Here is a 71,708-nt window from a genome sequence, read left to right as displayed (position 1 = left end):
AACTCAGACCTGGACATTGTGTCCTGGATGTTGACATACTCAGGCCAGGAGCTTAAGCTGACCTGACAGTTTCTTGCCTCCCTACAGTAGTCCTGTAATGTGTGAATACCATGTATGGATCACATATTCTGTTTAGTCTGTAAAAACGTTTGCCAATTCACTGAAGGGAACAACGCACTAAGACATTTGCAACAATCTCTCTAGTCACCAGCATTGAGCATTGACATTATCAATCAGAAGATTACTACAATTCCGCATACAGTACCAAGTAAGGCCAAGGACTACATTTAGACTGACTGCCACAAATCCAGCATGAGGTTGCATTACACTGTGCAAACAGCATGAACATTAACATGTGGTTATGTATGGCATAGCATTTAACATGATCATCTACAACAAAAGTATATTGTAAACATGGCATGACAGCCCTCTATGTCCTCATCCTAGCCATGATAGCAGGCATCTGGAATACAATAACCACTTTGAATTTTTGCCATGCAGCGTTCATGGTGTTTTCATATTCATACGCACCAGGCAGTCATCTGATCGAAGGTGCAACTTCAGAGCAGACTCACTTGCAGGTATATGTTCCAACAGAGCACGCCATAACATGTGGGGCGGCAGGTAGCCTAGTGGTTAGAGCGTTGGACTTGTAACCGAAAGGTTGCAAGATCGAATCCCCGAGCTGACAAGGTACAAATCAGTTGTTCTGCCCCTGAACAAGGCAGTTCCTAGGCCGTCATTGAAAATAAGAATTTGTTCTTAACTGACTCGCCTAGTAAAATAAAGGTTAAATGTAATATGTTATTTTCTATAGTGTATAACATGTTTAAACCATATTATTTTTGCTCACCCAGAGTACAGTGCCTTGATGCCTTCCTCCTTGCCGATCTTGAACAGGGCGTGGAACATTCCCCGGTAGCGCACCTCCATGTACTGGGACTGGCCCTGCACCTGCAGCCGCGTCTTAGTCAGGTCTATGGGGAATGTACCTAGGGGGAGAACAACAGACAACATCATGACAACATCATGACAACATTGTTTCGTTTAGAGATCAATGAAGAAAGTTCAGATGACACACAGTAACTAATGCCACGTTCACATTCTAGTCGGAATTAGAAAACTCAGAAACTCAGAAATGTACGACTTGCTGATTCTTTAAAACATGGCACGTGTATAATTACAACCAGTTAGCAAGTTGGAAATGTCTGAATTTCCTAGTTCCGACTAGCACGGGAATGCGGCATTAGGTCAGCTAATAATATGCTATGCAAGTGCCGCATCGTTTTACAGGAAGTAGCCTTGCTTTTTTTATATACTTTTGTACGCTTTTTGAATGGTATTCAATGGCCAAAAATGTAGCGCAATGGTCTAAAGCGCAAAAACGTAAAAGGCATTTGGCAGAAGTAAAATCATCCACAAACATAATATACAGTGCATTCAGACTACTTGACTTTTCCCACATTTTGTTACATTTCAGCCTGATTCTAAAATGGATTAAATTGTTTTTACACAATACCCAATAATAACAAAGTAAAAACTAGTTTTTAGAAATGTTTGCAAAAAAAATAAGGAAATATTACATTTACCTAAGAATTCAGACCCTTTACTCAGTACTTTGTTGAAGCAACTTTGGCAGTATGACACTTGGGTATGACACTACAGTCTTGGGTATGACACTACATTTACATTACATTTTAGTCATTTAGCAGACGCTCTTATCCAGAGCGACTTACATTTCATACATTTTTTTTCTGGCCTGGCCCCCCGTGGGAATCGAACCCACAACCCTGGCGTTGCAAACACCATGCTCTACCAAGTGAGCTACAGGGAAGGCTACAAGCTCGGCAAACCTGTATTTGGGGAGTTTTTCACATTCTTCTCTGCAGGTCCTCTCAAGCTCTGTCAGGTTGGATGGGGAGCGTCGCTGCACAGCTATTTTCAGGTCTCTCCTGAGATGTTCGATCGGGCTCAGGTCTGGGCTCTGGCTGGGCCATTCAAGGACATTCAGAGACTTGTATCAAAGCCACTCCTGTGTTGTCTTGGCTGTGTGCTTAGTGTCGTTGTCCTGTTGGAAGGTGAACCTTTGCTCCAGTCTGAGGTCCTGAGCGCTCTGGAGCAGGTTTTCATCAAGGATCTCTCTGTACTTTGCTCTGTTCATCTTTGCCTCGATCCTGACTAGTCTCCCAGTCCCTGCCGCTGAAATACATCCCCACAGCATGATGCTGCCACCACGCTTCACCGTAGGGATGTTGTCTGGTTTCCTCCAGACCAAAGAGTTCAATCTTGGTTGCATCAGACCAGAGAATCTTGTTTCTCATAGTCAGAGTCCTTTAGGTGCCTTTTGGAAAACTCCAAGCGAGCTGCCATGTGTCTTTTACTGAGGAGTGGCTTCCGTTTGGCCACTCTACCATAAATGCCTGATTGGTGGAGTGCTGCAGAGACGGTTTGTCCTTCTGGAAAGTTCTCCCATCTCTGCAGATGAACTCTGGAGCTCTGTCAGAGTCACCATCGAGTTCTTGGTCACCTCCATGACCAAGGCCGCTCAGTTTGGCCGGGTGGCCAACTCTAGGAAGAGTCTTGGTGGTTTCAAACGTCTTACATTTAAGAATGATGGAGGCCACTGTGTTCTTAGGGACCTTCAATGCTGCAGACATGTTTTGGTACCCTTCCCCAGATCTGTGCCTCAACACAATCCTGCCTCGGAGCTCTATGGACAATTCCTTGACCTCATGGCTTGGTTTTTGTTCTGACATGCACTGTCAACTGTGGGACCTTATATAGACAGACATATAGACAGGTGTGCCTTTCCAAATCAATTGAATTTACCACAGGTGGACTCCAATTAAGTTGTAGAAACATCTCATGGATGATCAATGGAAACAGGATGCACCTGGTCTCAATTTCAAGTCTCATAGGAAAGGGTTTGAATACTTATGTAAATAAGGTATATGTTTTCTATTTTTAATAAATTTGCAAACATTTCCAAAAACCTGTTTTCGCTTTGACATTATGGGGTATTGTGTGTAGATTAAGATTTTTATTTTTTATAAATACATTTTAGAATAAGGTTGTAATGTATTAAAAAAAAGGGAAGGTGTCTGAATACTTTCCGAATGCACTGTAGGCACACTACCAGTCAAAAGTCTGGACATACCTAATCATTCAAGGGTTTCCCTTTATTTTTTACTATTTTCTACATTGTAGAACAATAGCGAAGACATCAAAACTATGGAATAACACATATGGAATCATGTAGTAACCAAAAAGTGTTAAAACAAAGATTATTCAAAGAAGCCACCCTTTACCTTGATGACAGTTCTGCACACTCTTGGCATTCTCTCAACCAGCTTCATGATGTAGTCACCTGGAATGCATTTCAATTAATAGGTGTGCCTTGTTCAAAGTTAATTTGTGGAATTTCTTTCCTTCTTAATGCATTTGAGCCAATCAGTTGTGTTGTGACAAGGTAAGGGTGGTGTATAGAAGATAGTCCTATTTGGTAAAAGAACAAGTCCATATTATGGCAAGAACAGCTCAAATAAGCAAAGAGAAACGACAGTCCATCATTCATTTAAGACATGGTCAGTCAAGGTGGAATATTTGCAGTTGCAAAGACCATCAAGCGCTATGATGAAACTGGCTATCATGAGAACCGCTACAGGAAAGGAAGACCCAGAGTTACCTCTGCTGCAGAGGATAAGTTCATTAGAGTTACCAGCCTCAGAAATTGCAGCCCAAATAAATGTTTCACAGAGTTCAAGTAACAGACACATCTCAACATCAACTGTTCAGAAGAGACTGTGTGAATCAGGCCTTCATGGTCAAATTGCTGCAATAAAACCACTACTAAAGGACACCAATAAGAAGAAGAGACTTGCTTGGGCAACGAAACACAAGCAATGGACATTAGACTGGTGGAAATCTGTCCTTTGGTCTAATGAGTCCAAATTTGAGATTTTTGGTTACAACCACTGTCTTTGTGAGAAATGGAGTAGGTGAACGGATGATCTCCACATGTGTGGTTCCCACCGTGAAGCACGGAGGAGGTGGTGTGATGATGTGGGGGTGCTTTGCTGGTGACACTGTCAGTGATTTATTTAGAATTCAACCCACACTTAACCAGCATGGCTACCACAGCATTCTGCAGCGATATGCCATCCCATCTGGTTTGCGCTTAGTGGGACTATCATTTGTTTATCAACAGGACAATGACCCAACATACCTCCAGGCTGTGTGAGGGCTATTTAACCAAGAATGAGAGTGATGGGAGTGCTGCATCAGATGACCTGGCCTCCACAATCACCCGACCTCAACCTGATTGAGATGGTTTGGGATGCGTTGGACCACAGAGTTTAGGAAAAGCAGCCAACAATTGCTCAGCATATGTGGGAACTCCTTCAAGACTGTTGGGAAAGCATTCCATGTGACTACCTCATGAAGCTGGTTGAGAGAATGCCAAGAGTGTACAAAGCTGTCATCAATGCAATGGGTGGCTACTTTGAAGAATCTAAAATATATTTTGATTTGTTTAACACTTTTGTGGTTACTACATGATTCCATGTGTTATTTCATAGTTTTGATGTCTTCACTATTATTCTACAATGTATAAAATAGTAAAAAGTAAAGAAAACCCTTGAATGACACACACACACACACACACACGTTAAATAATGATTTTTAAGCCTTGAGACATGGACTGTGTATGTGTGCCATTCAGAGGGTGAATGGGCAAGACATAATATTTAAGTGCCTTTGAATGGGGTATGGTAGTTGGTTCTCAGGCTCACCTACTAACAAACATTCCATTCTGGCTTTAAAAGCCTGCCAAAACTAAATGCATTGTGTCCAACTATTTGAGTGTGTCAAGAACAATGCTGGGTTTTTTACGCTCAACAGTTTCCTGTGTGTGTCAAGAATGGTCCACCACCCAAAAGACATCCAGCCAACTGGACACAACCGCAGGAAGCATTGGAGTCAACATGGGCCAGCATCCCTGTGGAACGCTTTCGACAACTTGTAGTCCATTTCCAGACTAAATTAGGCTATTCTGAGGGCAAAAAGGGGTGCAACTCAATACTAGGAAGGTATTCCTAATGTTTTGTACACTCAGTGCATACATACATACATACATACATACATACATACATAATTAATGTAATGATCTAATTGTCAAGCCCCTTCAAAAGATTAGGGGATATGATACTGAAGTAAAGTGGAAGAGGTGCTTACTTTCACAGGGTTTACTTTCACAGGGTTTACTATCACAGGGTATATTATCTCAATACAATGAGGTGGAGTAACAATGCATTGATTGCAATGCAAACCAACATGATTGCTTTCAGCAAATAGGTGTGTTGCATTGTTTTACATTTTTTCTAAGGAGCGGTATCATTTAAGTTGGTTTATCTAAGTAAATCTATAATTGCTTGGGGTTGCACACAATTGCATCACTGTAGATCTACTCCAATGGAGTAGCATCATTGATCATTTGATGCAGCATCCATCATTTAGGGCCTTCGCCATCCCTCAAGAAGAGAGACTGATGCAAATCTCGCAGTGCTTCTCAATGTGATGGAGCTAAACATACGTCTTAAATGTGTGTGAGTAAAATAATAATAAAATGAATGCATGATTAAATTAAAATAGTGTGAAATGGTTTGGTGCATCACTTACCGAATTCTGCGACAATAGAGGCCATCCCTCCGTAGATGAACGGTTTCCAGTTCAGATTGGTCATTTCGGTGGTGGCCGCTTCTACGTGATGGAGCCCTGCTAAAAACAATAGCAGGCCGCCGAAATACAAATAAAGAAATTGTTGTAATCGTACATCATGTAACATTGTGCTACCTGATTTGATTACTCCCCGAGAGCTCATACAATCAGCATCACAGAATATTGCGCCGGAAAGGAACGCCTCTCTCAAAGAGTCATGAAATTAGCCGTCACAAATATTGAGAATTTCTATTGGCTGCAATTTAAGTCAATCAACATTTAAAGGATTCCAATTGGCTTTGGTTGCTTCATTCCCCGCCCACATCACTGTGTGTAGGAACACGCGAGTGACAGCAATGTCATTCATATTTTCACCACAAGATGACACAATGTAATGTTATCTGATACTACGCTAACACCAGTTCAACTTTTAAAATACAGAGGTGAGTCGCAGTCCTATCTGAAATGTCAATCAAATCAAAGGAATAATCGTTCATTCAGCAGAACCCGCGTTGGCCGTCAGGTCCGCATGTTAGCGACAACCAGCTTGCTACTATAGTTACTGTAGCTTCTTAGCTAAAGCCAACAGTTTTAGAAATAAGTTACGAAACCCGCTACAAACTGCAACACCACATAATGACACCTACCAGTAATGTAAATAAAAGTTGTACACTGCTATTTTATTTTGGATTCCATATCTTCAACATCAAGTGGGTTTATTCAATAAATAAAACAACACAAAAGTTATCCGGCTACGAGCTTTCCATTTCTAGTGGATTTGTGCCGAAAGAGGAACAGAGGGCACCGGAAGTTTCCGGAACCATTTGGAAGGGTACGCGATAATGATGCAACGCCCTTTTTATGTAGTTTGCCTTTGTTACAATTTCCTTAGGCCTACATATATATTTATCATGTAGTAAATATATTACCTCATATGGCTATCTATTACACCAGACTTATGTTGTGAGTGAAAGTTATAGGCATATAAAAAATATACTGGCAAACATTTATGAAAACAAATGTAAAGTGTATTATATCCGTTTTTATAGGCCTGCAGCATGAATGACAAAAGACTAAACTGTTATAACATTTAGATCAGTCAAGTGGTACAAATGTATTGGACATATTATCTTCAATGTTGGGGAAGATACTCAGAAAATATAGTTTACTTAACTAAAGTTACTACTAAAAAGAAAATTCTTGCCTTTTTATTTAATTTTAGCAAAAAAAGTAGTCTGTAGTTCCAGTAGTTAGCTACACCGCTACATGGCAAAAACGTCATTAACTACTGAAAACACTACCTAGATTTGAATTTATTTAAACTACCACCAAGCTAATGCAAAGTTGAACTACATGTTGTTCAATACTCCCCTGCCTATCTTCCCATAATTTGCACAAGGTAAAAGCCCAGTATTATGTTATGAAGACAGCACATACTGCACTATATGCATTCATTGAGCAGATTTAACAAAACACAATCACATCAATTCCAGCAGGAAACCTTTTCCATGTCCATTGGTAGATTTGAAGCTCATTGAAAGCATTCATTTATTGACCATCATGTAGAAATAACTGCTCAGTTTTCCACAAGAGGGCATGAAGTGAATGACATCTTTGAATGATCCTGTAATTGGCTTTTCCAGCACTCGCATTACAATGCAGGACATTTCTGCCACTAACACAAAGCTCATGCACTTAAGCAAATGCTTCTAACATGCACTGCATTTCTTCAGCTATGCAAAAGCATTCTCATAATACTTAATACACGGCAAAAGTATATTCATACTCTGCAAAAGTAAAAATGCTCTCTGTGAATGGCATTCTGTGTGCAAAACAAATTTACCAGCTACTTAAATCAGTCAGTTCTGTGACGTCTCCCCTCAAGGCAAGAGCAACCACACCCTACATCGTTATGCCTACGGAAAGCTGCCAAAATAAAATCCACAGTGTCAATGGCCAGCTCATTGTGTCCCATCCATGTATTACAAATGTTTTGCCTCCTGTGCTAACAATGGTGCTAACATTCAAGTTCTATAATGGAAAGATCAGTCAAGCATATAAAAGGGAACAGCCTGAGCCACAGAATCACAGGTGAAACCTGTCAACATAGTAGACCTACAAGTATGTTTGCGTCCAGGGCCACCCCTAGCCACTAAGAGACATAAGTGGCCACTAGGGGCCCCCAAACCACACAAACAAACTCAGGCAGGGTCTCAACTAACTGTTGAGAGTTAGAATAGTAGAATAATCTCTTGTCATGTCAGTCACAATTTTTGAGATTGGTAAATTAGTCTAGCCAGCAATCTAAACTTTTAGTAATCATGGCCGAATTGCCGACCAGGCACGCAGGGCACATGCCCAGGGACCCTGAACTCCAGTGTGCCCCCATTGATTGTATTAGTCACTCTCACTCAGATATCATATTATATTAACATGGCATGAGTCATGGCAAAATGTGTAGAATTGCAGGAAATTAGCTTTAAAACTTCACATTTTTATCTCTGCAAAATAAGTAGAATTCCATGAAATTAATTATAAAATTGCAAAAGGTTCTCTCCGGTCCATGCAAAATGTGTAGTATTGCAGTAAATTAACTTTAAAATATACTTTTTTTCTCTCTGCTGTCAAGAGGAGGACCACTAAAATGTTTTGCCCGCAAGGTGGGGGGCCCCCCAACCAAATCTCGCTTAGGGCCCACAAAAGGCTAGGGCCAGCCCTCTTTGCGTCCACCACCTCATTCACATCTCACACAACAAGCCCAATAGGATCTCAACTAAATCTATCTGAATTAATAACAATTTTTTTACTATCTCCCTCTTTATTACAGTGAACTGAAATGGTAAGAGGCTAAGAATGTTCAGGTGTTCCAAAAAAAACAATCCATGACTGTGAGAGCACTATTTGTCCTCTTGCTCTGTCTGTGGCAGGTGCTCTGCAGGTCATCTCCATTGGATGGAAAGTGTAGGGCAGTAGAGTGTTTCAGTCTTGAGGATGATGAGTGTTAACGGGCTCCACAAGATCACAAAGTGGTGCGCATAAGCCTAGTGACTCGCTGGTACAGCTGCTGGACAACTGTCATGAGATTCCTAAAATGGTATGTCAAAAGAGCACAAAAGACATGATCAGTGTGTGGTGCCAAACACAGCAAACTGTTCAAGGTAAGGTTCTGTTTAACATACCGTATTAAAAATATATATATTTATATTCGAGCAAAGATTACTTTGTTAATTACTTTATGAATACTTTATTTATTACCCTTACTGTGAGTATATTAAAACAAAAAAGTAACTCAATAGCAATCTTCTTTTTACATCCTGTATTGTTATACTGTGTATTTCATTCTCTATCAAGCGAGGAAACATATGCCAACACACACATATAAAAATCACACACATAAAACAGAGGACATGCCACTACCTCAGATTGTTGCAAATTACCAACAGATGAACAGAAAATATATTATTAACACACACCATGATTCATGACTAAGACATTTTTCACACAAATACAAACACTCGGGCAAACATACACTGAAATACACACTCACTCATGCCTGTACACACACATACTCACACATACTCACACAGACTCACCGGGTGCTGATGGAGACACAGTTGTTGGGGTTCAAGCAGAAGAGCGAAGCCACGCAGTAGACACAGCCCAACAACATGGACAGCAGCCGTCTCTTTAAAGACATCTTTAATTCACAGTCCAAACGATTCTCAACTTCAGCGTTCAACTTCAAAGTTCAAGCCCAAGACAGGAGGTACTGTAGTCTATTCAAAGAATAACAACACCTTCAAGAAGTTTCTAGCCGGGGCATGGGGGGGTTGAGAACCCGTAGGTGAGGAGTGGGCAGTGCTAGGTGTAAACGGGGAGAATTCCTACTGGTACAGGGGCAGTGGGCACAATTACTGCTGACCAACAGAAGTTTTGAATGGCACTGAAAGGTCTAGTAGGGATGAATAACATTCCCACATTGTATCTCTGTGGGAGCCAGAGGTTTTTCCCCCCTCTGTGATAAAAAGAGGATCTTTGCTCTACATGAAAAGATCACTGTGTACTTGATGTGAACCTGGTGATACTGTTTAGACTGACCTGGTTGGGTTGTTGTGGCTGAGGGTGTGAGAGAGGAGGGAGTTGAGAAATAGTTACAGAAAGAGAGAGAAGAGAGACATGTACAGTTGAAGTCAGAAGTTTACATACACCTTTGCCAAATACATTTAAACTCAGTTTTTCACAATTCCTGACATTTAATCAGAGTAAAAATTCTCTGTCTTAGGTCAGTTAGGATCACTACTTTATTTTTTAAGAATGTGAAATGTCAGAATAATAGTAAAGAGAATGATTTATTTCAGCTTTTATTTCTTTCATCACATTCCCATTGGGTCAGAAGTTTACATACACTCAATTAGTATTTGGTAGCATTGGCTTTTAAATTGTGTAACTTGGGTCAAACGTTTCGGGTAGCCTTCCACAAGCTTCCCACAATAAGTTGGGTGAATTTTGGCCCATTCCTCCTGACAGAGCTGGTGTAACTGTAATGCGTCTGTGTGTAGCTGGTGTAGATGAGTCAGGCGCAGGACAGCAGATATGAGTAATGTACACAATTTACTCAACAATAACAACAATACACGTCAAATAAATACAAGGCCACAATAACGGACCGCACTACAATAAACAATCACTCACAAACAAACATGGGGGAACAGAGGGTTAAATAATGAACAAGTAATTGGGGGATTGAAACCAGGTGTGTAAGACAAGGACAAAACAAATGGAAAATGAAAAGTGGTTCGGCGATGGCTAGAAGGCCGGTGACGTCGACTGCCGAACGCCGCCCGAACAAGGAGAGGGACCGACTTCGGCGGAAGTCGTGACAGTAACTGAGTCAGGTTTGTAGGCCTCCTTGCTCGCACAAACTTTTTTAGTCCTGCCCACAAATTTTATATAGGATTGAGGTCAGGGCTTTGTGATGGCCACTCCAATACCTTGACTTTGTTGTCCTTAAGCCATTTTGCCACAACTTTGGAAGTATGCTTGGGGTCATTGTCCATTTGGAAGACCCATTTGCGACCAAGCTTTAACTTCCTGACTGATGTCTTGAGATGTTGCTTCAATATATCCACATCATTTTCCATCCTCATGATGCCTTCTATTTTGTGAAGTGCACCAGTTCCTCCAGCAGCAAAGCACCCCCACAACATGATGCTGCCACCCCTGTGCTTCACGGTTGGGATGGTGTTCCTCAGCTTGCAAGCCTCCCACTTTTCTCTCCAAACATAACGATGGTCATTATGGCCAAACAGTTCTATTTTTGTTTCATCAGATCAGAGGACATTTCTCCAAAAAGTACGATCTTTGTCCCCATGTGCAGTTGCAAACCGTAGTCTGGCTTTTTTATGGCGATTTTGGAGCAGTGGCTTCTTCCTTGCTGAGTGGCCTTTCAGGTTATTTCAATATAGGACTCGTTTTACTGTGGATATAGATACTTTTGTACCTGTTTCCTCCAGCATCTTCACAAGGTCCTTTGCTGTTGTTCTGGGATTCATTTGCACTTTTCACACCAAAGTACGTTCATCTCTAGGAGACAGAACGCATCTCCTTCCTGAGCAGTATGACAGATGCGTGGCCCCATGGTGTTTATACTTGCGTACTATTGTTTGTACAGATGAATGTGGTACCTTCAGGCGTTTGGACATTACTCCCAATGATGAACCAGACTTGTGGAGGTCTACAATTTTTTTTCTGAGGTCTTGGCTGATTTCTTTTGATTTTCCCATGATGTCAAGCAAAGAGGCACTGAGTTTGAAGGTAGGCCTTGAAATACATCCATGGGTACACCTCCAATTGACTCAAATGATGTTAATTAGCCTATCAGAAGCTTCTAAAGCCATGGCATAATTCTCTGGAATTTTCCAAGCTGTTTAAAGGCCTAGTCAGCTTCGTGTATGTAAACTTCTTACCCACTGGAATTGTGATACAGTGAATTATAAGTGAAATACTCTGTCTGTAAACAATTGTTGGAAAAATGACTTGTGTCATGCACAAAGTAGATGTCCTAACCGACTTGCCAAAAATATAGTTTGTTAACAAGAAATTTGTGGAGTGGTTGAAAAACGAGTTTTAATGACTCCAACTTAAGTGTATGTAAACTTTCGACTTCAACTGTAAATGCATACTCTTATGAGGAAGTTGGGTAGTAATTTGTGCAGGGTAGTAAGTTATGTCACCCAATGAAATGTTTCCCATACGTAAAACGGAAGTAGTTGACTGATAACAGAGATTCATGTCATCCTGTCTGGCAAATATAAACTCTCTCCCTATCTCTCCTTCTCTCCCTATCATGTATTTTGCCTCTGTTTGTCTAGAGCTGTGTAAATACATACAGAAAACCCTTAGCCATAACGACCAATAGGTACAGTGGTTAGTCACAGCACATTTTGTACAGCACTGTGATCGTGCAGTGTTGTGTGCCAAGATTAAGTGGCTTCTCAAGATGAAAATTCCTTCTATTATATTATTTTTGCTAGGACTCACCTTAGACACTAGAGGAGCCAAGAGAGCAGATACTCTTTATTGATTCTAGTAAGTGGGAGTAGATGGTTGTTTTATCTTCCGTGTCTCTATCTGGATTTTTTTTCTTCCTTGTGTTTTCTAAAGGACTCACATATATGCCTACAGATGGGTCTTCCCAAGAGACACGCCACAGAAAACTCTTTCTCTCTTACCTTACTGCCCTACTCATTGAATTCAATGAACGGGGCTTAAAAAAAACACAAACGACTTAATGATGAAGATACAGATGGCATCAAAAGCGGATCTATCTTAGTGTATTGTCAGATTATGTTTATACTGCATACTACTGTCATTAACCCAGATTCAGTGGTGGTGAACCCTTGTGGAAAATGGCCCCATCATCCCGGATGTCTGCACCAGGGACTTTTCAAGGGGACTGGGATGACAGCCAGATAGCAGGCTGGACAAGAGTCAGATGCAGAGGAACCACAGCTGCAGACGAGAGAGGCGAGGAAATACTTTTCCCTCTCAGGAGCAAAGGCACATCAGGAGTGGATGAGTACCCTCTGAATGTTCTACCTTTTTTTACATTATAACTTTTTAATTAACAGCACCGTTTATCATTGTTTTACAAGGAGTTTGGCAGAGAAAGATATTAACAAGAAACATTTACAGAAGTCAATACAAATAGGAAAAGGGTCTTTGGATTCAAATATCAATATACCACAGCAGGAGTGGATGTTGGTGGATATAATTTATTTGTTTTGAGGGGGTGGGGATCTCACAGATATAAAGGACTTAGAGCTTGTAAACGACTCAATGGCAGCTTACAATAAGACATGCTGGATAGGAGAGTTGGGTGGCAACCTCACGGCCATGATGCCTGGTGTGAGACCTATACCAACCCCTGTTGTCTACACCTCAATGACACCAGAAATTATGGGATGGGTCCTGAGTGTGGCCTGTCTCCTCATTATCTCAACCAACCTGCTGGTGGCTGCTGCTCTGTTTCAGCTAATGTGCAGGAAGGGCAGTCAGAGCTGGTGCTTCTTTATCAACCTGGCCCTGCCAGATACCCTGATGTCCCTAACAACAGGGTTTCATTTCAATTCAGGGGATGAACAGACTCAATTTGTGAATTCTTGATCAACTGGATAATGAACATGATATATTTTTATATTAATAATCGAAATACTATAAATATAGTAGTATATAGTATGTTTATTATTCTCCTCTGCTCTGTAGGCATGGCACGGCAGCTACAGCAGAGAAACTTAGACAGTAGCAGCCTTTGCACCTTCTTCTCTGTCATCTGTCCTAGGGGCTTCATTGTGGTGTTCTGTGCTGGCTTCTTCCCCATCCTCTCTGTCTTCACCTACTTCTACCTGGACATCCTGAAGATTGCCTGCGGCCACCAGATGCAGATCCGTCAGGCCAGCTAAAGGCTTCCACAGCGCAGCCACTACTGGGGCCACGTCAAGGCCCTGAGGACCGTGGCTCTGCTGATGGGATGTTTCACCATCTGCTGGTGCCCTTTGTGGTGTGTGTGGTGCAGGTGCTGTGTGAGGGCTGTGAGTTGTACAAGGTGCTGGAGAACGACCTGTAGCTGCTGGGGCTGTCCAACTCCTTCATCAACCCTCTGGTGTACGCCTGCTGGCAGAGGGAGGTGTGGCTGAAGATCGGGGCACTCATCTCCGTTAAGGACAGGTTCAAGAACACAGCTGTGTTAGAGGCTAGTGAGAGATGTCAGACAGAGCTGCGTATACTGCGTACACTTATACTGTTATATCTGTGGACGATACCCTGAGCCTGGACCCCACCTTCCCCCGGTCACCACTGAACAGGGCCACACTGCATCGCTTTCTGCCTCAACCACCTTGTAAATGACTTAAACAATTTGGACACTTACTGTGGCAGCTTAGAGCTTTCTCCATTTCTGGTAGAAACGGTTCAAGTCACACGTCTGGCAACAGCAACCAACTGACAAAAACAACCAAAAGTGGAAAAATAACAGAGTGAGATAATGGATGTGGAGACATCATGAAACCTATTTGCTGTTTTTCCTCTGTTTCCTCTATTAACCTAATTGATATTATCTCTGCAAAGTATGTACTTTGTCCCTCTGCATTCCCACCCAGCTAGCACATAATGCTCTGAGCGCTATATGTTTCTTACAGCGTGATTGTTCTGGGAATGGTGCAGGATGGTTACTTGGCTTTGGAACATTCTCAGTACATTTAAGGAACTTGACAAAATAATGTTATTTTTTTGGTATTTCATTACTTTAACAGAACGTTTCCTAAAAGTTCAAACTTGGCTACATTTAATTAAATTTTTTGGTAATGTTCTAGGAACATTTTCCAACTGGATTGGCATTGGGAATGTCATCAAATTGTTCCGAGAATGTTAAGAAACAATGTTCTCCTGTGGGAATTTCAGTACTTCAGCATAACGTTTTCTGTAGGTTTACACATGGTTACATTTTTTCAGAACACTAAAAATATTTTCCATTAAAACCCAATAATTGGCCACACCTGATCTTACTAAGTGCTTGTTTCCTTTGAAATGGGGTCTGTTTGAATAAACTAGAATGAACAGCTTTGTATGAGTAAAAAAAACATGGCATCATGGTGGATAGAGAACAGAAGATCATAGCTTTAAATGTCATTGACACAGTGCCACAGTGTTTGCATGATTAATGCCTAAGCAAATTAATGTGTCCTATCTGTGCTTGGAGATCAAAACAGTTAAACTAAGCTAGCAGTGTTATTAAAAGTCTTATTGAAACATTCAGTGAAAGTTTTAATTAAAATAAAATAACCTAGAATTTCTGTTCTCAGATCCTTAATAAAACCTCACAGGAATACTTTTAGGGAACCATAGTAAAACGTCCTCAGAACCTCCCTGCAACATTAAAATGTATGTTCCCAGAGCAGCCATGCCTGTATTGTGGGAGGCTCTATTGTCAACCAATCATTAGGATGTTTTTGCCTAACCCACGCGAACGTGACCAATGACGTGACTGAAACAGGAGCAAACTTTGCTGCAATTCATGTATACAGTGGATATGTACAAATTACTGTGATATTTGAGTCTCTCTCACCAATTGAGTGTACAATGTACAAACATATATATTTTCAGTTTGAGTTTTGATATATTATTTATTTTTTATTATTGGGATTTATTAGGTTGGAGACATGTTTATTTCAACATTATAAAGAAAAACTTTTATAAACAATGACAACACCGCCATGTTGCACTGAGCCTTGCTGTTGGAAAACAACATCAGTAGCTAGGTTTCCACCTAATTGGTGACAGATTTTCATGCAAATATTCTAAAATCTGCATTAAAAAAAGATGCACCTTTTCCCACCAGAGATGTTTCCATCAAATTGACTTGTTGCAGATAAAAAGCTGTGCGTGATGATGTAGTGCACCACATATAAATACTTTAGCAGTTAAATTCGAATGTACCGAATAAAAAATAAAAGTTAAATGGGTTTCCATCACATTTTCAACTGTAATGATGGTTTTCTCGCAAATTTTTTGGCGTTAAATAGCGAATTTGCCCACTCTGGTATTGACACTGTACGTTTTCCCGACTAGTCCTAGTGGGAGAATCACACAACATGTTATCGCGGGACTTCGATATGATAGTTATTATATCAATATTTGCGCATAAAAGCGTTTCCACCGACATTTCTCGCATAATTAATTTTCCTGACAAAAAATATCCCACTTTGTCTAGCTGTACAGTTTACCGACAAATGTTCTGTTTCCATCAGTCCTGTCATTAAATGTTTTTTTTCCGACATGTACTTTACTCGCATTAAAAGGTTGGATGGAAACCCGGTTAGTGTCAGACTTTAGGCTGTCCCAGATGCACGTCCCCCGACTTAACTCCTCGACTTTTGTCTACATTCGGTTGCTTTCACCTTAGCACTTAAACGAGCCCGTTGTCTATGTGTGTCTGAGAAGCAGTGGTGGAAAAAGTACTCATTTGTAATACTTGAGTAAAAGTAAAGATATCTTAACAGAAAATTACTAAAGTAAAAGTGAAAGTCACCCAGTAAAATACTACCCGAGTAAAAGTCTAAAAGTATTTGGTTTGAAATATATTTAAGTATCAAAAATACACGGCCTTCGGAAAGTTTTCAGACCCCTTGATTTTTTCCACATTTTGTTAAGTTAGTCTTATTCGAAAATTGAGTAAATTGTTTTTTCCCTCATCAATCTACACACAATACCCCACAATGACACAGCAAAAATAGGTTTTTAGAAATGTTTGCAAATAAAAAACATTTATGTAAGTATTCAGACCCGAAGGTGAACCTTCTCCCCAGTCTGAGCTGTTGAGCTCTCTGGAGCAGGTTTTCATCAAGGATCTCTCTGTACTTTGCTCTGTTCATCTTTGCCTCAATCCTGACTAGTGTCCCAGTCGCTGCCGCTGAAAAACATCCCCACAGCATGATGCTGCCACCACCATGCTTCACCGTAGGGATGGTACCAGGTTTCCTCCAGATGTAACGCTTGGCATTCAAGCGAAAGTGTTCAATCTTGGTTTCATCAGACCAGAGAATCTTATTTCTCATGGTGTGACAGTCTTTAGGTGCCTTTTGGCAAACTCTAAGCGGGCTGTCATGTGCCTTTTACTGAGGAGTGGCTTCCGTCTGGCCACTCTACCATAAAGGCCTGTTTGGTGGACTGCTGCAGAGATGGTTGCCCTTCTGGAAGTTTCTCCCGTCTCCACAGAGGAACTCTAGAGCTCTGTCCGAGTGACCATTGGGTTCTTGGTCACCTCCCTGATCAAGGCCCTTCTCCCCTGATTGCTCAGTTTGGCCAGGCGGCCAGCTATAGAAAGAGCCTTGGTGATTCTAAACTTCTTCCATTTAAAAATGATGGAGGCCACAGTGTTCTTGGGGACCTTCAATGCTGCAGACATTTTTGGTACCCTTCCCTAGATCTGTGCCTCGACACAATACTGTCTCGGAGCTCTACTAACAATTCCTTCGACCTCATGGCTTGGTTTTTGCTCTGACATGCACTGTCAACTGTGGGACCTTATATAGACAGGCCTTTCCAAATTATGTCCAATCAATTAAATTTACCATAGGTGGACTCCAATCAAGTTGTAGAAAAATAATATGGCGGTAACGTAACAAAATGTGGAAAAAGTCAAGGGGTCTGAATACTTTCCGAAGGCACTAAGTATTAAAAGTAAAGTATAAATAATTTTAAATTCTTTATATTATTAAGCAAACCAGACGGCACAATGTTCTTGTTTTTATTTATTTACAGATAGCCAGGGGCAATCTCCAACACTCAGACATAATTTACACATAATTTTTTATGTTTAGTGAGTCCACCAGATCAGAGGCAGTAGGGATGACCAGGGATGGTCTCTTGATAAGTACGTGAATTTGACCATTGTCCTGTCAAAATGTAACGAGTACTTTTGGGTGTAACGAGTACTTTTTAAAAATGTATGGAGTAAAAAGTACATTATTTTCTTTAGGAATGTAGTGAAGTAGAAGTAAAAGTAGGCAAAAATGTAAATAGTAAAGTAAAGAACAGATACCCCAAAAAACTACTTAAGTAGTACTTTAAAGTATTTTTACTTAAGTACTTTACACCACTGTTGAGAGGTGTAAGTAGGTGTAGGTGTTTTGAAGTGGAACAGCTTGTTTTGTGTACAAATGGTTGTTCTCTGATGTCAGTGATCATATGAACAACTTTTTTTGACAAAGTCATTTCTCATGAAAGTAGTGTGTGTTATTACCTCCATGCAGAAGGTACATGGGAAATGTGTGTTGTGTTTTATTGCCCATATTTTGCATCATCTCCAAATGATTAACTCTCTTTGTGTCAATGAAGAATTGCTTTATTGTTGTCACTTACAGTACCATAGTGGCAACATATTGAGAAAACCTTTATATGAGGTAGGTATTGTTTGAGTGTTTGTTAGTTCAAATAAATGAAACAATGGTTGAATGATTATTCATTCATGGGCACTTCCTTGTCATATAAGCACTTATTTATAGGATAAATACATCCATATTTTACAACTAGGCAATACAATTACACTCACGAATATGAGGGATGATGGTACTATAAAAGCCGATTTCATAAAGAGAACAGATAATACAAGTGTGGGCCAATGCATTATCATTGAAGCAAACTTTTGCTGAATCAAAAAATACTCTTGGAATTGGATAACATATTAAAATGCATTTTTTTTCGGCGGTACTCATGGAAGAAAGATTTTGTTCGTACTTACAAGTTTGTCTGAGGTTTGTCTACTGAGATGGGAACATGCCTTTGAACTACACCTCCCACAATCCCCTCCGCTTAGTCTGATGCGTCGAAAACGGAAGTTGTTCGGGTATCTCCGGTTGTCACTTGTTACCCCAGCCAGAAAGTCATAATGGCTAAACCCCGCCTATTTCTACAATTTCTCTTCTTAAAATCTGGTTTTAAACCTAACACTAACCCCACTGCTAAACTTATGCCAAACTTTAACCTTAAATTATGACCAAAAAGCTTTTTTTTTTTGGTATGTTTTTTTGTTAATATGTACGATATAGCCAATGTTGACTTTGTGACTGTGGTAGCTAACTAAAGTAGTGACAAACGGGATCTCCATTTTAAAGTCAGAATCGCGTTTACGTTCATGAAGATCACTTAATAATGAAGTGAGTATAAGTGACTGATTATGTGCCGTACAATTTGTTAATAGTCGATACAAAACTATTATATAGTTACTCGCGTAGGTGTAACGTTAATAGTGATCATGTGAAGAGATCTAGCTAACTAACTAGCCAGCCACTAACTGTACTTGGACATCAGTCAACATGGCTAACGTTGTCTTGCTAATAATTTGCTACTGTTACTAATGTTAAAATTATATAAATACACCATACTAACCATAATAGCTGCTAGCTAACTAGTCAGATGGTATGTAGTTACTCATGGGGTAAAAAAAAAAAAGCTTGGCCATGGATGGTCAAGAAAAGAGACAGGCTCAGCAGAGAGAAGATTCTGTATTCTATTGCATGTTAAACACTTATTTAGTCCATCTCTCCCTCGTCCCACCCTGCAGTCCCCTGACCAAAGTGAAGCTGATCAATGAGCTGAATGAGAGAGAGGCCTCACTGGGGGTCAAGGAGACTGTGTCATGGCACTCGGAGTACAAGGACAGTGCCTGGATCTTCATCGGTAAGAGGCTGTGTCAGAGACACCCGTGGGATTGAGTAGAATTGATCCAAACCCTTGTATTACAAATCCACACCATACTAACAGCCAAGGTTGGTGTTTAGAGTGTACTGGCAGCTCACCAGTTGGGGGCTGAAAATGAGTGGCTTGTTTATTCACAGTTAATGGCTTGCTCTCCAGTCTCTCACCACCAGAGTAAAAAGCCTTTTTTTTTTACCTTAGTGTTTCTGCTGTAACCTGCAGGTGGGTTTCCTTATGAGCTGACAGAAGGTGACATCGTCTGTGTCTTCTCTCAGTGAGGCCCATACATATACCCTTTCCTCCCATCTCCCATCTCTCACTCACATTCCCCTTTCTCTCCCCCTGTTCTTTCTGTCTCTTGTTTATCCAATTGCATGTATCTTTCCATCCTTATCTTCCACTCTTCCCTCTGAACCTTCCTCCTTTTCATTCTGAATAAAACATTCTGCATTAGATTGAGTTATCCTGCTGAATGTGTGTCTGCAGGTATGGAGAGATGGCCAACATCAACCTGGTGCGTGATAAGAAGACGGGTAAATCCAAAGGCTTCTGCTTCAGCTGCTACGAGGACCAGAGGAGCACCATCCTGGCTGTGGAAAACTTAAACGGGATCAAGGTAATGAACAGTAATCACTCCCAGCTGAGAGAGAACAAGAGAGAAATACATTTTGAGACTAAACCAGTAAACATGCATAAATGAAGGTTAGATGTTCCAAACACTTTTACTGGCAAAATACTTGTAAATTACTGTACCTCATTACATTGTGTTATGGTCTGTCTCCCTCTCTTGACATCTAGATAAAGGGGCGGACCATCCGAGTGGACCACGTGCTGAACTACCGCCCTCCCAAAGACAATGAGGACATGGACGATATCACCAAGCGCCTGAGGGAGGAGGGCTGTGCCCCTAAACTACCCGACCCTTCATCCTCTGAGTCCGAAGAAGAGGAACAGTATGCTGTACCAGTGAAGAAGCCCAAGAAAGGTGAGGAGGGGATACTACTGGAGGCTTAGATGGCACATGTCTGCTGCTTGTCACTCCCAGAGCTGTTTTGACTAAAGTAGACTTTAATTGTAAGGCAAGGACACTGAGTACAGCCGAGTATTGAAGGATAACTTGGCTGTCAGTGTGTCTCAAATAGGTGTCTGTCATGTTCATATCATCTCCTCTTACCTGACCTCACTCCATCTTTTCTTTCATTTACAACCCAGACAAGAAAGAGAAGAAGAAAAATAAAAAGGAGAAGAAGGCCCTAAAGGAGGAGAGCGAGCAGAGGGAGAGGCTGGCCCAGACTCCCCCTGGGCCTGCCCCGACAGTGAGGGTGAAGAAGGAGAAAGAGGACCTGGGTTATGACAAGTACAGCCAGCGGGGGGCGGCAGAGGAGCGGCTGAGGTCCAGGGGAGAGAGGCCTGGGGCAGAACCACGGAACCCCCAAGACACACACAGGCAGGAGGATGGAGGGTTCCGAAATCGCCATGGAGACCAACAGGACAGAGAGAGGGATAGGTCCAGGGAGGATGAGAAGAGGAGACATGAGATGGGGGAGAGGAGAGATGGAGGACTGCAGTTGGAGAGCAAGAGGACAGGCAGGGAGGAGAGAGAAAGAGAGAGGGACAATGATAGAAATAGGGAGAGCGGGAAAGACAGGGACAGTGATAGAAATAGGGACAGGGAGCGAGAGAAAGACGGGGACAGTGATAGAAAAAGGGACAAGGAGCGAGAGAAAGACAGGGACAGTGATAGAAATAGGGACAGTGATAGAAATAGGGACAGTGATAGGAATAGAGAGAGAGACCAGTCCAGTAAGCACAGAGAAGCACACAGTCGGGAGAGAGACTACAGGAGAAAGTAACAGAAAATACATGCCATGAGAAGATGTCCTATACTGTTTCCACGACAACAGCTTAGTCAACATCAGCAGCAGAGTAAATGGGAACTGGATTTCCAATAGATTGCCACCTTTTAAACGGCTGTATGTACACTGTTTAATTTTACTTACTGATTTACTGTTGTAAATAAAAATGACAATTGCTTTTGTAGAGAAGACTTGAGATTTGCTTTCAAACAAGAGTGAGACAGATGCCATATAAATAACATTTTTATTTTTGTAATAGGATTTCAAGTGAAAGACACCTAACGCAAGATCGGAGCTTCCTCTTGGCTTCAAAAATAGAGGTAATTTTGGGTGAAAAGAAAGAGAAATAGCCTCCAAAGATATAACATTGACTGTCCAAAACAACATTACACAACTTGTAATTCAGTGAAGAACCAACAAAATTAGAAAATGAATAATTCTAATCAAACAAAGAGTATTTACATGGTATCACTAGCCCATACCTGCTTTACAGGATTTTAACTGTAATTTATCCGTATCACTGAACGTCACGCTAAATTGTTTAAAAGCCACATCAACATAGTTAATCACCTAGCGAGAGAGAATAAAGCATTGCTACAGAAATATATTCCATGAATAAATTCACTTTGTGTCAAAACATGAAAGGGGAAAGAGGTAAAGCATATTCTGCCTGTGATCATCAGCCATTAAAGAAACAATTTAATTCCAACCAAGAGGTTAAGCGTGTGAAGGAGCCTGTCGATCGTTGGCATTTGAAACACAGTACATGTAATCAGCTCTTTTAATCTCATCACACTAGGGTTCCAATGAAAATACCAAACTGGGGTACAAAGACAGAGGACGAGCCACCATTTTGTCCTCAGACAGATATGAGTTAATCTCCCTCTCCCTGGGTTAACCGTTCCTTATCCTCTCTAAACTCTCCCAGTGGGGGGCCAGGCAAAAGACAAGCCACACTCACTTAATCACTGTGATTTTAGTCACCACCGTTGTTGTCTGGCTGCATGAATAGATCCGCTATGCTATCCTCTAGTCCAGTTGATGCTATGTTAGTTGCCTAGGTGGTGATGTACTAGACAGTTTTTATGAATTCCAGGTAGAGGTCAGAGGTCAATTTCTGCTTTGACCTGGGCCCCAGATGAGCAGACACTTAGCCAGGCTGGGAAGAAAAGGAGAGGAGAGCATTGCGGTGTCCCAAATATATCTGTTTTTAGTTAGGGACATAATTGCAATTGAAAGGGGAGTTTTGGAGCATGGAAGTTAGTGCAATTTAGCACTATGTGATGCAATATAGTTGAATATCATGCAAGCATCATATTTAACTGGGTTTTGACAAATTCTCTGATGAGATAATAAAGTTCAGGTAAACAACCCAGATATTGACCTTGGTTTATAAACTCCACACTATATAGCCTCAAAGGTTTCCTACTGTATAGGAACACATCACACAAGCAGAACAAATATTTTGCCATTACAATTAACAACACTGATAATATCAACCCCCATTATTTCCTGTTTACAGAAAACAAACTTAAATACAGAAAATAAGCTCTGATCATTAACTGTAATGATCACATCTCAATCCACAATCTGACACAGATGATGCAGTCCATCCAGAGTTGAAAAGAAGTTGTCAAGAGTATCTATCACAAATAAGAAATTGCACCCATATATCTGTTATAGAAACCTCACAGGATTTGGCAAGACTCGGGAAGAGAGAAGTATTGGGCCTGCTGTACAAAAGATGTATTTGACATCATGTTTACTATGAATGTACTGAATCTAAAACACTTGGGTTGTATTTCCCTGAGGTATGTCAAGAACGTGTGTACTTTTCAGGGTTGTAGAATGATTATAATGGATTGACAGGCGGATGAAAATGCTTCAATGCGGTATGGTAGTAGGTGCCAGGTGCACTGGTTTGAGTGTGTCAACGCTGCTGGGTTTTTCATGCTCAACAATTTCCTGCGTGCATAAATAATGGTCCACCACCCAAAGGACATCCAGCCAATTTGACACAACTGTGGGAAGCATTAGAGTCGACATGGGCCAGTATCCCTGTGGAACGCTTGACACCTTATAGTGTCCATGCCCCGACAAATTGAGTGTTCTGAGGGCAAAAGGGGGTCCAACTCAATATTAGGAATATTGTACACTCAGTGTACAGTGGATATCATAAGTATTCCGCCACCTTGGATGTCTTCACATTTTATTGCTTTAGTGGGATTAAAATGGATTTGTTATTTTTTTGTCAATGATCTACACAACATACCGTAAATTCCGGACTATAAGCCGAAACTTTTTTCCCAGGCTTTGAACCTCGCGGCTTAAACAATGATGCGGCTAATATATGGATTTTTCCCGCTTTCAATTTTTTTTTGGCGGCATGAAGCTTTCATTAGACCAATGAAATTGCCGAATGGGTTAAGGTCAAACAACTTTTTTGTTTACTGTTTAGATTAAATCGAGCGCTCTCAAACTTCCCATCATTCTGATTACGGTATTCATTTTGTCACCCTCATCATGGCAAAGACACGGAGAAATGCATATGATGCAGCTTTCAAGTTGAAGGCGATTGAACTGGCTGTTGGAAAAGGAAATAGAGCTGCTGCACGGGAGCTTGGTCTTAATGAGTTGATAAGACGTTGGAAACAGCAGCGTGAGGAATTGACTCAGTGCAAAAAGACAACTAAAGCTTACTGCTAATTATTCTTTTTTTGTTACAAGCCGTGTTTCGTTAAAGCCTATTTATTTTTGTTACAAGCCGTGTTTCGTTAAAGCCTGTGTAAAGTTCATTTGTTTCAATGTAACGGTAGGCACCTGCGGCTTATAGGCATGTGCGGCTTATTTATGTTCAAAATGTATTTATTTTTTTAATTCAGTGGGTGCGGCTTATATTCAGGTGCGCTTAATAGTCTGGAGATTACGGTACTCTGAAATGCCTAAGTGAGATTTTTATTTTTTGCATTTCTTAAAATGTAATGAAAAATAATATATAGTACCTTAATTAGATAAGTATTCACCCCGAGTCAATACATGCTAGAAACACTTTTGGGCAGTGATTACAGCTGTGAGTCTTGGGTTAGTCTCTAAGAGCTCTTCACACTTGGATTGTGCAATATTTGCCCATTATTCTTTTCAAAATGTGTCAAGGTGTTGGGGGTACACAGCAATTTTGAAATCTTGCCATATATTTTCAAGCAGATTTAAGTCCAAACTTTCACTTGGTCACTCAGGAACATTAACGGTCTTCTTGGTAAACAACTTCAGTATAGATTTGGCCTTGTGTTGTAGTTTATTACCCTGCTGAAAGGTGCATTTGTCTCCCAGTGTCTTGTGGAAAGCAAACTGAACTGTTTTCCTCTAAGATTCCAGTTTTTGCCAATGTCAAGCTTACCCATACCATGATGCTGCCATGCTTGAAAATAAGGAGGCAGTTACTCAGTGATGTGTTGTGTTGGATTTGCCCCAAACATAAGGCTTTGCAATTAGGCCAAAAAGTATATTCCTTTGCCGTATTTTCTCGCAGTATAACTTTAGTGCTTTGTTGCACACAGGATGCATGTTTTGGAATATTCTGTATATTTATAGCCTTTTCACTCTGTCATTATTGTGGAGTAACTAGAATGTTGTTGATCCATCCTCAGTTGCTTTCTCCCATCACAGCCATTTATCTCTGTAGCAGTTTTAAAATCACTAATGGCCTCATGGTGACATCCCTGAGCAGTTTCCTTCCTGTCCTCCAGCTCAGTTCAGAACGACAACTGTTGTGTCTGGGTGGTTTAATACATCATCCACAGCATAATTATTAATTTGACCATGCTTAAAGAGATATTCCATCTCTGATTTGTTATTGTTACTCATCTACCAATCAATGCCCTTCTTTATGAGGCTCCCTGGTCTTTGTAATTGAATCTGTGCTTGAAATTCAACACTTGACTGAGGGACCTGACAGATGTCATATGGAGGACAGAGGAAGGTGTAGCCATGTAATTTATTACGCCAAATTTTACTCCTGAACTAATTTAGGGGGTGAATACTTATGCAACGACTATATTTGAGTAATAAAATGTTTATTCATTTGTATAATTATTTTCACTTCGACATTGAGTATTTCGTGTAGTATAATGACCAAAAAAAAAAATCACAATTACATCCATTTCAATTCCACTTTGTAAATACATCCAAGGGGGATGAATACTTATGATACCCACTGTAATGACAACCTAGGTATTCATTAGCATTTCTAAGACTTGGTATTCATATGACAGTACCTGCAAAGGATTTCTATCTGCCGTCGTATGTTTAAAGTAGCTGTCCAGTGTTTCCAGATTTCTATTAAATATTTCTATGATCTATAATTAATTACAATATGAATGAAATAATGTCCACATTTTGGAAGGGAAACTATGTTAAAAATCAGGTTTTCTGTGTTTGAATCATGTGAAAAGACCTAAAGGTGTTTTCAATTTGCAAAGTGGAAACAAATGCACCATAAAATCCTGAAATCTCATTTTGTGGACAGTGTCTCTGCCTTAGTTTTCACTGATTTGATCTCCTATTGCCCCATTAACAACACATTAATGAAATGCCAAACAGATCATCTTTACTATTATTACTGATGTATGTGTTTGTTTTTATGACCATGTTTTTCTTTCTGCTTGCATTTTGTATTGATATGCGTATTTTCTGTAATTCAGGGCTAATCTGTGAATGAGACATTGGTCTCAGTATGACTCTCTGATTAAATAAAGGTTAAAAAAATATATAAAAAGATGACTGCAGTTCTCGATGACTCATGGCAACTGATCATGATAACTGACGCAGCATTAAAGGCTTAAAGTCCATTATAGGAAAATATGACCGTCACAGTTAGCATTTCTTGCTGACATTACAGATAAACCATAGTGATTGCAGAACTGTGCTGCCCAGAGGACTGTGTTGGCAGAAATGTCTGTCCAGGCAGTGGGTAAAGCAGGGACACTGACCACTAGAGCAGAATATCAGGTAGTTACAACAGCTCCAAATAACCTCAAAACCTCTGTACAACACATAAATAGCGCTCAAATGAACAGAACATCCTCATACTATCTTTTAGAAAATATGGTCATCCAACATTTACATATTTCAAATATTTATAAGAAAGACGAGAGTAGTGGTGATCGGCAGAGGGTGTTTCTGGGTATACTGCAGGGGTTTGTGGGCAAGTAGTGGGGATACCTCCCCCCATGTAGGACATCAGGAGAGCGAGCAGGAGAGGACTGTTGGATTACAGACATATCCGTGGTCGACGTCAGAGGTATTTCATGGAAAGGTGGGTACTTGTTTGGCTACTATGATGCCAGATGAGGGCGAAGGTACATGGCTAGACTACTATGGGATGCCCATTTTTACCCACTGTCACAGGATTTTACCCCGAAGTCCACTCAAACCGAGAGTCTGTTCAAGACACTAAGGGTTGGTCTGAGTCAGTCTGAGTTAGTCCTCAGAGATGCCCTCCCAACGCAGGGCATGCTTGTTAGGATACATACAAAAGTAAGGCTGTGGTGGGTTGACTGACACAAGAGGAAAACTACCCCCATATTACAGTATATCAGAGCATAAAATAACTGAAGGTAAACCAGGTTCAACGATTAAGAAAATGTGTGTATTTACAAATGCGTGCCTCCTCCATACTTTTCTCTGTTGGTCAGGAGTGTATGCAGAGAAAAACACAGCATATATAATCCCAACCGTGGTGGTACTGTAGTACTTGCTCCAGAACCTTCTCAGTGCTTTACAAACTTTGACAATAACCTAATCTTCAGGCAAATATTGAAGTATTCACAAACGCACACACACAATAAAATGTGACTTGAGTCATGAAGTGAACATAATGCTATCTAAAATATGACATGACACCTCGAGACCTTGGGACTATCTGCGCAAAGCAGTTCTGAGATATTGAGCATAAAAAGTTCACACATCTCAAAACTGTTTTGTAGTGAATTATTCTTTCTTAATTAACGTTCATCCCATTTGTTACAGCAAAAGTTCCCCAAAATGACAAATGCACTATATCCTACGGATAACTAGTAGCGTTGCTAAAGCTTAGCTCTGAATGAGTAAACTGATATCTTTTTCTGGTCTCTGACACAAGGTCAGTAAACTACTTGTTATTAATCAATAAAATCTGGTAAGTTTGTAATTTCAGTGAAATAACCTCCATGGAGGTTTTCGTATTGATATAGAACAAGACAAAAAAAGTAATGCCTCTCCTAAGTGCCTATAACATGCTCTAATGCACCTGTATTTATTCGTTTTTACCTTACATTATGGCCATTGTTCTGAAAAAGTGATGAAAAAAAAACAAAAAGAGGACAAGAACCTATGATATAATAATCAAGAACTTGGGACTATAAGGTTCTATCTGCAAAATATATCATTTTTAGATGGTAGTATTTTTCAAGTCCCAGATCTCAGAACTGTTTTGCGATGTCTTACTCTTTTATGACTCAATAAGTATATCACCTTACATGCAATTATTTTTGATTGACAAACCAGCATTGTGATTGGATTGCAGATAGAACCTTAAAGTTAAAAAGATGTTTGCACAAATAGAACTTATAATTTATTCATTATAAACCCGGACCTCTCTCGCATGTAAAGGACCACCAAAAGAGCAACTATCTGAATAACTCATTTTTGACCAAAATGTAAGATAGAATCTTATAGTCCCAAGGTCCGGTCTTTCATTCAGGGATACAAAATGAAAAATGACCATACAAAAAGGCGTGGGACTTCATTGTTAGCATACAAGCTAACCTTCGATCAGTCAGGGTATGAGCAACAGAACTTGTGACTTTGGAGAAGTAAACATGCTTTTGTTGTTTGAGAATGTAAATATTCAACTTAAGTTTGTTTTACTTTTGTTGTTTGTATTGTCATACAGAATCCATGTGAATAACTAGGCACTAGGGTTTTACCGAACAGTGGTTATGACAGGTTTCATACCATCATTACGACGGCATTATGTAACCTTTATGATACGTTATGATGAGCGCCTAAGACCAAAAAAAATCAAACCTTTCTTTATTCTACATGCTGGACAGATATGCTTACAATCAGGATCAATCGTCTGAGTGTACAAAACATTAGGAACACCTGCTCTTTCCATGACAGACTAACCAGGTGAAATCTATGATCCATGTTACCTGTTAAATCCACATCAAATCAGTGTAGATGAAGGGGAGGAGATGGGTTAGCGAAAGATTTTTAAGTCTTGAGACAATTGAGACAAGGATTGTGTATATATGCCATTCCGAGGATGAACGGGCAAGACAAAATATTTAAGTGTCTTTGAACGGGGTATAGTAGTAGGTGCTAGGCGCACCGGTCTGAGTGTGTTAAGAACTGCAACACTGCTGGGGTTTTCATGCTTAACAGTTTCCCGTGTGCATCAAGAATGGTCCACCATCCAAAGGACATCCAGCCAACTTGACAACTGTGGAAAGCATTGGAGTCAACATCGGCCAGCATCTCTGTGGAATACTTGAGACACCTTGTAGAGTCCATGCCGCAACAAATTGAGGCTGTTCTGAGAGCAAAAGGGGTGCAACTCAATACTAGGAAGGTGTTCCTAATGTTTTGTACACTCAGTGTATATTATACACTGAACTTCTCAGTTACAGTGTCACCATCTTCATTTCATAGACACTCTGGACATAACATAGGCTTGTTTAATTAAGCATGACATACTTATGGAAATGGTTGCATTTTGCAGCTTACTGTTTTGACCAGTAAGGAGTTGGTTAGTAGTCTGTGTAATCCTTTAGCAGAGCATGAGCAACCCCTCAGCTCACACTAACCCAGACTGGGAGGCAGCGCATTGGTCACCATCAGGCCCCGACTCTGCCCACATGCGTCTCTGAAGCCCCGATTTGTCCACTGTCCAATTTACTGAAACTTGATTCGCTGTGAGGATTAGAAAGCTGCAGCCGTAGGGGCCACTGGCTGTTGAAGTGGAGCTTCTCTGAATCTGCCGGGTGGCAGCAGATTGACGGACCGCCCCTTCTTACCCTGGGCAGTGCCCTCCTTGCCTGGCACTGGTTGGCTGGGCAGAAGAGGTGGTGGGGGTGAGTGCGGTGGGAGCAGTTGAGGGATGTGGGGTCCTGGGAGCAAGGCAAACTCACCTGGGCACAGGTAGGGCATCAATCATTACAAGCCCACCACATGTAAGCTACTGTACACTGTCTCCAGCACACACAACTAGAGAACAGGCACACACCTTGAAACTACACTACAGGCCAGTCTCCATTCAAGCATTATGGGGAGCCAACAAGCCTCAAGCAGCAACACAGACACACACACACACACACATATATCCTCTCGATCTCCTACCTGTCCTCTCACACACACACACTCTACTGCATCACACAGCAGTCAGTAACTGTATACTAGTTTGTGTGTAAGTCTGAGAACGAGAGGTGTGTAACTTCTACGCACGGGTGTGTGTGTTTCCACATCTGAGCAGCTCAGCACATGGAGATGGTGACGTTGATCCCCAGGTTGCCGTTGTCAGCAAACAGGTGAGCGATGGATGTGTCAAACACCAGACAGTCGCTGTTCATGATGGCAGCTGCCACGCCGTCGTGGATGGAGCGGGGCGTGGCCTCCCAGGTGAGGCGCCGCCGGTTCCCGTTGAGCTCCAGGCGGTAGGCGAAGTTCTCGGCCTGCTTCCTCGTTCCAATGAGCAGCACCACGGCAAAGAACTGTTGGTGGCCCTCGTACTTCTCCTGCTTCTCCAGGACCAGCATGAAGTGGTGGCCGAAGCAGGACTGCATCATGACCCAGTCCACAGCCCCCGGCAGGTTGATGTCTGTGGCCAGGAAGACGATGTCCTCTCCCTGCAGGGTGGTGATGGACTTGTGGGCATGCATCAGGTGGGGCATGACGGCCTCCAGGGAGCCTTGCCACTTACAGGAAGCTCCGGGGCACGGGCATGTGTAGGGACGGAACTCACACACTTCCTCGTGTTCAGGCTTCTCACTGTGGTGGAGAGACAACAGGCAGCCGGCTGATGCGTACTGGAGGGGGAGAGCGAGAGAGAGAATGACAATTGTTTACAATTTGGTTTTAGGTATGTTGATTGATAACCAATTCTTGTTTATGACAATAAGCTTGAAGTGGAGTGGAGTTGATTGAGCCACAGATGGGAGAGGAAAGATGGAATGGGAGAGGGCAAAGAAAAGAGATGACAAAAGGAGATTTGGGAAAAGAGGAAATTAAGGAATGATGTTGGTGAAGAGGGAACGAAAGAGGAACAAATTGAGAGAAAAAAAATGTGGGGGAGGAGAGAGAAAAGAGGCGGCAGGGAAAGAGTGCAAGAGAGGGAACAAAGACATGGAGAAGGGAGGGGGTGTGAGGGAGAGCATGTGAAGAGTAGTAGATAAAATGAGGAGGGTAGGGAGTGGGGGGGAAGAGAAGAACATGATCAAGATAAATGTTCATCAAAAGACCCATGAGATTGTAATATCACCAATTACCATTCGCGAGACATTACTGTCCAACCAATGTCATGCATAGAAAACTAAGGCTACACAGATGAGGGGAGCCAAGGTTGAGTGTAAATGCCAGCGGCATTCCATTTTCGGTGAAAGTGTCAGGGTACGAGTGTGTGATGTGTACGTGTGTGGTGTGTGTGTTCGACGACGAAGCGGCTGCCTATAGATGTTTATGTGTGCATGCTTATGAGCTGGTGTGAGGCATGCATGCTCCTTAAAGGAGAGGCTCAGGTCAATCAAGAAGAGATTAATTGCATGGCTCCAGTACAGGGCTTTCTCCTTGATCATCTTCGACAGGGAATACCAATGAAGGTCATACTGGTATGCTCTCCCTCCTCTCCTCCTCATACGGCCACTTAATCTAGTTGAACAGCAGCAGCACCTCTCCAGACAAACCCTCTGGCACTACTACAGCTTCCAAACACATCAACGGAGATGTTAGGCAGGACAAATCTTAGAAGATTCGATGGTAATGATGTATGAAAACAATGCAATACAAGGCCATTCAACTAAATGGAGACACATGACATCGTTAGCAGGGATGTTTTTAAAAGAAATGCACATACTGAATCATCAGCAGATAACAGTAAAGATAGTGTAGCAGGAGAGGACAGACAGTATGGGAAGACATGTCATGTGCGTAGCTCCTCCGTTTCTGGGAGTGTTGGGGAGGTAATGAATGGTTGGAGTAATAAGTGGATTATCTAACGAAAGGTGCATAGAGGGGCGGATTTGGCTGTTTGGCCTTGATAAGGCTGGAGGGAGAGGGCTTCTGCTGAACTAGAGCTGGACACGCATCCTGAAGGGCTACTAACACAAGGACAGGAGATCCATTTGATGTCATTAAGGTGGATAACCTGGGATAGATAGACAACCTATTGTCTATGATGGATGCTTGAATTTGAATTTCCTTCAGGAAGGAATTGAAGCAAATGTCACAATATACCCACTCAGTTCTGTTAGATCAGTCATTACTCCAAGCAAGGTAGGAAGGAAGAAAGGATGCATTTTTCTAAGCATTCCAACAGGGGCTATGTGCTATGTCCTCCTTTTAACCTGGTGTTGAAAGGATGGGAGTGTGTGAAGGAGGGGGACCGAGGGAGGATGTGGGGTGACATGGTGTGAGAGATGCTTGTGTTTTGGCCCCAGTTAACCAGGGTTGTGGTCAATTCATAATTTAATTGAGAATGACTCAAATTCCAATTCAATTATTGGATTTATATTTTAAATAGTAAACATGAATTAAAAGGAAATAGAATGCAATGAAATTCAAATGCCTCTTCTATATTAGGTGTAATCTATATAAATATACATCTTGTACATAAAACATGTCGGTATATACATTTTCCAGAATGCATTAGTAACCCTTAAATTATAATTGGCTATTCTAAGCACTAAGGTTAAAAGAGTATGAACATTGTTTCCATAGAAAAGTGATATATTCCTTGGTATCTGGAAGTGTGACCTGTCAGATACAATGAAAAATCTCGCTGGGTATTAAAACCATCAGGGGCCACACACACACACACACACAACTGCAACTGTTTGGGTTAGAAAACGTTGGTTAAAATCAAATACTGATTCTCCTGTCTATTAAAAGTTTCCCAATTATTAACCTAACAATCTGGTTAAACGTCATTCCATTTGGATTTTCAAATGGGCCTACTTGCAGTCACGCAAATTCCTCTATATCCTTTTTCACTCTCTCCCAGACCAAATATTTGTATAGAAGTCAGTCTGTTTCACTGGTTGAGTCCCTGGGGGAAGCTGATCCTCTTATCCACCTTTATTAATGAGTGATTGACAGGATTTGTTGCCGTAATCCTGTCGGCAGGCCGTCTGTGATAAAGCTCCCTCCTCTCCCCTCCTGGATGAGGGGTGTGTGTGCTAGGGGGGTTGGGAGGGAGAAGGGGTAAATGAGGACCTCTGGTAGAGTTCCCCAATGTTGCCAATGAATTTAATTTAGGAAAATTGAATTGAAAAACCTTGTCCATCAAAAATGGTCACATTTCCTCAGAGCCACCAAAACATGAATACACGCTAAACAACTGAGCAGCGCTCACATTACATCTCATGGAATGTAGCATGTCCCTGCTCCATTTGGATCAAACCCCTTGTTCTCCTCTTCTGAATACAATAACAGTGATTGTACACTGTGTCCAATCCTCCATCTACTCCTCCTCCAGTGTGTGTGTGTGTGTCAGACCAGAGTCATAGCCCGGCCTCTCTCTGTGGGGTGCTACAGAGTCTCAGGGTTTTCATGTCAACTACACTTCTCTACACTGTCAATGACGTAGTGCACACACACAACCCCCTCACACTTATTCACCCACACAATTGTTTAAAATCAATTTAGCTCTCTAAACCAGGGAGTGAAAAACCAACTGGTTTGTTGGCAATCCCCTGACATTAACAAAAGCTGGTAAATTCGCCCAGTGGTGGTAAATGCTATTTTCTTCCTTCTCTCCCTCACGCTTATTTTAATTAAACCTAATCTAGCCCGGGCCTGGGCTCTGGAGGCCTGCTAAAATCCTAACTAAAGCATTATCTTTCTAGCACTGACTGGCTTGGGATGGGGCTGCATGGTGGGGGCGATATGGCGGAGGCTGGGGGATAGGGCTAGCAATAGGGATGGGACTGGTGCTGGGCAGATAGAGATGGGGCTGAGACGGTGGGTCTGGGGAGATGGAGATTGAGATAGGTCTACTAGGGTACGTGTGCTGGAGCGGAGGCAGGGGGGCGAGGTCTAGAGCAGGGTTTCCCAACTGGCGGGTGTTTTGTTGTTGTTTTTTTAAATGGCCTGCGGCTGAATCTAGTTGATGATCCCTGGTCTAGAGAGACGGGGCTGGGTTCCTGCCAGGAAACGGGCCAAACCTTTGAAGAGGCACAAAGGTCAGCCCAGCCGCTGAATTAATGAACTTCCACATTTAAGTTGCAAATCATGTGCAGTGAGCTTGGCCAGCGAGGGGAGTCTGACTGGAGCTGCTGGTGAACGTTTCCTAGACTTATGTGTTCACGTTGAATCAAAACAGAAGTTCGATAAACCGCCTTGGCTTCTATCCATCTGCTTTGACATTCTTAATTGTATATATTTTCTGAAATTCTGTAGGCTTCTTTGTTGGTGTTTGATGACTGCTTTTGACTTGAGGGTATTTCCATCGAAAAGGAACCATGAGCACCAACGTGTGAAGTTCAAAGGAGCATGTCGAAAAGCTAAAAGTTGACATATTTTGGGGGAAATTAAAGCATAGATTAACATTTTCAACCATTTCCCCATCTTAGAATTTAGGCATAATTAAAGGCTTTGATTTCCGCATAAACAGATGGAAAACATCTGCCAGAAAAAGTCTTAAAAAGGTATCAGAAATACATCAAAACACAATAATGTTGATGTAAAGACCCCTGCCAACTAACAACACATTTAGTTTTGGAGAAGCCATTTACCTTCTATGAGTTTATGAACTATTGCCTTGTAATTCCATGAACAAAAACCACCACATATGTTTAAGATATATTCTAATGTCTCTACCTCATGAGGGAGGATAATGAAAGTTCACAGAATTAACAAGTAATGGTAGACCTACCAATAAGTTGGTGATTCTACTGACATACATTTTGGTTATTAAGTGATTAAAACTTGTAATTCCGTTACCAATTTGGTTACTGAATTACCAACAAAACAAATATGAGTAACGCCATTACTGCAACGGGAAATCATAAGACATCAACCACTGTTGGGCCACCTTCTACCGTCCTTTCACTGGCATACTGTTACGTTCAGCTCATAACCGTTTTGTCTTTCTGTTGGTCAAACCAAAGGTGTTAAAACAGTCAGTCTCGACAACCCTTCTCTCTCGCCCCCTCTCTGCCTCTCTCTCCAGTTAATGTCACCTCTTCCAGTTCTTACTGACACCTACCCATGAGCCCCCTCTTTCCATTTACTGTAACCAGCATCCTCACCCACTGAGCACCGACCGACACCGGACGTCGATGGCCATTGAAAAGTAGTTGAAATTTGGTCAGTCTACTCTGGCCTTGATGTTAATGGATTGTACCAAATCTGAACCCATCATAGATGAATGTTTCACAAGTTTGGATATCACAGTACAGTCAAGTGAGTAGAGCACAGTACTGAGTACAGTACAGCAACTTACTGTACAGTGAGTAGAGCACAGTAGAGTAAAGGCCAATACAATAAAGTAAAGAAAAATAAAGTAAGGTACAGTTATTGTACTGTTCTCTGTGTTCTGCGATGTCCAAACTTGTAATACATGAGGAGAATGACATTCATATCCATAATTATGCATTTCTGTGTAGTACAGATCAGGGACCCATGATTTAATTCCATTAGCAGGTGTAAATCCACTTCACTTACCATAGTTCAATAACCAAAATATATTTTTTCAAACTCAAAGTGCCATGTCATAGCAGACACCGCATTCTTTCTGCAGACATCTTTGAATCTTAAGTCGAAGCAGATATTTAAGAGTTTTTTGGAAACCAGGATCGCATATAAAACTGAAGGGAGATTCCGTTACCAAAGTTTACATTTGCACAGTTCTTCCACAAAATCAATTTTTGCAAATGTTTCAGTGTATACTGTTAAGTTGTCCTTGTGCATGGAAGTAGTGCTGTTAAGTAGTCCAGTTGTATGGTTTGTTAAACTTTGAAATCAAATGGTGTTTTTTTGGAATACATTTTAAAGTGAAAAAACACAGTCCATGATTCTCTCAAATTCTGTCCAAAAACCAGCTCAGCCAACCTCAATTATAAGCTGGTCAGCAATCAAGTAACACATGACATGTAACCATCTCAAATTTGATAAGATGAATAAAAACACCCAGTTGTGTGACCATTAACTGAGGGCATTTCTAGAAAATTCATTTACTGACAACCTCCTGAAGCAGCAGTAAAACACTGCCAAACCCACCTCAATTCAGCTGAGAGACCCAGCTTCTCTCCCACCACTACATCTTGAGATGACCAACCCAAAGTACACAAACTACCTCACTGGCTGTGCAGGAGTGGAACAGTCAGGCCTGTTCTAACAGTTAAAAGTTGTTCGCTACACTGAATTATTGAACAGCTTCTCAGACTAAGACACCATTCGCCTGGGCAACTTCCTCACTGCTGTGCCACTGCTGTGCCGGGCTGGGTTGGTATCGACTGACTGGCTGAGGCACTTTGGAAGCACTCCTTCTGAGGTAGAGAGTGTCTTGTCCTCCCTCCAGGATGTGTTCCATCAGGCCTTTGTTGTGTTGCAGCATAAAGGCCTGTGAAGTTGCAGACTCATCAGTCCTGCTAAGTGGCTAATCTTGACAAGGCAGTAGGCTGGCTGGGAGACCTGGTCCAGAGACTACAAGGTACCTGGGTTAATGGGCCTCAGACTAACCTGATGGAAGACTTTACAGGTCAGTCAATTAGAGAGTCTGGGATCACAGCCTTAGAGTAGTGTACATTAGTGCCATTTTAGTCGTTGTGCTTAAAAACAGAACGATAAACTAGAGGTCGACCGAATATGATTTTTCAACGCCGATACCGATTACTCAGCCGATATTTACACACACACACACACACACACACGTAACAATGACAACACTGAATTAACACTTATTTTAACTTAATATAATACATAAATAAAATAAAATGTTGAAACATGTTCAATTTGGTTTAAATAATGCAAAAACAAAAGTGCAATATGTGCCATGTAAAAAAGCTAACGTTTAAGTTCCTTGCTCAGAACATGAGAACATATGAAAGCTGATGGTTCCTTTTAACATGACTCTTCAATATTCCCAGTTAAGAAGTTTTAGGTTGTAGTTATTATGGGAATTATAGGACTATTTCTCTCCACACCATTTGTATTTCATATGCTCTATCAAATATCAAATCATAGACTTAATTATAATATAATAAACACACAGAAATACGAACCTTAGGTCATTAATATGGTCAAATCCGGAAACTATCATTTCAAAAACAAAACGTTTATTCTTTCAGTGAAATACGGAACCATTCCGTATTTTATTGAACGGGTGGCAACCCTAAGTCTAAATATTGCTGTTACATTGCACAGCCTTCAATGTTATGTCATAATTATGTAAAATTCTGACAAATTATTTAGTCTTTGTTAGGAAGAAATAGTCTTCACACAGTTCACAACGAGCCAGGCGGTCCAAACTGCTGCATATACCCTGACTCTGCTTGCACTGAACGCAAGAGAAGTAACACAATTTCCCTAGTTAATATTGCCTGCTAACATGAATATTTTAACTAAATATGCAGGTTTAAAAAGAATATACTTGTGCATTGATTTTAAGAAAGGCATTGATGTTTATGGTTAGGCTCATTGCTGCAACGATTGTCCTTATTTCGCGAATGCGCTTTTGTTAAGTAATCACCCGTTTGGCGAAGTAGGCTGCGATTCACTGATAAATTAACAGGCACCGCATTGATTATATGCAACGCAGGACAAGCTAGTTAAACTAGTAATATCATCAATCATGTGTAGTTAACTAGTGATAATGTTAAGATTGATTGTTTTTTATAAGTTTAATGCTAGCTAGCAACTTACCTTGGCTCCTTGCTGCACTCGCGTAACAGGTGGTCAGCCTGGATCACAATGTAATCGGCGTCCAAAAATGCAGATTACCGATTGTTATGAAAACTTGAAATCGGCCCTAATTAAAATCGGCCATGCCGATTAAATCGGTCGACCTCTACTATAAACGGAACGATTTCTTTCATTCATATTGACGTTGACAGAGCAGATTGAAGAAAATGAGAGGGGTGTGAGATGGTTGTACGGATACTGTAAATTTGTGTGTGTTGTCTAGGCAGATCCCCTGAGACAGAGCCCTGGGGAGGAGTGATGGTGGTGCTGAGGGGACTTAACTCCTTGGAGCCTGACTGCATCATTAACCGCCATCACACTCAGAACACAAACCCTGCTAGCTAGCCTCCATCCTGCAGCTCTCTCTCGCTCTTCTCCACGGATGGTGGGAATGTCCCACGAGACAGAGAGAGGGAGGGACAATAATGGTCAAAAGGGAGAGAGAAGATGGATGAAGTAAGCAAAAAAGGGAGGGAGAGGGGAGAGCGCAAGAGAAGTGTGGCGAGATCAAGAGAATAACAAAGTGGATGTAGACGTTCCCTAAAAAAAATAAAAAAAATACACTGAGCAAATTTCAGGTCTACTGAGAGCAAACTTGAACATTGTGAAAATTATGTGCAACTTCCAGTGAGTGTTTGCTGTGAACACTGAGGCTATACCCGCTTTAAGTTAATTTTAACAGTGGCCAAGTAGGCTACTGTGGCTATTTGATCATAATGTAGGCCTAACAGAGTGGTCTACCATCAACAATGGAGAAAATTCATTCCATAACATTTAAAAATGGAAATAGCTTACAGTAGCAGCCAAAGTGTGGTGTTTATTGTAGGCCTACATTCCATGAGACGTTTGAACAAAACCATGCAGGGCTTGACATGAACCTGTTTATCTACTTGTCCTTCAGACAAGGTGACTGAAAATGTTGTGTTGTTTGATGCAAGAAACCCCTTTACAAAGTAAAATGCATTTTTATTCCCATACCATTATTATAGAGAATCAGACAAATGATACTACCCTCTACCTATTTAGCTTATTCAAGTCCGTCTCAAAATACAACACGGCCCCTTTACCTGACTTGATTTTCAAAGATGTCTAGAAATGTACACGTTTTGTGCTCGTCGGAAGCAATCAGTACATATGATCTATAACTGGGCTAATATCTCACACATGGCTACATGCAGCTCTCGCTTTGATCTCAAAACAAGCACATCTACTCATGACCGCTCATGCTGTAAACACAGTCCAGTTCAAAGTAAATGGCAAAGATTCATATATGGCAATGGCCCATTTTCATAGGCCTACTACAGCTGATTGGTTATTCTGCACCGGTCTGTATAGAATCCTACTCCGATGCATTCTGCCTACAACAAAATCTCTTGCATATTTAGTTTAGCATACTCAGTCTTGCATAGTTTATTTTGTTTTGGTATGTTGCATTGAAAGTGGATAATATTGCGCTGATTCAATCACAATTCCCACAGTAAAAGGAAACGTTGATAGTGTTAACATGGAAAACTCTAGAAAGTTCAGTGAAGTTGAAGCTTCTCTGCGCCCAGCTTAGAGGAAACATTGGATGTAGAGGTAGACAGAGAGAAAAACAGAGGGAAAGGAAAAAACAATAGTTAACTGTAGAAGAAAAGCAAGAAGCTGGTGAGGAATAGAAAGAGAGTAGGTGTGGTCCTCTCCTGTAGTTCCAGTGAGAGGCAGTGACCTCATGGTACTCTGCCTGGGAAGCGTGATGAGGTCATAATGACAGACTACTGAACAGAGTACTCAGAGGCTCATGTGTCCCGAACAGTCATCCAGCTGCCAGACCAGGGGTGTTTGATTACACTCTTCGCCAGGGAATGGGTCACAGAGGGCCATCTGCATCCTCTCCATCTCCCCCCACCCCTCCAACCCCAGCCCTGACACAGCCATACACCCACCACCTCCTCTCCATTCCTCTGCCCACACTAGGATCAATAGCAATCTGGCTAAAAGTTTGGGATGAGATTGGCCGGCAGTGTCTAGTAATTGGGTTAGAGGCATCAAATTTCCCAGCTTGAACACCACATGTTCCATTACCTGTTCTTCTTATCCAATTGTTTATCCTTCAGTCACACTCTTTCCCTGGCTGCAATAGCAGGCTTCAAAATGAGATATAGCAACGTTGTTTTGATGCCATGGTGAGAGCAGAGCGCTTCTAATTTTAGTACAAGACTTTCCTTCATCTGCTGCTAAATATTCAACATCATGCAGAACAGAGGCAAGAATTTAATCAAACGAGTTACATTCTGGCGGTAAAAATGGTTCTGGGCATAACAACCCTCACATCTGCAGCAAGGCCCCCTATATGACAAGCATCACACAAACTCCTCTCAAAAGAATACAGAACCCTCTGAGGGGATAGACACCTAAAGGACGGGGTTTATATATTATTCATTGCTCTTTTAGCAGTATCTAGCTGATCTAAAGTGTGGTGTAAAAATAGTAGGTTTAAACTGTCTGAAAGGTTGCTGAGTAAATTAAGGTACTCACCTTGCTCCCCTGTTGCGGATTGGTGCGGCAGATGGGTCGAGTCGTGCCCCCCACCGCAACCCTGACTTCTGACCCCAGCCCAGCCCCTGCCGTGACCCCCGTGCTGACCCCGTGATGGCGGTGCCACCCCAGCAGGCAGCGCCACTGAGCCATCTCCCTGAGGAGAGGCAGGCAGGATGCAGGACACAGCATGACGCGTGAGAATGGACACACACACACAAACACCCCCCCCCCCGCGTCTGACACACTATCCCTCAACCAATTTCACGCACCACTGAGTCTTTACTATACCCCCCCACGAGACCCATCAATGGCCGCACTCTTCCTTCACAAGCAGATCCAATCCAAATCTTAATGCCTGTCTACCAAAGACCTGCTGAATTCACAGTCTCAAGTAGTTTAGGGGCTAAATCCCTTCTGCACTCGAAGGATAGAATACCTATCCGTCTCAACCATAAGCCAGGTAAGAGAGATGAGGGGCTCCACAGCTGGCCTGCTGGCTAAATAAAGCAATCTGAGTATCAGTCCCCAAAGCACACTGCTGTAATGTAGCGGCAGCCTGAGGTGTAAGCAGAGCTGCCTGCCTAACTGACTGCTCTAATGATGCAGTAACGGCTGAAAATACAAAGTCCCTAATATCGGTTTCACACAGTCAATGGTATGCATGTCTCTCTAAGTGTGAATGAATGGGTGTCTGTCCGGTCCACAGTCACACTAAGTTACCTCTAGCACTAATCTTGCCACCTGCCAAGCTCAGCTCACACATTTATTGTGCCTCTGACTGAACACACTGAAACCAGCCCACTGTTTCTCTCCTGCCAGGCAGCCTAAACAAAGCCACGAGGAGCTCCGAACCCCTCTGCTGTGGAGGAATTCAGCTGCTTCTCTTCTCTCGCTCACACAAACACAGTCTGATGCTCAGCACACAGCAGCATGGAGCTCAGCTGACTAGCTACCTCACCGTCCGTCCTCTACCCAGAGAGAACATTCAGTACCGCCATCGTATGACTTCAGCTTGACTCAGGCACGTGCTGTATCAACCACACAGCTAAACACTAGCAAGCAGCATCTCTAGAGAAGATGAACAGACCAATGGACATGAAGGGTAACAGCTGTCTCTCCTTCACTCGTTCCAGCGCTCCCGCTTTCCTGCTCCCTCCCTTCCTGGCGGTCTCCTGCAGCAGTCAAATGCAAACAGCGCTCAATGACAGCTCCTCCTCGATGGCTTATCAAGCTAAACACACGACCAACAGCAGAATAGTGGCTGTCACACACAGCAAAAGCTCCTACTGAATCACCTAAGGCTGGACAGAGGAATGCCTGCATAACACACACACACACTCTCTGCTGCGCTCTCCTTTCAGCTCAGCGCGGTTACAGACAAGGCGCCGCGCAAAAACATTCCCCCATCGAACGACTGCAGCACACAAACGAATGGAGGGGGCGGGGAGACTGCCTGTGTGTGTGTGTGCGTGGGGTGGGTGGGGGGGGGGGGGGGCACTGTATTCGTTACAGCAGCATCCCTCCCTCTGCATATTAAGATGCATCCTCAGTGTAAATCAGTTTATACTCCAGAGTTTGTTTACTGGATTTTAGAGGTTGACCGATTAAGATTTTTCAACACCGGTACCGATTATTGGAGGACCAAAAAAAGTAGATAACGATTAATTGGCCAATTTTTTCTTTTTATTTATTTGTAATAATGACAATTACAACAATACTGAATGAACACTTATTTTAACTTAATATAATACATCAATAAAATCAATTTAGCCTCCAATAAATAATGAAACATTTTCAATTTGGTTTAAATAATGCAAAAACAAAGTGTTGGAGAAGAAAGTAAAAGTGCAATATGTGCCATGTAAGAAAGCTAACGTTTAAGTTCCTTGCTCAGAACATGGGAACATATGAAAGCTGGTGGTTCCTTTTAACATGAGTCTTCAATATTCCCAGGTAAGAAGTTTTAGGTTGTAGTTATTATAGGAATATTTCTCTATACGATTTGTATTTCATATACCTTTGACTATTGGATGTTCTTATAGGCACTTTAGCATTGCCAGTGTAACAGTATAGCTTCCGTCCCTCTCCTCGCCCCTACCTGGGCTCGAACCAGGAACACATCGACAACAGCCACCCTCGAAGCAGCATTACCCATGCAGAGCAAGGGGAACAACTACTCCAAGTCTCAGAGCGAGTGACGTTTGAAACGCTATTAGCACGCACCCCGCTAACTAGCTAGCCATTTCACATCGGTTACACCAACCTAATCTTGGGAGTTGATAGGCTTGAAGTCAAACAGCTCAATGCTTGAAGCACAGCGAAGAGCTGCTGGCAAAACGCACAAAAGTGCTGTTTGAATGAATGCTTACGAGCCTGCTGCTGCCTACCACCGCTCAGTCAGACTGCTCTATCAAATCATAGACTTAATTATATTAGAATAAACACACAGAAATACGAGCCTTAGGTGATTAAATATGGTCGAATACGGAAACTATCATCTCGAAAACAAAATGTTTTTCCTTTCAGTGAAATACGGAACCGTTCTGTATTTTATCTAACGGGTGGCATCCCTAAGTCTAAATATTCCTGTTACATTGCACAACCTTCAATGTTATGTCATAATTACGTCAAATTCTGGCAAATTAGTTCGCAACGAGCCAGGTGGCCCAAACTGTTGCATTTACCCTGACGCAAGAGAAGTGACACAATTTCACCTGGTTAATATTGCCTGCTAACCTGGATTTCTTTTAGCTAAATATGCAGGTTTAAAAATATATACCTCTGTGTATAGATTTTAAGAAAGGCATTGATGTTTATGGTTAGGTACACGTTGGAGCAACGTGTACCTAAGCGATTATATGCAAAACAGGACAGGCTAGATAAACTAGAAATATCATCAACCATGTGTAGTTAACTAGTGATTATGATTGATTGATTGTTTTTTTATAAGATAAGTTTCATGCTAGCTAGCAACTTGGCTTCTTACTGCATTCGCGTAACAGGCAGGCTCCTCGTGGAGTGCAATGTAAAGCAGGTGGTTAGAGCATTGAACTAGTTAACCATAAGGTTGCAAGATTGAATCCCCGAGCTGACAAGGTAAAAATCTGTCGTTCTGCCCCTGCACAAGGCAGTTAACCCACCGTTACAAGGCCGTCATTGAAAATAAGAATTTGTTCTTAACTGACTTGCCTAGTTAAAGGAGTAAAAAATAAAAAAATAAAATTGGTCAAATCGGTGTCCAAAAATACCAATTTCCGATTGTTATGAAAACTCGAAATCGGCCCTAATTAAATCGGCCATTCTGATTAATCGGTCGACCTCTACTTGATTTCCATTGAATGTTCTATATGTTGACTATGTGTCTACTCAGTTTGTACATTGTCAACAACCTCCTGGCTTTCCTCTCCCATGTTTTTCTTTGTTCCTCTCTTTTTCCCTCCGCATCCATCTGCCCCTGTAGGACAGACTGTTCGGACTCCAGAGCAGAGCCTTTTCCTGGCAGATTGTGTGTGTGTGTGTGTGAGAGATGGATATTGTAAACAGCTGTGCTGGGAGCTGGTTTCATTGACTCTGGCAGGTAGTTGATCGAAGAGCAGCTGGCCTTGGCCGACTGACTTTCCATTTCCCCAGCATCGTTTCCATGGTGTCCCCCCTATCCAAGGCCGGCCTCTATTACCTCCCTCAATGGGATGTGGATGAGAAGCCGGAGGTACATGTGTGCGTGTGTCTGGAGGCTAGGACACACCTCAGTGGAAAAACAACAGATTCAGCAGCAGGTCCTTCCAGAGGACTCTCTAAACGAGAGTGAGAGAAGTTCTGCTAATGCAATGCCTTCAGAACACCCACCGCCGCCAAGTTTACAAACAAGAGGTAAGGCAGTAGGCACACATACATAGTGTGTGCAAACACCCACACCAGTGTGTGTTAGCACACACTCATAAAGACACCGAAATGCATATGGATAGATGTGCAGACACAGACAACCACACGACACTCCTACATAAGCTGCATAGCTAACTGTCAGCGTCCCTGCAGTGTACATGGCTGAATATTTATAGTGTTAGCTGTGGGTGACAGTATCAGGTGAGGTTACAATTAGGGAAAGGGAGATACCTAGTCAGTTGTACAACTGTATGCCTTCAACTGAAATGTGTCTTCCCCATTTAACCCGAACCACTCTGAATCAGACAGCTGGAGTCATGTGTGATGTAATGAGGCACACGCATGCACACACACACACACACACACTGCAGTGCAACATGGACAAGGACAAACAGGATGCTCTGAAGCCAAAAAGTACCAGGAGCCTCCATTACTGCCAAACAACAGATGATGAAAGGGTGAGAGCAAAGGGAAGGAGATGGGGAGCAAGACTAGAACAGGAAAGAAAAGTACTCCCTGTATATTAGCTTCATCCTTCTGTGTTTTATTTCTCCTGTTACTATTTATATCATTTTTCTTTCACTCCGCATCGTTTGAAGGGCTCGTGAGCATGCATTTCACGGTCAAGTCTACTCTCGTTGTATTTGACGCATGCGACAAATAACGTTTAATTTGAAAGAGAGAATGAGGCCTTTTGCCAGGCCGTCATTGTAAATAAAAGTGTTCTTAACTGACTTGCCTAGTTAAATAAAAGGTTAAATCAATAAATGAGGAGTGATAGAGAATGAGGAAATAACAAGAAAAAGCATGAGAGAGAGGAAGAGAATGACGAATGAGAAAAGGCATGATTAAAAGACCGACATCGCGCAGAAACAGACGGGTGCACAGTGTTCTTAAACACCAGGCAATTCAATTAAGTGCTGACGGATGAGGGTTTATGGTGCAGTCAGGTGTGACCATCACTCTGGCCTGGCTGAGGTGAATGACTCCTCACACGGGAGAGAGGGAGGAGGAAGAGAGAAGGGGAAGGAAAAGGAAGAGTAGAGGACACACTGATGATCTGGTCATTGAGATTCAGCATTATAATAGAAAGGGACCGATGTGGTGGTAGCTGGGCTAGGAGCTCATAAAGCAGATAAATCATGTTCTTTTGTTTTCATGATGACATTCATTCAAGTACATCTCACCCCCACTGAGCCCAGGCTGCTAATACAGCATGATGAAAACTGGTTCCAGTCAAATAAATCCCATTCAGGGGCTTGGTGAACACACAGCAACCATACACACCCTACCATAGTGGTCGCCAACCGGTTGATTGCGATCGACTGGTCGATCTCCAAGGCATTTCTAGTCTCCAAACATCTGTAAAAAACCCAACGATAAAGCCTTGAGTTCCCCTCAAAAGTTGGCGGTAGGGTGCACCCGATTCAGCTCTGCGTGTTCTGATTTTGAACCATTTCATGTGTCTGAAGGTTCAAACTCTGCCTTCCCGGCGGGCCCGGAGAACAAATCAAGTTCTCTCCCGCCGCTGAGACTGACCATCAGATGCAGGTACCATCAGCCCAGTAAAATAAAAAATAAAAAGCAAATTATTTAAATGTATGCTCACTCAGCTGTGCCTCATAAGTAATACAACTGATCGATTGCCGGTGTGATCAAATAGCCTACCAAAAAATGGTCAGGTCAACAATGCATTTATCAGGGAAATTCAAGCAAAGCCAATATGCGGTGATAAACTCCACAAACCTCATTGCTACAGTAATGTTTTTAATAGCTTAATGTGGCATAGGATTACATTTTTTAAGTCATGTTTAAAAGAAATCTAAGCGGAAGATCTCGGTTTGTATTTTGATTCAGAAAGTGATCTTGACTCAGAAAAGGTTGGTGACCACTACCCTACCGCATACATCAGTAGAATGAGTTATTGAGATGGAATGGTATTTTTCAGACATACAAGACAGTTCTATACATTTATGCAAGGGAAAACATATTATACTACTGGAACAATCAATACTCCACAGGCAGGCAGGTAGAGATGTTATCATATGGCTCCGGCTAGAGACTCTCCCCTCAGCTATACCCCCAAGACCGCAACACAGAAGCACACGTGTCAATCACAACGCTGACACACACACACACACACACACACACACACACACACACACACACAGAGGAGAGCAACACTTCAGAGGGGGAGAGGGGATGGGATTGGCAACCTGCCAGCGTTTGTGTGGAAACACACACACACACACACACACACACACACAGAAATGTATTTGTGGATGACATTGTCAGGTTGACAGTGTGAAAATGTGATGGCTTTGAGAAGGAGCGCCGAGGAGATGCAGGGAAAGACTGACGAGGAGAGAGGAGAGCCGAGGAGATAGAATGCCCCAGAGTCTGCTCACGATCCTCTTCATTAAATCACACACTTAACAAGACCGCAGTAGTGAGTTCCAGACAGCTAATGCTGGTTTAATCAAATCCCCATTAGAAACCCCCATGGTGAGACATCACATCAGCTGTAATAGCTAGTAGAGGTCAGATATACTGACTCGCAGGGTCTACTACATCCTCCCTGCATTATAAACTCACATTTTATTGGCAATTCCATTTCATCTCCAAATGATGTCTATCATTTTAAATTGTTGGTCTAAAAAATAAACACTGCAGTTCTGTTTCCCTACATTAGGAGATAGTGGCACTACAGACATGTTGCTGTACAGAGCAGTTGATACATTCACTGAAAAACAACCACAACAAACATTGCACCGTCCTACTTCCTAACACCTCCCTTGACATCCTAACAAATACAAACACAAATAATGAATGACTAAAAAAATGTAAAAAATGCAAAAGTATGCAACCAACTCAATAGACTGCTAATAGAAAAACATCCAAAGTAAGGAAGCAGCTCTCACACTAATACTGTAAAACACACCAACTGAACAGCCATTCCATCCACACTACAACTGAGCTGAACTACCATCTGTCATACATCAGCCCTGCTCTCTCTCTAACACACACAGGCCTCAGCAGGCATCCTGCTTTATCGACTAACCACGCCACAACTTTAACCACACCTCACACACACACAGACTGCCTGCTCCCTCCCAGCAGAGGTCTCAGCTCGGAGGCAGAGGAGTATGCAAAGCAGATGTCACATTGCCTGCTTCTAAAAATAACATGGGGCCATAGAGGCAGAAGTGAAGTGAGGAATCACATGCTCAGGAGTGACGTGCCAGGCCAGCGCAGCATCACAGGCCATGCAACCTCAAGGGGGATGCAGTAGGGTGGAAAGACCAGACATAGTTAGCATTTCATAAATAGTCAATCAATACAGACCTGACACATCCAATTAAAAGCTGTACTTGTGTTGGGATAACCAATCATGAAATAAGGGGAAGACGATTCTCGACCTGCTAACAGTTTTGCTGCTCCTAAAAAGAGAATGTCCCAACAACACTTGCCTCCCTGAAATCGAGCTTTAAACTTAAGGTTTTTTTATTGAGTGGAAATGCCAAATATCCTGAGTGGAATTAACCATGTGCGAGTTCCTCTCCATTCAAGTGTGTTTATTCAGTCGTCAACTCATTTCCTGAAAATGAGTAACCAGAATTCCCTAAGAGGATTTATTTTTCTTCGATCAACAGGAAATAGTGCATCTTTCCTGCTAAGACAATTGTCTCATGGTGTGTGTGTGTGTGTGTGTGTGTGTGTGTGTGTGTGTGTGTGTGTCTGTTCACATGGCCCAATGCCTGATTTCGACAAAAGCTGCAAGGGCACATGGGTCACCCTGCAAACAGCTCAACTGTGAAATTAACCAGAGGCAGCAGGCTAGGCATCCTCACTCCCTCAGCCATATAATGGAGGGAACACACCTCAGAAAGGAGGGGAAACAATGTGTGCATGTGTATGTGGGAGAGAAAGAGATAGGCTAATGAGAGAGAGACAATGAATGAGCAAGAATGTGTGTGTGGGCTTTTGATCTGCTTCTAAGCTCAGCTGAAGTGTGAAATGTTGCTGATTTCTCATTAAAATCTCCATTATGAGAGTGGAGGTAAGTGTGTGTGGGGGGGAATGTGTGTGAGGGTTTGTGAGTAGGCCTACCTGTTTGTGTGTGTGAGAGAAAGAGAGAATATGAGACATTACTATTATGATGCATACGCGACTCCTAGTATGTATAATGATGTTTGTGTGTTGTTCCCCGTCTGCTGCAATCAGGCTCTGCCATTCTAAATGACTCAGATAAGGGGTGTGATTAGAGGGGTCCAAAAAGGTGTGTTTGTCCGCACCCGAGCGTCTGTTAAAATCAGCTTTCGTAGCCAACAATAAACCGTCGGGAAGGCAGTTGAGTGCCGGCAGTGTGTGTGTGAACAACCCAAAAAAACAGGAACCGGTCCAGAATAGACTGACTCCTACCGAAAATAAACTGTCAGCCCAGGCAGGCAGGTAGGCAGGCAGGTAGGTAGGTAGGCAGGTAGGCAGGCAGGCAGGTAGGCAGGCAGGGGGCTCAGCATATCCGTGTCTAATCCCATTACACAGTGTGGCGGTTGCAGGCCAACGCTGAGACCGTTACAACACTAACACCAGGAGAGGAGAGGACCTGGTTGGGAAAAGTCCAAAATACATCAAAAGTAACTGCATAAACATTGAGCTGCTCCTGAGGAAATGGGCATGCATAAAATCACTATATAACACCTCTATGTGCAGTGGAGCAGTGGGCTGCAGCTTTAGAGAAGATAAACACAGACATTCAGAGGAAACACTACTGGAAGAACAAGAGCTATAATGTTTGGGTCAAGCGTCTGCTTAGTCCTGTGCTGTTATCGGTCATAGTGATACCTGTCCTCAGTGGAAGTTGGAGAAGGTTAAAGGGTTCTATGTTGTTGGTACTACTGAGAGATGAGGGCTGAAGATGGTTTGGCTGACTCCTGAGGCAGGGCTGGGAAGGACAAGGAAGGACATGGCAGGGCAGGGCTTCATATAGCTTTCAAATGTTCGTCTCTGCAGGACCCTAAGCACCCCCAACAAAAACACTTGAGGACATATGGATGGATATACAGGCAGGTATTAAATACCAAATTACTGACCTTAGTCTCTTTATCACCGCTTCTTTCTGACACAGCCTTTAGCCTCAGCCAGAGAATGAGAAGATGAAGCAGGGATCATCTTTCAAAGGATTGTAGCACCACAGAGCGCTGATACATCTTTAATGCGGCCGCAATGCAATCACAGCACCATTAAGAGGCAGGAGCAGCTACTGCCCTGGCTGACAGAGAGGGGGAATACATGTGTTTCTGTGTTTCACACTACCATGACGTCAAGCGACGGCTTGACTGAGTGGATCCAAGCAAGCATGAATGAGAGTAGTGAGAGCCAATTTAATTGCACACATTAAGCCTCCTCTGCTCCATTTTGAATGTCAGAATCCAAAGGGATTCATGACCCTCAGGGCCCTGGGACATTGAGGGAGTTATTTTACGCTGGCCCAGTTTGAACCGGGCAAAAGCCTGTCATGTCATCAGGCGAAAGTGGGGAGGGAGGAGAGCCCTTCTCAATTCAAACAGTAAAGCATCATTTTGTCAACAAGGCATCATCCAGAACACCAGATACTTTAACTGACAATGTTAGTTCAGACAAGGGCTTCTTGATCTTTGCCAGGCCAGCATTCTTCAATGTTGTGGTCCATTCAATTCTGGTCTTTTCTGACAATTACATGACAAGTGACTAACCATGATGACAACACAGTATAGATCATAACTAGCTACTTCCCAGTAGTAAAAAGCAGAGATGCAATAGTAACCCCTGCGTGGCATCAACGTCCAAACCTTCAATTCGAATACTCTTTGTTTGCTTTAGACTCATTTAAAGTAACGTTACCCAAGTACAATACACTGGAAGATATCTGATGGGAAAGATGCGACAGTACGGAGGTCTACAAACCTGGACCTTGTATCATCACCCGAACTCGTTTTGATCTAGCTATCGGAGCGCACGAGGGACTCGCACACACATTTGTGAAAGTGACTGCGAGCTCTCGTTTAGCTGTCAATCAAGTTATTAATTGGCAATAAGTACGACAATCTAGTTAAAATCAGATATCTGCGTATTTCGGATTCAATGCAACTCTATTTTCTTACCTTACAAGGAAACGGTAGAGTAGAGGCAACTTTTTCCATAGCCAAGTTCCTGATACTCGGGGTGAGAGGGCCTCGACAAGTTGGACAACAACTCAGCTTTTGACGACATTGGTTGCAAACTAGATGCCCGGCCTGGCATTGCAGAATCGGTGGCAGAACGTAGTCAAAACAAACCGGACACTCAAACAAGGCTGTAAGTTCAGCAGATTGTCCAGGTAGTGCTGCTGAGGGCAAGGAAACAACAGCGGCAGGTAGAGCCGAGACAGACCCGGCCACAGCTCCTACTCCGGCGGCGGCGACAGCAGCTCCTCCCGAACCTCCGTGCTTTCCTCCTCCTGCTTTCCCGGCACCGAGTCCTCCGCCCCCGCCGCCCGCAGAGGACGGGTGGCTCATAGCGATTAGTTCAGTTCTTTAGGATAAACCCAGCGCGAAGTTTGAAGCCCAGAACACTGTTTACGCACTCCTCGGCGTGGCAGACTCCGCTCCAAGAAATCTACAAGCCCCCGGGGACAGAACATGGCGGCCTGTGTTTGACAGAAAGCAAGTAGTCCATTGGAGAGCATGGTTTGAACTGACAGCTTCTGCGCCAATTAGAAAGTGAGCCTGGGCGGTTATGTAACGTGCACTTTCTTCAGCCCAGGCTTTGCTGACGCTTCCCAGATCTTACAACGCCTGGATAGGTATTTTATGTATCAGCTAACCACATATGTTATAGCAATCTGTCAGTCGCTGACAGTCGACGTGCCATGCAACCAATGGTTGATGCATGCAACGTCTGAGCAGGGGAACGCGACCGTAGTCATGGTGTAAAATGAACGTTGGGATCAGAGGTTTTGATAAACCATTGATCGTAAAATAACGTTATCGTGTAAAACATTTAGAACGCTGCACAATTTACTGGACAGTTTGGAAGTACGAATTATTCATGTGCAATAGGATTGTTGTATACTAGTAGCAGGGTAATGTTTGACAGGGCAGTCCAGTTTCTTACTGTTTATCTCAGGACTATAAAAAAAAAAGAGCACAAGCCTACTGCTTTGATATTGAAGTGTATATTCCCAATAAAATTATAATCAGATTAGGGAGCCAATAGACTGAAGTCTCCCTCTATTGGCCACTAACTGGAATACATCTGAACTATGCCCAAACAACTGGAAAACCCCTATTGTATTCACTCACTTCTTGCTTTCTTCATTTTAAGTCCCATTATAACAGTTATAATGGACTAGACTTGCTATTGGATGTGGCAGATAGCCTAGCAGTTAAGTGTCGAGTCAGTAACTGAAAGGTTGCTGGTTTAAATCCCTGAGCAGACTAAGTGAAACAAATCTGTCAATGTGCCCTTTTCAGCAAGGCACTTAACCCCAATTGCTCCTATAAGTCGCTCTTCATAAGAGTGTCTGCTAAATGACATTTCTTCTTCTTGTCACAAATATCTTTTTTATTTGTATGTACAAAAATTTGTAGCAAACAGGCATGACAGTTACTCATTTTACACAATGTGATGGGATAATTGTAAACTGGCTGGCTAACCTCAACTACCTTCTACAATATTTACAGCACACGCTTGCTTTCATCTAGCCGACTCCTCCCTGCTTTATCTACTTTTCCATGAGGTCATAATGCATCATAGTCATCATCTTCATGCTTCCTTTTCAGCGATTCACTGGCCAAGTTCTGTGACACCATGTTGGTGGTGATGAGGATGTTCTTAGAGCCGATCAGGGAGGGATTGATTAGGACGTTTTGAACCATTGGGGTGGATGGTGTGGCTGTCGGAAAAGAAGACAAATCATGATTTATAATTAACATTTTGAATTCACATTTTATTCACTGAATAAATGCTAAGACAATCCCCACAAACTACTGAATTGAAGCTTCAGAGACCTGAATTAGTCTAATGATGTACAGTGCATTCAGAAAGTATTCATACCCATTGAAGTATTCCAAGGGTCGGAAACGTTCCAGAAATTTTCCATGGGAAGTTAAGCCCGGGAATTTGGGGAATTTTGCTTCAATTCATCAAAAGAAAAAGTTTGCTTATAACAGTGTACCTTTTTTTGTGGGATTCACATGGCAATTCTAGGTCTTGTGGCATATTTTGGTTAAACTATCCCCAATTCAATGGAATTGCAACCCTTGCATGCACAGTGCATTCTTCCATCACATGTACAGCTGATTCTGAAGATCTTGCACACTAATGAGATGCTATCGAGCCCACACTACTACACTGTCTGAGCCAAGGACTACATGCTTTCTGGTAAGTTGATTACAATACTAGGTGGGGTGAATATATTTTATATGACCTACATTATTTGTTAACTAGTAAATAGTAGCCTACAGGAAAGTGTGTTTAAATCATTTCTAACTTGTTAACAATTTCTGCTAGTTAGTTTTTGCTACCATGTGGGTTTTAGCTTGCTTGAGCCTGCTAACTGAGGAGTGTTAATTCACCTGTTTCAATGTTTCATTTAAAAAAAAATATCTTACAAAAGGAGTTGTTTAACGGCTTAACTATTTACTTGTACATGGAATTGTATTTGGGTTTTTTTACTCATTTTTTTCTAATCTTTACAGGAAAATGCCATGGGCACTATCTGATTTGTGGAGACATTTCACTGCAGCTAATGTAGAAGGAAAAGCTTGTACATTTGCAAATACTGTGCCAAATCATATGTAAAGAATGCAACAAAGATGCAGAATCATCATCTGGCCAAGTGCATAAAGTTCCCTCAGCACCCACAACAAGCAACCTCTGGCAAAAGTTCCTTTACTTCTATTCGAGGTTAAAATGATAAATCAGACACCTTATCAATAGCAACAGCTCATGGTCCTGGAATCAGAAGTTTTTGACTCAATGGAAGAACGTAGTCAGAGAAATGCTGATGAATGTCTTGCTCGAGCTGTGTATGCAACTGGTTCACCTCTGATGCTCACAGGCAATGTGTATTGGAAGAGATTTCTGAGCGTTCTTCCCCCAGTATACACCCCTCCAACCAGACATGCTTTATCTACTCATTTGCTGGATGCAGATTTCAAGTGAAGGTCCAACAAATCATAGAGAAACAGACTGTATTGCAATCATCTCTGATGGGTGTCGTCGAATGGTCGTGGGCAAGGAATAATTAACTACATCATATCCACCCCTCAACCAGTATTCTACAAGAGCACAGATACAAGGGACAACAGAAACACCGGTCTCTACATTGCAGATGAGCTGAAGGCAGTCATCAATGACCATGGACCACAGAAGGTATTTGCACTGGTGACAGACAATGCTGCGAACATGAAGGCTGCTTGGTCTAAAGTGGAGGAGTCCTACCCTCACATCACACCCATTGGCTGTGCTACTCATGCATTGAATCTGCTCCTCAAGGACATCATGGCACTGAAAACAATGGATACACTCTACAAGAGAGCCAAGGAAATGGTTAGGTATGTGAAGGGTCATCAAGTTATAGCAGCAATCTACCTCACCAAGCAAACTAAGAAGAATAAGAGCGCCACACTGTAGCTGCCCAGCAACACCAGTGGGGTTGGTGTTGTCATGTTTGACAGTCTCCTGGAGGGGAAGGAGTCTCTCCAAGAAATGGCCATATCGCAGTCTGCCGATATGGACAGCCCCATCAAGAGGATCCTCCTGGATTATGTATTTTGGGAGAGAGCGGTAAGCAGCCTGAAACTCCCGAAACCTATAGCAGTAGCCATTGCATGGATTGAGGGAGACAATGCCATCCTGTCTGATGTTCAGACTCTGCTTGCAGATGTAAGAGAAGAAATCCGTACTGCCCTGCCCACTTCACTGTTGCTCCAAGCAGAGGAAACTGCAGTTCTGAAATACATCAAAAAGCATGAAGACTTCTGCCTGAAGTCCATACACACCACAGCGTACATGTTGGACCCCAAGTATGCTGGCAAGAGCATCCTATCTGGTGCAGAGATCAACGAGGCCTGTGGTATCATCACTACCGTGTCTCGCCACATTGGCCTGGATGAGGGCAATGTTCTTGGCAGTCTGCGAAGTACACTTTCAAGCAAGGGCTTTGGGATGGAAATGCAATATGGCAGTCAACAGGGATGTAGTGGAGAAGTTTGAGAGTTTCAAGTTCCCTGTTGTACAAATCACCAACGATCTAGACAGTCGCGAAGAGGGCACGACAAAACCTATTCCTCCTCAGGAGACTGAAAAAATGTGGCATGGGTCCCCATCTCCTCAAAAGGTTCTAAAGCTGCACCACCGAGAGCATCCTGACCGGTTGCATCACCGCCTGGTATGGCAACTGCTCAGCATCTGACCGTAAGGAGCTACAAAGGGTAGTGCGTACAGCCCAGTACAACATTGGGGCTAAGCTTCCTGCAATCCAGGACCTATTTAAATAGGCGGTGTCAGAGGAACGCACATCCAGTCATAGACTCTTCTCTCTACTAATGCACGGCAAGCGGTTACAGAGCACCAAATCTAAGACCAAAAGGCTCCTCAACAGCTTCTATCACCAAGCCATAAGACTGCTGAACAATTAATTCAAACACATTAATTGTTCAGCAGTCTTATGGCTTGGGGATCGAAGCTGTTGAGCGTTTTGTACTATTACATTGACCCCCCCCCCCCCATTTGTTTTGTACACTGCTGCTACTCACTGTTTACCATCTATGCATAGTCACTTCACCCCTACCTACATGTACAAATTACCTCAACTAACCTGTACACTGACTCGGTACCGGTACCCCTGTATATAGCCTTGTTATTGTTGTTACTTTATATAATTATTTTACTTTATTTGGTAAATATAGGACTTCTAAGTAAGCATTTCATGGTAAGGCTACACTTGTATTCGGCACGTGAAAAATAAAGTTTGATTGAACTTTGCACACCTGGATTGTACAGTATTTGCAAATCATATTTTTCATTCATCTCTGAAGTTGGTTGTTGGTAAGCCATTTAAGTCTTGCCAGAGATTTAAGCTGATTTCAAATCAAAACTAACTGGGCCACTCATGAACATTCAATGGCGTCTTGGTAAGCAACTCCAGTGTAGATTTGGCCTTGTTTTAGGTTACTGTCCTGCTGAAAGGTGAATGTCTCCCAGTGTCTGTTGGAAAGCAGACAACCAGGTTCTCCGTTTCTTTTTATCCTAAAAAAAACCCTCCCTAGTCTTTGCCAAGTACATATCTTTGCCACATTTTTTTGCAGTTTTACTTTAGTGCCTTATTGCAAACAGGATGCAAGTTGTGTAATATTATTTTTCTATACAGGCTTCCTTATTTTCACTCTGTCATTTAGGTTAGTATTGTGGAGTAACTACAATGTCGATCCATCATCAGTTCTCCTATCACAGCCATTAAACCCTGTAACTGTTTTAAAGTCACCATTGGCCTCAGTGAAATCCCTGAGTGGTTTCCTTCCTCTTTGGCAACAGAGTTAGGAAGGACAACTGCATCTTTGTAGTGACTGGGTGTATTGATACACCATCCAAAGTGTAATTAATAACTTCGCCATGGTCAAAAGGGATATTCAATGTCTGCTTTTTAAAATTGTTAACCAATCGACCAATAGGTGCCCTTCTTTGCAAGGTATTGGAAAATGTCCCTGGTCTTTGTGGTAGAATCGGTGTTTGAAATTCACTGTTTGACTGAAGGACCTTACAGATAATTGTATGTGTGGGGTAAAGCGATAAGGTAGTCATTCAAAAATCAGTCCATGCAACTTATGACTTGTTAAGTAAATTTGTACTCCTGAACTCCAGGCTTGCCATAACAATGGGGTTGAATAGTTATTGACATTTCAGCTTTTCATTTTTAATCAATTTGTAAAAATCTCTAAACACATAATTCTACTTGGACATTATGGTGTATTGTGTGTAGGCCAGTGACACAATCTCTAAATTCAGGCTGTAACAACATGTGGAAAAAGTCTTAGGGGTGTGGATACTTTCTTTAGGCACTGTAGATACAATGAACAAAGATGTAAAATGCAACATTTAAAAGTGTTGGTCCCATGTTTAATGAGCTCAAATAATAGATCCCAGAAATTTCCCATACGCACATTTGGTGCACAAATTTGTTAAAATCCCTGTCAGTGAGCATTTCTCCTTTGCCAAGATAATCCACTTGATAGGTGTGGCATATCAAGAAGCTGATTAAACAGCATGATCATTACACAGGTGCACCTTGCGCTGGGGACAATAAAAGGCCACTAAAATGTGCAGTGGTGTCACAATAATGCCACAGATGTCTCAAGTTGAGGGAGCGTGCAATTGGCATGCTGACTGCAGGAATATCCACCAGAGCTGTTGCCAGAGAATGTAATGTTCATTTCTCTACCATAAGCCAACTCCAACATAATTTTTGAGAATTTGGCAGTACGTCCAACCAATGTCACAACCGCAGACCACACGTAACCAAGCCAGCCCAGGACCTCCACATCCGGCTTCTTCACCTGCGGGATCGTCTGAGACCAGCCACCCGAACAGCTAATGAAACCGTGGGTTTGCCCAACTGAAAACTGTTGGCACAAACTGTCAGAAACCGTCTCAGGGAAGCTCACTTGCGTGCTCTGTGTCCTCACTAGGGTCTTGACCTGACTGCACTTTGGCATCATAACTGACTTCAGTGGGCAAATGCTCACCTTCAACGGCCACTGGTACGCTGGAAAAGTGTACTCTTCATGGATGAATCCCGGTTTCACATGTACCGGGCAGATGGCAGACAGAGTGTATGACGTCATGTGAGCGAGCGGTTTGCTGATGTCAACGTTGTGAACAGGGTGCCGGTGGGGTTATGGTGTGGCCAGGCATAAGCTACGGACAACGAACACCGTTGCATTTTATCAATGGCAATTTGAATGCACAGACATACTGTGAAGAGATCCTGAGGCCCATTGTCGTGCCATTCATCCGACGCCATCACCTCATGTTTCAGTATGATAATGTACGGCCCTATGTCGCAAGGACCTGTACACAATTCCCAGAAGCTGAAAATGTCCCAGTTCTTCCATTGCCTGTATAGTCAGCAGACATGTACCCATTGAGCATGTTCTGGATCGACAGCATGTTCCAGTTCGCGCCAATATCCACAAACGTCGCATAGCCATTGAAGAGAAATGGACCGAAATTCCACAGGCCACAATCAACAGCCTAATCAACTCTATGCGAAGGAGATGTATCACGCTGCATGAGGCAAATGGTGGTCACACCAGATACTGACTGGTTTTCTGATCCACGCCCCTACTTAAGTTATCTGTATTCTCAGTATTGTGGAATCCATAGATTTGGGCCTAATGAATTTATTTCAATTAACTGATTTCCTTATATAAACTAACTCAGTAAAATCAAATTGTTGCATTGATATTTTTGTTCAGTGTACATAGTATAAACTTAACCTCTCTAGGGCAGGTGGCACCAAATCGTCACACCTACGTAACAGCCAGTTGAATCCTGTGGCGCGATATTCAAATACCTTAGAAATGCTATTACTTCAATTTCTCAAACATATGACTATTTTACACCATTTTAAAGACAAGACTCTCGTTAATCTAACCACACTGTCCGATTTCAAAAAGGCTTTACAACGAAAGCAAAACATTAGATTATGTCAGCAGAGTACCCAGCCAGAAATAATCAGACACCCATTTTTCAAGCTAGCATATAAATGTCACAAAAACCCAGAAGACAGCTAAATGCAGCACTAACCTTTGATGATCTTCATCAGATGACACACCTAGGACATTATGTTATACAATACATGCATGTTTTGTTCAATCAAGTTCATATTTATATCAAAAACCAGCTTTTTACATTAGCATGTGACGTTCAGAACTAGCATACCCCCTGCAAACTTCCGGCGAATTTACTAACAATTTACTAAATTACTCACGATAAACGTTCACAAAAATACATAAATTATTTTAAGAATTATAGATACAGAACTCCTCTATGCACTCGATATGTCCGATTTTAAAACAGCTTTTCGGTGAAAGCACATTTTGCAATATTCTAAGTAGATAGCCCGGCATCACAGGGCTAGCTATTTAGACACCCAGCAAGTTTAGCCTTCACCAAACTCCGATTTACTATTAGAAAAGTTTGATTACCTTTCCTGTTCTTCGTCAGAATGCACTCCCAGGACTTCTACTTCAATAGCAAATGTTGGTTTGGTCCCAAATAATCCATAGTTATGTTCCAACAGCGGCGTTTTGTTCGTGCGTTCAAGACACTATCCGAATGGTAAATAAGGGTCACGCGCACGCCGCATTTCGTGACAAAAGATTTCTAAATATTTCATTACCGTACTTCGAAGCATGTCAACCGCTGTTTAAAATACATTTTTATGCCATTTTTCTCGTAAAAAAGCAATAATATTCCGACCGGGAATCTGCAATTAGGTAAACAGACGAAAGAAAATACAGCATGGGTTCGACTCGGGCACGCGCCTAAGCCCTTTGTCCTCTGATCGGCCACTTGGCAAAGGCGATAATGTGTTTCAGCCAGAGGCTGCCTCGATGTCGTTCAGCTTTTTCCCGGGCTCTGAGAGCCTATGGGAGCCGTAGGAAGTGTCACGTTACAGCTAAGATCCTGAGTCTTCAATAAACAGAGGCAAGAACAACAACACCTTGTCAGACAGGCCACTTCCTGCATGAAATCGTCTCAGGTTTTTGCCTGCCATATGAGTTCTGTTATACTCACAGACACCATTCAAACAGTTTTAGAAACTTTAGGGTGTTTTCTATCCAAAGCCAATAATTATATGCATATTCTAGTTACTGGGCAAGAGTAGTAACCAGATTAAATCGGGTACCTTTTTTATCCGGCCGTGTAAATACTGCCCCCTAGCCCTAACAGGTTAATAGGACTACAGCAGACTCGTTCACCAACCGTCTGAAACAAGTTAGCAGTGTGAAATGAAGGAGTCTCTTACAGGACTTGGAGGCTGCGGTCTGTGAGGATGGGATCTGAACGGTGAAGCGCTGCCCCGACAGAGACATTGGCGTCCCCACTTTGGTAGTGACTGACTGAACTGAGGGAGTGCCTGGAAACATGCAAGAAGAAAGGAGTCAATGTTTTTGTAATGAAACAGAAAATACATCAGATATGGTAGCAACAGGGCTGCACACAAAAAGGCCAACCCAAATCCCAATGTCAAATATACATGCTTGTGACAATGTGTTTGAAAAATAGGTAATACAATGAAGAGATATTACTGAAAAGTTAATGCACTAAAGGGTCCCTCACCAAAGGTAGGTGTGCTGGACCTGCTGGATACAGCTCCTACACTGAGACGAGGCACTGTTATTCTCCCCGCGGATGAGGACATCTGCACAGGAGAGGAACAGTCAGAAAGATTCACAACATAGAACAGAATGGAATAGAATAAAATAAAGATGAATTGCAAGCGCAGAGCAGATCATGAGGTTACCTTTTTCTGTATGGATTTGAGCCTGTAGTTAGGAGCAGTCAGACAGTAACGGTCTGGGGGCAGGCGGGGCCCAGTGTATGGCTTAATCAAAGGCAGAGGGGTCTGGTTCTTCTGCCTAGCTACCTCCAGCAGGAACTACACAAAGTCAACATAGTCAGGAGTTAGCCTTGATCATTTATGAACACCTGAATAGGCAATGATGATGTCGATCTTGGCACTGCTACTCAATCTTACATCTCGTGGTGGTGGGGAGGTGAAGGACTGGTCCATGCGACTCTGGATCGCGAGTCTTATGTCGTCAGCATCCACATTGTTCTTCTTGGCATGTGTTGCATAGATTTTGGCATCCTCGATAATGGTTGTCACATATCCTGTAAAATCAAATTACTTTATTTTCTTGTAGTGCTCAGTGATTAACCGACATTTTGGTTATTTTGGGGGTATTAAAAATGTATTGACCGACGTCTGTTCAATTATTTCAATTCCATTTCGTTCTTAATTTTTTTGTGAGCGCAACGTGCAGTTTTTCTAGAGATGAATCAGGTCAAGCCCGATCTGTGCGATGTAGTACAAAGTTGTAATTTCCAACAGGCCAATATTATAAATAGTTTAGCACAGAAATCGTGGTAATGAACTACAATGACCATAATCCATTGCGCGCCTACTTGTCTGGTCTGAGACGGAGAGAAGAGACAGAAAAACGAGCGATCGAGATGGATAGAGCACTTGCTTCGTGAGGCATCTTCTCTACCTGAAAAAACATTATATAAGAATAATAGTTGGTATTCAGCAGTCATAAAAATATGCCTTATTTACTTTCAAAAACTACTAAAATTGTGATTTCGTCAGACAGCAGCTCTATAGAGATAGGAAATAATAAAGTCATCAAATAGGCCTAAAACACATTAAAAAATATATATTTCAGTTGTTTATTTAAAAGTAAACTAATGTGAATAAATTATGGTTAATAAGTGATAAGCAGTAATGGGCAACCACTACCATCTGTGTCATTACAGCATTCAACCCACATAATACATTTAGTGTGTAAAAGAAATTGACACGGAAATCCATGGAAACAACCTCAAAAAGCACTAATCCCTCAGCACTATTGTTTTGGTACATTAACGTTTGTCTTGTAGCTGCTAATATGCAATATTGCACACAGAGCATAAATAACAAGGGAGAGTTGAATGTATACTTACTGTAGGTAAATTCCAGCATTTGATTAATCACTCTGGGCTCATACTCTGTTATCCCCATGTCTTTGAGGATTTGGATCATAACCTTTGCAAAGGAAGAATTAGAGAGGATAAGAAGCTAGAAAAGCAGTATACTGTGCCATCAACTCGTCAATGCTGACATTAGCTTTGAAGTCCCTAGGGCAATTCAGACAGCTGACAGGATTTTTATAATTAAGTATGTGTTGGTTTTAATTGACTTTTTGTTCTTATGTGTTCTTAATGTGTTACATTGAGTATATTTATGTTTATCTATACTTACCTGTTTTATGTGCTTGTTTATGTATTGTGCAGGGCTCATTTGTAAGAGGTTTTAGTTTCAATATGACTTCCTTGTTGAAATAAAGGTAAATAAACTGCACTAGTTAGATAGCTAGCTACAACAATAAAAATTAAGTCAGCTGCTGACGTTAGTTTGTCCTGATAACAGGCTAACGTTAACTAGCTACTATAGCTAGTTACTGTTCCCAATACAATAGGCAAGTAGATGCATTATGTAAATACATCCAAATAGAATGACATTGAGTTATATTTCTGAACAGCACCCTACATAAATGCACTTTGAAAAAGAAAGCATTATGTTCTAGTTCTAACGTTATCTAGCTAAAAGATAAATAACTGTCTAACTACCTAGCTCGCAAGCTACCGTAACTTGCCTAACGTTAGCCACCTAGCTAACGTTAGCTAGCGAGATAATGAGCTTAAAATCCTGCAAAAATCTACTTAAAAACTTCAGACAAAGCCACAATAGATATTTAACTAAACACTCATCATTACTGTGAATGATTGAGACTATGACATTTCACAAATTGTAACTAGGTGGTTTGCTCCTACCTGTGCATCTTTAGGAACAGTTTTCGGAGAAGCCATTTTCACGTTTGTTCCTTTCCCGCGCATCCACTTCCGCACTAAAATCTAGGTTGAAGATGGGATAATAATAATAATAATAATATTCTTCTTCTGTATTATGCCTGTCCGGAAACAGATGTTATAGGTGCAAGACGCCACCTATTGTATCAACCTACTATTCTGCAGTATGATTTTATTTCCCTTTGCGAAAAAAAAATCCCTACCAATTTACTACAGCCATTAAAACCTCACCATTATTCCACTAATTTGGCTCTATCTGATGCTACACCAGGCCAGCAGCCTGAGAGGATGTTCAAAACACCTTGTAACTCTTCTGCAGTAAAATCTCGTACACCCAAGTACTTCTCTGCAGCTGCCACCACAATATCTATCCTCTATGATTTACATTCCCTTCCTGAGGTACAGTTGACAACCATGGCCATGAATGTAAAAAATACATATACTTATTGAATCACACGTAATTCCTATCACTTTCTATTGGCCTTGGCCTACTCACAGGGATCCTCTTTGGACCCATCTTCCTCTACAACTCAATTCAAGGGGCTTTATTGGCATGGGAAACATATGTTAACATTGCCAAAGCAAGTGAAGTAGATAATATATAAAAGTGAAATAAACAACAAAAATGAACAGTAAACATTACACTCACAGAAGTTCCAAAAGGATAAAGACATTACAAATGCCATACTATGTATATATACCGTGTTGTAACGATGTGCAAATGGTTAAAGTACAAAAGGGAAAATAAATAAACATAAATATGGGTTGTATTTACAATGGTGTTTGATCTTCACAGGTTGCCCTTTTCTTGTGGCAACAGGTCACAAATCTTGCTGCTGTGATGGCACGCTGTGGTATTTCACCCAGTAGATATGGGAGTTTATCAATATCGGGTTTGTTTCGAATTCTTTGTGGCTCTGTGTAATCTGAGGGAAATATGTGTCTCTAATATGGTCGTACATTTGGCATTAGGTTAGGAAATGCATCTCAGTTTCCACCTCATTTTGTGGGCAGTGTGCACATAGCCTGTCTCTCTTGAGAGCCAGATCTGCCTACGGCGTCTTTTCTCAATAGCAAGGCTATGCTCACTGAGTCTGTACATAGTCAAAGCTTTCCTTAAGTTTGGGTCAGTCACAGTGGTCAGGTATTCTGCCACTGTGTACTCTCTGTTTTGGTCAAATAGCATTATAGGTTGCTCTGTTTTTCTTGTTAATTCATTCCAATGTGTCAAGTAATTATCTTTTTCTTTTCTCATGATTTGGTTTGGTCTAATTGTGTTGCTGTCCTGGGGCTCTCTTCACTGCCTCAGCATATAACACCTTCTGCAATACTCTGATCATGGCAACCTCAACCTGCCTTTCTCTCACCGGACACTTCTGATCTCCAGCACCATGGGTACTCCTACAGTTTACACACACAACTTTTTCCACTGATACTACACATTCCTTTGTATCATGTCCTCCTGCACGCTTCTCACATCTAGGAATCTCCCTCCCACACATTGCTGCCACATGACCATATGCTTGACACCTAAAACATCATAATGGGTTCGGGACAAAAGCTCTCATGGGAAAACTGACACATTCTAACTTGACATCATCTGGTAAAGACTCTGCATCAAAACTCAGTAGTACAGACAGTGTCTTCTCTGATTCACCAAGCTCTTCAGCAGGTCCATGTCGCACCAAACGACGGGCGTCACAGACACCGGGAATCTTAAACTTCAGTTGACCATCCTCAACACTTAACGCCACTCCAGTTATCACTCCATTCAACAGCGCCCTGCTCCAGAGACGAAAGCAAGTCACAGTTCTTGTCCCTAGTCACGTGGTCGAAGCACATGCTCCCTCTGGATGACAGAAAAACAAAAAATCAACACAACTGCACTTGGCGTTACTTTTACCAACCCAACATTCCCCAACCTCTTCTCCACCCAACCTGACAACACATATGGATCAGGCAGAAGGAAAGGGTCCATTCTTTTAAAAAATCTCACTGCCACTGGGCCAATAATCACCTTTATCACCATTGGGATGAGGCTCAAACTCAGCTTCACTGCACCTGCCACAGCAGTTAATTCACCCTCATTCTCGTCATGTTCAATTTCCTTCTGCAGCATTCCATATTTACTCTTAATATGTTCCCCTTTATTATTTTTTTTGCCCACCTTCTTACCCACCTACAGTTGAAGTCGGAAGTTTACATACACCTTAGCCAAATACATTTAAACTCAGTTTTTCACAATTCCTGACATTTAATCAGAGTAAAAATTCCCTGTCTTAGGTCAGTTAGGATCACCACTTTATTTTAAGAATGTGTAATGTCAGAATAATAGTAGAGAGAATGATTTATTTCAGCTTTTATTTCTTTCATCACATTCCCAGTGGGTCAGAGGTTTACATACACTCAATTAGTATTTGGTAGCATTGCCTTTAAATTGTTTAACTTGGGTCAAACATTTCGGGTAGCCTTGCACAAGCTTCCCACAATAAGTTGGGTGAAGTTTGGCCCATTCCTCCTGACAGAGCTGGTGTAACTGAGTCAGGTTTGTAGGCCTCCTTGCTCACACACGCTTTTTCAGTTCTGCCCACACATTTTCTTTAGGATTGAGGTCAGGGCTTTGTGATGGCCACTCCAATACCTTGACTTTGATGTCCTTAAGCCATTTTGCCACAACTTTGGACGTATGCTTGGGGTCATTGTCCATGTGGAAGACCCATTTCCGACCAAGCTTTAACTTCTTGACTGATGTCTTGAGATGTTGCTTCAATATATCCACATCATTTCCCTCCTCGTGATGCCATCTATTTTGTGAAGTGCACCAGTCCCTACTGCAGCTAAGCACCCCCACAACATGATGCTGTCACCCCCGTGCTTCATGGTTGGTATGGTGTTCTTTGGCTTGCAAGCCTCCCCCATTTTCCTCCAAATATACCGATGGTAATTTTGGCCAAACAGTTCTATTTTTGTTTCATCAGACAAGAGGACATTTCTCCAAAAAGTACGATCTTTGTCCCCATGTGCAGTTGCAAACCATAGTCTGGCTTTTTCATGGCGGTTTTGGAGCAGTGGCTTCTTCCTTGCTGAGCGGCCTTTCAGGTTATGTCAATATAGGACTCGTTTTACTGTGGATATAGATATGTTTGTACCTGTTTCCTCCAGCATCTTCACAAGGTCCTTTGCTGTTGTTCTGGGATTGATTTGCACTTTTCGCACCAAAGTACATTCATCTCTACGAGACAGAACGCGTCTCCTTCCTGAGCGATATGGCGGCTGCGTGGTCCCATGGTGTTTATACTTGCATACTATTGTTTGTACAGATGAACGTGTGTCATGATTCCCACCGACGGTGGCGCCCCCACCTGCTCGGGTGGCGCTCGGCGGTCGTCGTCACCGGCCTATTAGCTGCCACCGATTCCCTTTTGCTTTTCCCTTTTTTATTTTAGACACCTGTGGTCAATTAGCCATTAGAGGGGTTATTTAGTTTAGCTGGCCCGTTCCTTTTCGTGCAGGATTAATTATTGTTATCGACTGTCTTGTTCGTGTCGGCTTGGCATTGTCGCACCTTGTATTTATTCCCCTGTGTTTGGGAACTTTGTTTTCTTTAGTCAAAGTGTTATTAAAAAACAACACTCCCTGTGCTCGTTGCTTCCTGCGCCTCATTCCTAACAACACGACTACCAACGCCGTTACAACGTGGTACCTTCAGGTGTTTGGAAATTGCTCCCAAGGATGAACCAGACTTGTGGAGGTCTACCATTGTTTTTCTGAGGTCTTGGCTGATTTCTTTAGATTTTCCCATGATGTTAAGCAAAGAAGCACTGAGTTTGAAGGTAGGCCTTGATATACATCCACAGGTACACCTCCAATTGACTCAAATGATGTCAATTAGCCTATCAGAAGCTTCTAAAGCCATGACATCATTTTCTGGAATTTTCCAAGCTGTTTAAAGGCACAGTCAACTTAGTGTATGCAAACTTCTGAGCCACTGGAATTGTGATACAGTGAATTATAGGTGAAATAATCTGTCTGTAAACAATTGTTGAAAAAATTACTTGTGTCATGTACAAAGTAGATGTCATTACCGACTTGCCAAAACTATAGTTTGTTAACAAGAAATGTGTGGAGTGGTTGAAAAACAAGTTTTAATAACTCCAATCTAAGTGTATGTAAACTTCCGACTTCAACTGTATATGCGTTCCCCTGACTCCATCTCCAAATCCGACAACTATTCGGGCATAGGCCTACCCGCCATCTTGTCCCAAAAACGTTTCCCTTCAGGACAAAAACTTCACAAGACATTTGTTTAAGCTACCTCATGCCTGAGTTCCAAATCACTTCCAACCACAATGGGACATTTTGAACCTAGACTAAGCTAAAATGTGCTTAGTACCGCCACCCTCTGGTTCACAGCGTTCATGACCCCTGACTTTGTTAATTTTAGATTATTGGGGGGCGGGGATGGTAAATGAAAACTACACATTTACTGTGCATACATTGCTCTTAAAAAATATAAAGCTATTCAATGTTGCAAAAATATGGTGAATTTGAAAGTGCAATGAATTAAATAATCTCACTAGGTGGCGCTGTGAAACTTGAGGTTAATTTAGCTGGCCTTCAACCATCATCAAAGAAGAATTGATGCGTGCGCACGTGTGTGTGTGTACACATTTTTATTTATTTTTATTTCACCTTTATTTAACCAGGTAGGCAAGTTGAGAACAAGTTCTCATTTACAATTGCGTGACTGCTACCTACTTACATATTGATTGCCAAAGCCTGGACTTAATTGACATATGGAGAGTTAAAAACCCTGGAGAGAAACAATACACATGGAGTAATAGAGATCGTTCACTGGTGATAACCTCTAGTCTTGAGCCCAACACTGTAGAGGTAAAAATACTGCCTGCAGTCCTAAGGGATCATAAAGTCATATGACTGACTTTCAGAATGTGCAGTAATGATGATAAAAAATACTCTGGTGGTTATTGGAAATTAAACAACTCATTGTTATTGCATGATGATTTAGAAAATGTGATTAAGAATCTAATTTCTGTTTACTGGAATTTAGCTACATCTAATGCAGAATATGGGAAATATTGGGAACTGCTGAAATTTAAAATCCGCTCAGCCTGTATTACTTGTGGAAAACGGCTTGCTTTAAGAAGGAAATGTGAGGTAGCTGAACTCTCTAAGACAGTTGCGGATATCCCAGAGATTGAGCATCTTGATCTTAATGAGAAAGCTAAATTGAATGATTCACAGAATCAACTAGATACATTTTATGAGGAAAAGGCTAGAGGAGCTGTCATAAGATCCAGAAAACAATGGTTTGAAAAAGGTGAAAAGAACAGTAGATACTTTTTTACCACTGAGAATGGAGAGTTGTTATCATACTTTAACACTAAGTTTTAGGAGAATCTTTACTCCTTAGATAACAATTTGAGTGACTCTAAGGATCGCCTTGACTCTATAGAGAATGTTATCTGGTTAGTGCTCTTTTCTTTTTTCTTTATTAATTAATAAACACCCTTGAAACCGAGCTAATCATAATCTGTCCGTGTCTGATCTATGTAAACGTCTTGACCAAACCTTCTGGTCTGCCATACCGTGTAATACCTTGATTTCTAAATATATACCTGAAGTTACCAGTGAATAAAGTTTTTGTGAACTAGAAACTGAATCTATTGAACACTTATTCTGTCATTGTTTACACAGTGAAGTATTCTGGACTGATGTAAAACTATATCTTGGCAACAAAAGTTTGACATTATTTTACTACACTGATTCCACAATTGAACGTGAGTATGTCATAAATCTCTTTATTTCATTAGGATACACAAATCAACATTTATGAAGAAAAAGTCCCTTTTCTTTATTTTTTTATCTGATTTGGAAAACTATTTAGAATCATTAAAACGTATACAAAAAATGTAAAAAATGTATTCACTACATGTCTGTATTTGAATTGATATAATGTGGATTTGTATTCTTTTCTTTCTCTTCCGTATTTCTTTGTGGAATCCCTCTGGCTGTTCTGTTTTTGTGTTTTGCATGTTACTGTTTAATAAAAAAAAAATCATTAAAAAAATGTAGAAATCCCAAAATACTAAGGGATTTTGTTTTGTATTATTAAGTAAGCAAGCATCCTGTAGGAAAGCAAAGTTCCACTCCATACTAAATCATGATATTTGAATTTACAGTTAGCTATTGTAATGTGGTAACGTTAAAGACTAGGAGTCACATTCTAGCCAAGTCAAGTGAGTAGGTTGTTCTTTGGCTGCTGGTACGTTAATCTCAATAATTGTGAATCACAAGCATTTGAAATGTTGATCTTTGAATGTCTGAGCACACAGTAGTTTAGTTGATGTCTAGCTCTTTATACTATTGGACCTTTCTGCATTTAGCAACGCTAGTATTTACACTAGCGTTGATAGGAAATAGCTTGCAAAAAAAAATTGTCCTACGGAAGACGGAGGTTAAATACAATTAAATTTCAATTTACTCGTAGGGTTCGTCCTTATGCAGGGAATAAATTGAAGAAAGAAAAAAATGTAATAGAAAATAAATTAAAGACTTTCCAAACGGGTAGACCTAATTCCTCTCCATTTACCTCGTGTCAAAATAAAAGTCCTACACGTGCGCAATACCTGAAAAAAAATAACTTGTGGGGGACTTTTATTTTGACATGAGGTACTGCATGGGTCTAAAACAGACCCACGTTTGGAAATGCTGTTTAATTACACAGTCTAGTAGATCTATTTTTTTTATCTCAAATTTCCCCCTGCAAAAGGACCAAGCCTAAAGAAAATCGACAGATTAAGTTGAAATTGTATTTGATGTAACTTCCGGCGGACTATTCAGTTTTTTTTCAAGCTTATTCCCAGCAATGCTAGTGTGTAAATACTAGCATTGCTAAAAGCAGCTAAATTGGACCTAGGTTGATGTTACCCATTAAAGTTAACATGCATTGTTTTCTTATTATTGTTCTCCAGGAAGATGATATCCCAGGTGTTCATCTTGTCCTCCAAAGGAGATCACCTCATCTACAAAGACTGTGTCCTCCTCCTTACTGGCCTGTGTCACTCCTCAGCACCTTATCTAAAGTTGTTGAGACTGAGATGAGTGTTTTATCAACTTGAAGTACACCTTCTCAAGCACAAACTATGGAGTCTGCAACTTACATTATGCACCTTTTTGAGCACATCAAGCAGGAAAGTGAGAAGGGGAACTATACAGGTATGGTCATGTTAGACTTGCAAAACGTGTTTGACACCGGACGATGACATTCTTCTGATGAAACTGAAATGCATAGGTCTAAATGATATAGCAATCAATTGGTTTAGGTCTTACCTGACTAACATAACACAAGGATGTAATGCTATTGATGTTATAATAAATATCCTGTGGTGTACCGCATGGATCAATCTTAGGGCCACTCTTATTCCTTATATATGTATGTCAGTGATATGCCAGCTGCAATAAAGTGCAAACTCATGCTTTATGCTGATGACTCAGCCCTATCAGGGAAGGTTATTGCTTATATAGAGGAGACCTCGAGTAAGGAATTGCATTCTGTTAGAGATTGGTTGGTTGACAACAAAGTGTTGCTATATTTGGGCAAAACTGAATCTTTTTATCCAGGCATTTGTCTATGGAAGGTTTACTTTTGGACACAATTGTCTAAGAGAAACCACTCCACTGTCCCCTTGTGCCACCTATGTTACGTTTGTAATTTATTATGAATGTATTAGTAGGCTTACGGATTGGGCGAGTACATTTTTCAAGTAATCTGCCCATGTCAACAAGGATGACAACGAAAGATCACGTGATTCCTGTGACTTGTTCAATTGCATGCAGTTCAGGTAATTTTTTATAGACAAAGCTATAGTACAAGCTGTTTTCAGACAGGTCAAACAGCCAGCCGTGTGTGTGCAAACGCACCAGCCGGAGGAGACTTGCAAGACAGAGAACACCATCCCAACCGTGAAGCACAGGGGTGACAGCATCATGTTGTGGGGGTGCTTAGCTGCAGTAGGGACTGGTGCACTTCACAAAATAGATGGCATCACGAGGAGGGAAATTATGTTGATATATTGAAGCAACATCTCAAGACATCAGTCAGGAAGTTAAAGCTTGGTCACAAATGGGTCTTCCACATGGACAATGACCCCAAGCATACTTCCAAAGTTGTGGCAAAATGGCCTAAAGAAAATAAGGTCAAGGTATTGGACTGGCCATCACAAAGCCCTGACCTCAATCCTATAGAAAATGTGTGGGCTGAACTGAAAAAGCGTGTGCGAGCAAGGAGGCTTACAAACCTGACTCAGTTACACCAGCTCTGTCAGGAGGAATGGGCCAAAATTCACCCAACTTATTGTGGGAAGCTAGTGGAAGGCTACCCGAAATGTTTGACCCAAGTTAAACAATATAAAGGCAATGCTACCAAATACTAATTGAGTGTATGTAAACTTCTGACCCACTGGGAATGTGATGAAATAAATGAAAGCTGAAATAAATCATTCTCTCTACTATTATTCTGACATTTCACATTCTTAAAAAATAAAGTGGTGATCCTAACTGACCTAAGACAGGGAATTTTTACTAGGATTAAATGTCAGGAATTGTGAAAAACTGAGTTTAAATGTATTTTTCTAAGGTGTATGTAAACTTCCGACTTCAATTGTATGTATGCATGTATGTATTCAACACTCTGTATTTTCCCTTCTGTCTTCAGGGAGGCAAAAACAAGATATTTGTGAATGTGATTGAAAGGATGTCTGTAGTCATTGGTGCCAAATCACTTTTTATTGATCGCAGACACACATTTAGCAGATGTTATTGCAGGTGAAGCGAAATGCATGTGTTCCTATCTCTAACACTGCAGTAATATCTAACAATACACACAAACCCAAAAAGTAAAATAGTGGAATTAAGAAATATAGAAATATTAGGATGAGAAATGTCGTAGTCCGGAACGGTATTGTATACAGTATATACACAACCGTTCAAAAGTTTGGGGTCACTTAGAAATGTCCTTGTTTCCCATGAAAACATACATGAAATGAGTTGCAAAATGAAGAGGAAATATAGTCAAGACGTTGACAAGGTTATAAATAATGATTTTTAATTGAAATAATAATTGTGTCCTTCAAACTTTGCTTTCATCAAATAATTCTCAATTTCCAGCAATCACTACAGCCTTGCAGTGATTGCTCCTTCCACTACAGCCTTGCAGACCTTTGGCATTCTAGTTGTCAATTTGTTGAGGAAATCTGAAAAGATTTCACCCCATTCTTCCTGAAGCACCTGCCACAAGTTGGATTGGCTTGATTGGCACTTTACGTACCATACGGCCAAGCTGCTCCCACAACAACTCAAAGGGGTTGAGATCCGGTGACTGTGCTGGCCACTCCATTATAGACAGAAGACCAGCTGACTGCTTCTTCCCTAAATAGTTATTGCATAGTTTGGAGCTGTGGTTTGGGTCATTGTCCTGTTGTAGGAGGATATTGGCTCCAATTAAGCTCCGTCCACAGGGTATGGCATGGCGTTGCAAAATGGAGTGATAGCCTTCCTTCTTCAAGATCCCTTTTACCCTGTACAAATCTCTCACTTTACCACCACCAAAGCACCCCCAGACCATCATATTGCCTCCACCATGCCTGACAGATGGCGTCAAGCACTCCTCCAGCATCTTTTCATTTTGTCTGCATCTCATGAATGTTCTTCTTTGTGATCCGAACACCTCAAACTTCGTCTGTCCATGACACTTTTTTCCAATCTTCCTCTGTCCAGTGTCTGTGTTCTTTTGCCCATCTTAATCTTTTCTTTTTATTGGCCAGTCTGAGATATGTCTTTTTCTTTGTAACTCTGCCTAGAAGGCCAGCATCCCGGAGTTGCCTCTTCACTGTTGACGTTGAGACTGGTGTTTTGAGGGTACTATTTAATGAAGCTGCCAGTTGGGGACTTGGGAGGCGTCAGTTTCTCAAACTAGACACTCTAATGTACTTGTCCTCTTGCTCAGTTGTGCACCAGGTCCTCCCACTCCTCTTTCAATTCTGGTTAAAGGCAGTTTGCGCTGTTCTGTGAAGGGAGTAGTACACAGCGTTGCACGAGATCTTCAGTTTCTTGGCAATTTTTCACATGGAATAGCCTTCATTTCTA

General features: G+C 41.7%; 4 protein-coding genes and 1 long non-coding RNA gene across 11 annotated transcripts in view; 2 read left to right on the top strand and 3 right to left on the bottom strand.

Moving 5' to 3' along the window:
* LOC115148949 (brain mitochondrial carrier protein 1) overlaps positions 1-6,534 on the bottom strand; it is a 15,085-nt gene extending 8,551 nt beyond the window's left edge. Inside the window, exons 1-3 of one of the 4 annotated variants that reach the window (XM_029691299.1) lie at positions 6,363-6,534; positions 5,677-5,775; positions 854-992 (exon numbers count right to left, since the gene is read on the bottom strand). In XM_029691299.1, coding sequence (XP_029547159.1) covers positions 854-992; positions 5,677-5,740 — 203 coding nt within the window. In that variant the 5' untranslated portion in view covers positions 5,741-5,775; positions 6,363-6,534. Of the gene's footprint in view, positions 1-853; positions 993-3,308; positions 3,368-5,676; positions 5,921-6,362 lie in introns of those variants that run through there. The other 3 variants (XM_029691300.1, XM_029691301.1, XM_029691298.1) reach the window with 3 other exon arrangements.
* Positions 6,535-18,671: 12,137 nt separating this feature from the next.
* Positions 18,672-21,509, top strand: LOC115148948 (RNA-binding motif protein, X-linked 2). Of its 2 annotated transcripts, XM_029691296.1 has the most exons (6): positions 18,672-18,926; positions 19,334-19,449; positions 19,690-19,741; positions 19,954-20,083; positions 20,266-20,452; positions 20,680-21,509. In XM_029691296.1, the coding sequence occupies exons 1-6, from the start codon at positions 18,922-18,924 to the stop codon at positions 21,318-21,320; spliced, it is 1,131 nt and encodes a 376-aa protein (XP_029547156.1). In that variant the 5' UTR covers positions 18,672-18,921; the 3' UTR covers positions 21,321-21,509. The 2 variants fall into 2 exon arrangements, with proteins under 2 accessions (XP_029547156.1, XP_029547157.1); XM_029691297.1 differs by lacking the exon at positions 19,690-19,741 and having other exon boundaries at positions 18,675-18,926.
* Positions 21,510-29,023: 7,514 nt separating this feature from the next.
* Positions 29,024-50,684, bottom strand: LOC115148946 (E3 ubiquitin-protein ligase Siah2). Of its 3 annotated transcripts, XM_029691293.1 has the most exons (3): positions 50,024-50,684; positions 29,808-30,388; positions 29,024-29,494 (listed from the first exon to the last, which is right to left on the bottom strand). In XM_029691293.1, the coding sequence occupies exons 1-2, from the start codon at positions 50,414-50,416 to the stop codon at positions 29,837-29,839; spliced, it is 945 nt and encodes a 314-aa protein (XP_029547153.1). In that variant the 5' UTR covers positions 50,417-50,684; the 3' UTR covers positions 29,024-29,494; positions 29,808-29,836. The 3 variants fall into 3 exon arrangements, with proteins under 3 accessions (XP_029547153.1, XP_029547152.1, XP_029547154.1); XM_029691292.1 differs by having other exon boundaries at positions 29,024-30,388; positions 50,024-50,683; XM_029691294.1 differs by lacking the exon at positions 50,024-50,684 and adding an exon at positions 39,996-40,215 and having other exon boundaries at positions 29,024-30,388.
* Positions 50,685-51,443: 759 nt separating this feature from the next.
* Positions 51,444-61,819, bottom strand: LOC115148947 (transcription initiation factor TFIID subunit 9). The gene is made up of 7 exons (XM_029691295.1): positions 61,506-61,819; positions 60,636-60,717; positions 59,668-59,804; positions 59,434-59,568; positions 59,250-59,331; positions 58,936-59,046; positions 51,444-51,795 (listed from the first exon to the last, which is right to left on the bottom strand). Exons 1-7 carry the CDS (start codon positions 61,566-61,568, stop codon positions 51,641-51,643), a joined length of 765 nt encoding a protein of 254 aa, XP_029547155.1. The 5' UTR covers positions 61,569-61,819; the 3' UTR covers positions 51,444-51,640.
* Positions 61,820-65,336: 3,517 nt separating this feature from the next.
* LOC115148239 (uncharacterized) lies at positions 65,337-68,960 on the top strand. The gene is made up of 2 exons (XR_003866612.1): positions 65,337-65,374; positions 68,537-68,960. It is a non-coding gene; the product is annotated as an uncharacterized LOC115148239 (long non-coding RNA).
* The last annotated feature ends 2,748 nt before the right edge of the window (positions 68,961-71,708 follow it).

Source organism: Salmo trutta, chromosome 15 (genome assembly GCF_901001165.1).
Source record: "Salmo trutta chromosome 15, fSalTru1.1, whole genome shotgun sequence".
Classification (NCBI taxonomy): domain Eukaryota; kingdom Metazoa; phylum Chordata; class Actinopteri; order Salmoniformes; family Salmonidae; genus Salmo; species Salmo trutta.
The sequence above is the reverse complement of the archived record's forward strand: the minus strand, read 5'-3'. Positions and strand labels throughout refer to the sequence as shown.

What these genes read in the sequence shown, in the direction of transcription:
- LOC115148948 (XM_029691296.1), top strand. An exon ending in ATCGTCTGTGTCTTCTCTCA is followed by an intron (nt 19,742 to 19,953) that starts GTGAGGCCCATA and finishes GTGTGTCTGCAG; the next exon opens with GTATGGAGAGATGGCCAACA. An exon ending in AGTGAAGAAGCCCAAGAAAG is followed by an intron (nt 20,453 to 20,679) that starts GTGAGGAGGGGA and finishes TTTACAACCCAG; the next exon opens with ACAAGAAAGAGAAGAAGAAA.
- LOC115148946 (XM_029691293.1), bottom strand. Translation starts at nt 50,416, where the DNA reads ATGAGCCACCCGTCCTCTGCGGGCGGCGGGGGCGGAGGACTCGGTGCC. An exon ending in CTCTACCGTTTCCTTGTAAG is followed by an intron (nt 30,389 to 50,023) that starts GTAAGAAAATAG and finishes CTCCCCCTCCAG; the next exon opens with TACGCATCAGCCGGCTGCCT.
- LOC115148947 (XM_029691295.1), bottom strand. Translation starts at nt 61,568, where the DNA reads ATGCGCGGGAAAGGAACAAACGTGAAAATGGCTTCTCCGAAAACTGTT. An exon ending in GTCCAGCACACCTACCTTTG is followed by an intron (nt 59,047 to 59,249) that starts GTGAGGGACCCT and finishes GCATGTTTCCAG; the next exon opens with GCACTCCCTCAGTTCAGTCA. An exon ending in GACCGCAGCCTCCAAGTCCT is followed by an intron (nt 51,796 to 58,935) that starts GTAAGAGACTCC and finishes CTTTTCCGACAG; the next exon opens with CCACACCATCCACCCCAATG.